Source organism: Labeo rohita, unplaced genomic scaffold (assembly GCF_022985175.1).
Source record: "Labeo rohita strain BAU-BD-2019 unplaced genomic scaffold, IGBB_LRoh.1.0 scaffold_207, whole genome shotgun sequence".
NCBI lineage: Eukaryota > Metazoa > Chordata > Actinopteri > Cypriniformes > Cyprinidae > Labeo > Labeo rohita.
Genome location: NW_026128297.1, coordinates 52,054 through 113,868, shown reverse-complemented (window position 1 = coordinate 113,868; position 61,815 = coordinate 52,054). Strand labels below are relative to the sequence as shown.

At 36.0% G+C, this 61,815-nt stretch overlaps 3 protein-coding genes, 1 long non-coding RNA gene and 2 pseudogenes across 8 annotated transcripts in view; 2 read left to right on the top strand and 4 right to left on the bottom strand.

The window, feature by feature from the left end:
* The first annotated feature begins 7,853 nt into the window (after positions 1 to 7,853).
* LOC127159308 (uncharacterized) lies at positions 7,854 to 10,735 on the top strand (annotated as a pseudogene).
* A 7,588-nt stretch (positions 10,736 to 18,323) lies between these two features.
* LOC127159301 (uncharacterized) lies at positions 18,324 to 21,450 on the top strand. Its single transcript, XM_051102183.1, has 3 exons — positions 18,324 to 18,393; positions 19,636 to 19,723; positions 19,927 to 21,450. Exons 1-3 carry the CDS (start codon positions 18,360 to 18,362, stop codon positions 20,615 to 20,617), a joined length of 813 nt encoding a protein of 270 aa, XP_050958140.1. The 5' UTR covers positions 18,324 to 18,359; the 3' UTR covers positions 20,618 to 21,450.
* Positions 21,451 to 21,995: 545 nt separating this feature from the next.
* Positions 21,996 to 23,280, bottom strand: LOC127159302 (uncharacterized). Its single transcript, XR_007826412.1, has 3 exons — positions 23,186 to 23,280; positions 22,930 to 22,998; positions 21,996 to 22,073 (listed from the first exon to the last, which is right to left on the bottom strand). It is a non-coding gene; the product is annotated as an uncharacterized LOC127159302 (long non-coding RNA).
* Positions 23,281 to 24,848: 1,568 nt separating this feature from the next.
* Positions 24,849 to 32,602, bottom strand: LOC127159303 (uncharacterized). Of its 3 annotated transcripts, none has more exons than XR_007826413.1 (4): positions 31,185 to 32,602; positions 29,306 to 29,392; positions 27,182 to 27,245; positions 24,849 to 26,469 (listed from the first exon to the last, which is right to left on the bottom strand). XR_007826413.1 is itself a non-coding variant. In XM_051102184.1 (2 exons), exons 1-2 carry the CDS (start codon positions 27,238 to 27,240, stop codon positions 25,689 to 25,691), a joined length of 840 nt encoding a protein of 279 aa, XP_050958141.1. In that variant the 5' UTR covers positions 27,241 to 28,121; the 3' UTR covers positions 24,849 to 25,688. The 3 variants fall into 3 exon arrangements, 1 of the variants encoding a protein (XP_050958141.1); XR_007826414.1 differs by having other exon boundaries at positions 31,872 to 32,602; XM_051102184.1 differs by lacking the exons at positions 29,306 to 29,392; positions 31,185 to 32,602 and having other exon boundaries at positions 27,182 to 28,121.
* Positions 32,603 to 35,631: 3,029 nt separating this feature from the next.
* On the bottom strand, positions 35,632 to 37,303 carry LOC127159310 (uncharacterized; annotated as a pseudogene).
* Positions 37,304 to 42,882: 5,579 nt separating this feature from the next.
* LOC127159304 (serine/threonine-protein kinase 3) overlaps positions 42,883 to 61,815 on the bottom strand; it is a 25,758-nt gene continuing 6,825 nt past the window's right edge. For 2 of the 3 annotated variants that reach the window (XM_051102186.1, XM_051102185.1), the window contains exons 2-10: positions 57,110 to 57,194; positions 56,470 to 56,594; positions 56,264 to 56,354; positions 55,940 to 56,046; positions 55,075 to 55,158; positions 54,933 to 55,000; positions 54,733 to 54,816; positions 51,606 to 51,660; positions 42,884 to 45,758 (exon numbers count right to left, since the gene is read on the bottom strand). In XM_051102186.1, coding sequence (XP_050958143.1) covers positions 44,679 to 45,758; positions 51,606 to 51,660; positions 54,733 to 54,816; positions 54,933 to 55,000; positions 55,075 to 55,158; positions 55,940 to 56,046; positions 56,264 to 56,354; positions 56,470 to 56,594; positions 57,110 to 57,194 — 1,779 coding nt within the window. In that variant the 3' untranslated portion in view covers positions 42,884 to 44,678. Of the gene's footprint in view, positions 45,759 to 51,605; positions 51,661 to 54,732; positions 54,817 to 54,932; positions 55,001 to 55,074; positions 55,159 to 55,939; positions 56,047 to 56,263; positions 56,355 to 56,469; positions 56,595 to 57,109; positions 57,195 to 58,126; positions 58,188 to 61,815 lie in introns of those variants that run through there. The other variant, XM_051102187.1, reaches the window with a different exon arrangement.

Here is a 61,815-nt window from a genome sequence, read left to right as displayed (position 1 = left end):
ATCCTAACAGAGTTTTGAGAACGCAGTGGATGTGAGGGACTATAATGTGCATACAAGCTCTCTCAAGTACTGAGGAGCTAAACCATTCCAAGTAATTAGCAACATTTTAAAATCTATATGATGTTTAATAGGGAGCCAGTGCAGTGTTGACAGAACCGGGCTAATACGATCATACTTTCTGGTTCTAGTAAGAACTCTAGCTGCTGCATTTTGGACCAGTTGGAGTTTGTTTATTAAGCGAGCAGAACAACCACCCAATAAAGCATTACAATAATCTAACCTCAAGGTCATAAACGCATGAATTAACGTTTTGGCATTTGACATTGAGAGCATAGGTCGTAACTGCAACATTTTTGAGATGAAAAATTTAGATTTGTGGTTTTGCAAATGCTAGAGATGTGGCTTTCGAAGAAAAGATTGCCATCAAATAGCACACCCAGATTCCTAACTGATGACGTAGAATTGACAAAACAGCCATGAAGTTTTAGACAGCATTTTAGGTTTTTGCGTGCAGAGGTTTTAGGTCCAATAATTAACACCTCTGTTTTGTTTTTTTTTTGTTGTTGTTGTTGTTTTGTTTTGTTTTGTTTTTTTTTAGAATTGACCAGTAAGAAATTACTTGTCATCCAGTTTTTTATATCAACTATGCATTCCACATATACTACGGTAATAGTATATTACGGTAATAGCGTGTAAAAACCCATATCAGAGGAAAAACTGGAATAATATATTTATTCCTGGAATATTTCCAGATCCCAATTTGTCAAATAGTTGTATCTCGGCCAAATATTGTTCTATCATAGCAAACCATACATCAATGGGGAAAAAAAATCATATTTATTTAGCTTTCAGATGATGTATAAATCTCAATTTGGAGGTCCAGAGTCACATATGGTAATAAAAAATATAGATAAAATAGAATTATGAGTGTGCAAATGTTTTGAGAAGTTATATATACAAAATAGAGAGAAAATAGAGAGAATTATGAATGTGTAAACATGCTATTTTGCAGATGAAAAGTTTTGAGAACAGATATATTTAACAGATATTTATGTACAGATATACAGTCCTGAGATTCCTGAGATTGAGATTATATATTGTTCAGGTGGAATATAGCCTGAAGGGAAAAGCTGTTCTTATACAGATAGCATTTGATTTTACTGTTTCTTTCTTTCTTTAAGTGATTAATTAGACATTGAATACTACTATTTTTATGAATGGGAGAAACCAAGCTTTTTAAAGCTCTGAAGCAGTTAAAGCAATTAATTTCAAAAATGAGCAATACACCTTCCTGAAAGTAGCTAAATAAAACAGAATAAAAATGTTCTATTGAAAGTTAAAGGAAATTTGTGATCAAGAGGTGGTTATGCTGAACCAAAACATTTAAAGAAGACTAATTGCTTGACAATTTAAAGTGTTAATAGTGTAGCCATTTCTGCAACCCTTTATTTAAAAAAAAAAAACAAAACAAAAAATAAAAAATGTATACTCATTCTTCTGTAGATGAAGCTCGATCATGAATGATTTGTGCACACATAGATGCATTTAGGTGCATCGGGGGAAGCAAAAACAAAAGTAATCCTCTGCGTCTTCATTGGCTGAACTTACAAAGGTAAATGACAACTGCTACGTTCATTATTACATCAAACACTTCAAGAGACATTCTTGTCTACTCCTGCTCCAGCGACAAAACAATGGTGGACCGCCAAGAATCTGTGAATGCCTTGATCTGAGACTTATCATTAAAGGGTGGTTGTGTACACACACTGTCAAGACACATTTCAGTTCAAACAACATGTAAAAGTGACTTTTGCATGCGATGACCCCTTTAAAATAGCCCTGTTTACTTCGATGAATGTTAGGAAAACATGGAAAAATAAATTTGATATATTTTGCTTGTTATATGCACAAAGAGGTGTGATTTATAAACTACAAGGAAGCGTACATGATTTATACTGTGTGCATGTACAGTAAATATTAAGATGATCAAATGTGTTTGATAAATGTATTACTTTATTAAACTGAAGGTGTTACAACTTTTAACTAGCACTATTTTTAGGCTAAAAAGTGTTGATTAAAAACAGCTTCTTAAGTATGAATAAGTTGACCCAAAAAAGGAAAATACTATCATTAAGTACTCACCCTCATATCATTCCATATATGTAATTCAAGTTTATTTGTATAGCTCTTTTCACAATACAAATCGTTGCAAAGCAGGTTTACATAAATTTTACGTTTCCAAAGTTTGGCCGACAGACATCACAATGTTGAGGAGGCATTGTGATCCCATCGACTCCCCCATGAGATGGGAGGAAAACATATATTACAATACTTTCTCTGGCCGTTATATTGTTGGGTAATTATACTGTATATAAATTGAGCCCATCAGGCTCGCTTTTTACTTTCACTTTCGCGATTTGCGATCACTCGTGCTCTGTGTATACTACAGCGGCATCTTACCACACATTTTATAAGATCAGATGCTTGTCAGTGGTGCTCAGGATCTGCCAATCATTCGCCATCATCATTTGCCATCGTCCTCAGTCATCTCTCATCTCTCCTTACTCTGTTTATGTGGTAAACTATATAAACTATATCTATACTACGTTTCTGTGCCTTGACCGTGGTAGTTCCCTTGCTGTCTGGACGATCAGAAAGCTTTTGGATTTCATCAGTTGTGTTCAGAAGATGAATGAAGATCTTACGGTTTTGGAACACATGAGGGGGAGTAATTAATGACAGAATTTTCATTTTTGGGCTATCCCTCTCAGTTTATGCTGTTACCAGTGCTAGGGAGTAACTAGTTAGATGGAACGGAAGTACATAATTTAATCACAAAATAAATGTAATTGTAATAGTTACTGAGAAAAAAGTGTGTAATTAAAGTACAGTTACTTTTGAAAAATGTTAATGATTACAAAGGGGGTTACATCTGACTTTTCACAAACACACACACACACACACACCCACACACACAGATTTAATTGACTTATTTCAAAAATTGCACTGACTGCTCTAAAATGAGACACCAATATTTTGGGAGTTTAGGACTCAGAATAGGACACATGCTTATTCAGTTCATGCATATACTTTATTTTTGAAAGATTGTTTTTTCAAGGCATTTTTAGATGCTTTTACTTTTTCTTGGTGGAAGCTTTGTGTTTGGTTAGCTAATAAAATATTAAAACTCAATTCAATATTATGTGTACAATTTCTTAATTCTGTCATCCTGGTATGTTACTCTCAGCTCTGTTGTCTTGTTAAAGGATCATTATTCAAAATTTTCAACAGTGTGCACATTGACACCATCTGGTGGTGAAAATGATAAATAAGTAAAACAAAAAGTGATGTACTGAGAAACATACTAAAGAATGAATTACCTTTTACAGTTTTTTCTCCATTGCTAACATACTATAATTGATTTATTTGGTCCAATTTTCCAAACCATTCAGAACCATACAGTTCTTGAAACAAACACATTTCTCAAAATGTTTAACAAATGTGCTCAGTGTTTTCTGCAAAACTCTACACAAAAACAACATAAATTTGCACAGGTTTAACCATGTTCTCATTTAGAAAACAAACACACAATATATTTACCTCAAGAATCATAAAATGAACACAAATAGCACACACTGATTCATGTGTGAACATTAAGTAGCAAAACTGATGACACACCGGTCTGAATCTCAGGTTGACATGAACAAGAGCACAGGTGATTATTTGATTTGGAAAACAAATCATGGTAGTCGGAGACAAAGAGGAAGAGGAGAAAACAAAAATGAAGGGGATGAGGTCAAAAGTCATTTGTGACCCTGGACCACAAAACTAGTCAAGGGTCAATTTCTGGAGATTTATACATCAAGCTGAATAAATAAGCTTTCCATTGATGTATGGTTTGTTAGAATAGGTTTTGTGGTCCAGGTTCACATTTATTCCTGATGAAATACAAAGCACTATAGTTGAAATATACTATAGCTGCTGCTATAGTTAAATATAAATACTATGTGTTTGTGTGTGTTTTTCGTAATAAAGTGTGTGTGTGTGTGTGTGTGTGTGTGTGTGTATATATATATATATATATATATATATATATATATACACACACAAGAGCTTCGATCGGGACTGCAACCAGGCTTGTGTAATTTTTTGAATATGTTTTATTTGTTGTTCAATTTACATTAGCAATTTGGACAGGTAATTTAGAGGGGATGCAACTAAAACTAAACCAAAACTACAAAACACTGGGGTGAAATTTTAAAGAAATTAGCAATTAGTTTGTAATGGAATAACCACACTAAATTAAACTCAAAGTTGACATTTTTATTTCAAGCGGTTAGCCTTAGGAAAACGTCTAAATATATTTGAGATATACATGCTCCTAGAATCTGTGTATACGGTATATCACTGTTATACGGTAGGGGGTGTTATTACAGATCTTCTGTACAGAATTTCCAAAACACAGAATTTCCAAAACACACAAGTGAAGAAGAAACCTAAACAACATGGTTCTACATTTAATCTAACACAATCATCAGACATAAAACAGCATCAAAACTATAACATTATGGAATAAAATGTTGACCAAAAAAGAGGTAATAATGACTGTCAAGCTTTGGGGTGTTGATCAGCTCCACCTACGTTTTGATTATCATTCTGAATCCAATTCATTTTTTCAGCTTTTTGTTCAAAATGTTTATTTTTTTGTTTGTTATTTATGAAACTTACCCACATTCAGGTGGTTAAAAAGAGTGCATGAAGCTAGAATAAAATGTTTTTGTTTACATTCCCCAAAGTGCCCACTAGAGAATTCAGTGTTCTTGTTCCATCTCAGGGAACCATGGCTACATGCGTAACTCGAAATTTTTTTTTTAGATTGAGAAAAAGTAAACTGATTACTTGTAACAACTGTTTCCAAAGAGAATAATGAGTAGATCTTAACTTATTTTTAAAAATATCTGTGTCTCAGATACCTCTCACTTTGTATGTTAAGAGTGTTATTTACCAATTAAGTAGTATCATACAGTTTAAAGTCCCCCTGTAGTGAAAATCAAGATTTTATGTTGTGTATTTGTCTATGTGGTGTTTTTAATATGCTATTAGACAAACTGTGCTAGTCCATTAATCAATACATTTGATGAGTATTTTCTCCTTAAAACTGTAGTTTCCCAAAGGCTGTCCCAGAAATGTATCAACATTGTCAAGTAAGTAACTTTAACAAATGTTACAGTATCCACTGTAGTTGACTGCTAGTAAAAACATACTTTTATCATTATCCGTGTTTCGCCATTATATCGCGTTTGTGTGGATCCGGGGCTCTGGCTGGAGTGACTGCGTGGGGGCAGGGCTAATTTGCATATTCATAGTTCCACGTGTAGTAAATGAGGCAAGGGTGGTAGAGTTGCATTCAAGCTGTTTTAAGGCATAAGAAAATTATTTTCACAAGAAAAAAGCATTTAAATATGTAATTTTGATAATCAAAGATCAGTTAAAAACTGCAGACTACAGGGGGACTTTAAGATGACTCTGTATCAGGTCAGCAGTGATTTAATAGAAAATTTTGGTGAACAGCCATTTTATTTCTTACTGAATATCATCACATATATATTGTACATGGGCGTAACCACATGGATGAACAGAGAGAGTCTGAAAAAATACAAACAGTTTTCTTTAGTAGATTGTTTGATTTGATCTGATTTACTCACATCACTTTCATCAGTGAGGGTCTGAATCATTCTTACAGTTCAGTGTAAATATGTATTATGTTGTAGTTTCTAACAACTTCCTTTTACTTACATTTAGTTGTTGGTGAGGTTTAACTTTGGCCTTTGTGTAAAAGTGAAAGCATTAAAGCTGTTCTAAAGCAAATCTTTCAAAAGTCTTAGTTATCTCCAGACTAAGAAAAACATGTTCAAGTCTGACAACAAAAGACAGAATATGTGTATCAAATAGCAAATATTTTGTTATAAATTGTTTTGCAGTGCATCAAAAATGAAACTTGCATTTGCATAGCACTGAAATTATTATAGAAAAATGATAAATCAAAGTTTTAGTCAGAACCAGAAAAAATATATATAGTCAGGAATTCTCTGTAATCTTAATTGATTCTCAAAGTCCACACACTTTCTACTTGATGAGTGCAAAGGTTCTTTTCATCCCATATTAAAACATTTCCTTAACTTGAGTGAGATCACTATGGATGAATTGAGCACCTTTTATAGCCGTTATTCCTTATAACACATTGCTGAAGATTCATAAAAATGTGTATAGATTTATTTTTTTTTTTTTTTTTAAATCATGGTCTTTACTGTTGGTTCCGTGACTGAAAATATCTCTACTTTTTCTGGATTATTTGCTGATTTAGGAGTAAATTGATCAAGTATATCAGCAGCATTTGCCTCTCCTCCCTGTGGTCTCAAGTACTGCTGTGCTGTAGGCTTGATTTGTTGGCAAATGACAAATTTACCTTGTTTTATCTGGTCATTCAAACCCATATATTCCCAAAGGATTGTCTATGTTTTTTGATCTCCTCAATCAAGGTATGTCATTTAAAATTTTTCAGTTTATGACATGGTGGTTGTTGTTGTTGTTGTGGTGTGTGTGCGTTTTAAGCTGTACTGGGACACTTAAAGGTGAGACTACTTAACAAAATGCCAATTGTTTACTACTCACCAAAAAAAAAGTTGCAGGTTTAGCCAGTTTCTATAGTCTTAAAAAATGCTAGAAAGATTTATTTTCACTCTATTTACAATTGTACAGATTTTTCCCACTTTAAAGTTGTTTGGGTTGCTTTAGAAAAGACGACTTTAACTAGAACAAACAAAATTTGACTTTAGCGACAACACTATTACATTCATTATATTTTTATTCCTTCACCTATTAATTGCGAGTAATTATTCAGTAAAGACATCGATAAGCGATTGTTAGTCAGTCAGCTTGTAAAACGAAATGACCGCTAATTTTTAATTTACCAGTCTGTGGCTTTCTGTGGACTACAAGAGAAAGGGCATGTAAGTCAAAGGTGTGCAGTAACTGAATATAAATACAAACAACAACATGTTGCTGGAATTTACGCTTGTCATGCTATGGTTAACCATAGTTTAAAAATTGTGGCTATATATTGGATTTATTTGATCTTTTTTTGTTTGTTTGTTTGTGTGTTTGATTGTTTGATTCAGCTCATTTCTAAATTTTAATTTATTTAATTTATTTAATTTTATTTTAAACGCTGTTTAATATTTATTTATTTATTTATTATTGATTGATGACCATCAGTCAAGTAATTCTGCAAACTGTAGATTATGGCTAAAAGTTCCTTATTGCTCACCACACAAAAACATCTGCAGCATTTTAACTTGAAAGTTAGTTTACATTTTTGTAATAAGAGAGCCTAAAAATGACAATTACGGAACACTCTGTTAAAGATATTTTAGGTTGGAAAAAGCAAACCTAAAAATACCCTGTATTACGTTCAGTATGTATTTAAAGTCTTATGTTTAGGTTTGGAGGTTGGAAGGTTCGTTTTTGGTTACAGAGAGAGACAGAGAGGAACGTTAGGGCCATGTTATGTGTATTTATTTATTTATTTCTGGACAATAGTTACTTTGGCTTTAGAAAAGACAAAAAATAATGTATGTTACAACTAACCCAGACTATGACATGAATTGTAACATTTCACCCTTGTGTTTAACACACAGGCTTAAAACAATTCCAAAATACAGACAGAAATGTCAAAAATATTACAACCAATAGCTGGTCTCCCCTACCTTTAGCTTGTCACTGGAGCAGCACCCAGGATTAAACAGGTTTGCAGGTTTAAAATTACTTTCAGCATCACAGTAGGACATATAAACCTTTTAATTTTCTGTGTTGCATATTATAGCTTGCATCTTATAGTAGTTTTTTAATTGTGCACATCATTCAACACTTCTGAATTCATGATTATCAGAAACTAACTAGACATTTTAGAAGAGGCTAAAGAACACTGAAGAATGAAACGTAATAATAATGTGCATAAATTATAGCCAGTATTTTAGGCATCTTTTTTGCGGTCCAGTTATCAGATTAAAAGAACATGTTGGTCCTGGAACCGGATGCCAATTTTGTGACTGGTCATTGTTTCAGTTTAAACTGGAAGCAACTAGAATTTTTTTTTTTTCCCTGAAAAACAGTGATTTATTCATACTGTCATTTTAACAAAATGACTAGATACGCTGAAGCACACATTTCTGACAACATTCACACATAAATATGTTGTTCCTGGAGCTGTATTTACAACTGACTATTCATATGTCTTTAAAAATGTTTTATGTATGATTAAATATAGTATTTGTTAAATTTATATAAAACAGTGTTTTACACTAATTAATACATTGTTTTGTTGTAGGCAGACTGGAGAGTGACGCTGAAGGTCTATTGTGAGGTGGACACATTCATTCCCTGATCACCATGAGTTTCAGGTGAGTCTCAAAATTCATGTGCTCTTTTCAACAGCAAGGTAAAGTATTATTGCTTTGAAGGTAAACTCTGGGCATTTTGAAGATTCACTTCACACACACAAGTTTTCAGGTTTTCAGATGCTGTGCTCTTTTCCATTCCACTGCACTGCATCTTTTTTATGCTGCCTGGTTCTGTGTCGACAGCTAATAGCTAATTAGTGCAATGCATAAAGACCATCAGAGTGTACAGAATAGTTACGTGGTTAAAAAATGGCCTTCGCACATATTATGCTAAGGACGACATTTACACAATGTGTGCTGTGTCAAGTGTTTACTTTAAAACCAAAGTATACTTTGGACTTTAAATGATATATAACGTCTGACTATAAGTCAGCAAACTGTATTTACATGGCTTCAATGGCTTCACAAGCATTTCAAGTCTTAGATTCTTGCAACAAACTATTCTGACAAATATTTTTTCCCTCTACATTTTACAGACAGCCAGGCCTTTCACTAAGCAGATCAACTCTGATTGATCGAGGTCCTCCAAAACGATTTCGTTTAGACACAGTGAGAAAAGTTCTTGACGACAATGAAAAAGTCAGAAAATGGACTTATGGGATAAAAGACACAAGTAAACCATGCAAAATTGTTCTGCTGGTGGGAGAGACCGGTGCCGGTAAGACGACTCTCATCAACACCATGGTCAACTACATTCTAGAGACACTAGAGGACTGGACTAGAAGTTGCTGTGAATTTAGCCACTCTGTTTCAGAGCAGTGATGGAGTTCGTGTAGTTGATGCTGTGTGTTTTGTGACTCAAGCGTCTAAGAATCGTCTCTCAGACAGACAGCATTACATTATCAGTTCAATTCTGTCTTTGTTTGGAAAAGACATTGTGAACAACATTGTGTTTTTAATCACACACTCTGATGGTCTGCCACCCAAAAATGTCATCAGTGCCATTAATAAAGCTAAAATCCCCTGCAGACGAGACAAAAGTGGCCAACCTGTTTATTTCTTATTCAATAATCGCCAGGCTGAAGGCCGTCACACTAAAGAACGTCACATTCGTGCTCAAAGAGATGCCTGGGAAGACAGCATGGAAGGCATGATGAATTTCCTTCAGTCTCTGGATGAGAAGAACAGAGGTTGTTTGGAGTTGACTTCAGATGTCATGATACAGCGCATTCGATTTGAAGCAGTTATCTGCAACTTACAGCTGCGAGTTCACGAGAAGGAGCTGAAAAAGGCTGAAAAACTTCAGATTCAGAAGGCAATAAGAGAAAACAGGGAAAACATTGACCGGCGTAAAAGCTTTAGTATTAAAGTCAAAAGGCCTGTTAAAATGAAGGTGCCCATCGAGAGCAAATCATGGAAGCACAGGAAGGCGACGACCTGCACCATCTGTGAGGAAAACTGCCATGAGTTTGACTGCTGGTGGGTTTCTAATCCCAGCAAATGTGAAGTCATGAAAATCGGCTACTGCACCGTGTGCACAGGGAAGTGTCACCACAGCAAACACGTCAAAGAAAATAAGAAATACATCATCAGGAACCAAAGCATCATACTTGATTATGACAATTTCAAAAAGGAATATGAAAAAGCTCAAAAACAGTACAAAAGGTTTTCAGTTATAATGGATCATCTTGACATGGATCTGCAGGAGATTGAGGACCAAAAGTCAATTCTTCTGTCTGATGCTTACAATAACATCAAGCATCTGTCTCAGATCGCATTAAAACCAGACTCTGCCTTCACTCTTCAGCATCTCGACTTCTTCATCCCCAAAGTGAGGGAGGCTGGGAAAGAAAACTGGGTCCATGAGCTGGAGGAAATGAGGAGAAATGCTGAAGCTGAAGAAGCCAATAAAGATGCTCTGAGTTATCTTAAAGCTGGTCTGGGAAAACTTTTCCTTACTGCGGAATGAACAAATGCAGAGAAGACAAGATGAATCAATGAAAATTAAGACAACTGCTTACAAATAGAAATAAATGAAGGTGACTCTTTAGATCAGAAGATAACAGAACAATAAGAAAGTTGATTTAACCAAAGTGTAGTGAATTTACATCACATAAGAATAATTGGTGGGAACTTGTAGAAACTTGTAGAAACTCTTACTGTATTATCAACACGAAATCACAAGTGTAATAAAATAAATTTTCATTACAAAAGACAGTGTAATCAACAGCTACTAAATGAATACCATGAATGAAAGAGGAATAAAGTGCATAAGATGCATAAAATGCAAGTTGTTCAGTTGGGTGTTTGTCAGAGCTATGTTATCTTATGGAAAGATAAACTGTTGCTACCCTGAAACAAATAAGGTGAAGAACATTATTATGTATCAAGAAAATAAATGAGCTGTTATTGTTAGCAACTGCAATCAGCTATATAATGTAAATTAGGAAATCATGTACTGATACCAAGGTCTCTGGAAGAGGTTTGTAAGTGATATCTACATTCTCTGTGGTTGAGTGAGCACTCCGGTGGTGGTGACTTTTTCCAGTGGTTGTCCTGGTAGCCTGAATGAGACCCAGAGAATATTAGTGAAGAGAACCTGTGTAAGCACGACTCTTACAGGATGTTTCAGAATGGTATGTTTCTTTGTTTGTTATTGTCTCATACTTTTAGATAAGCTGTTATTTACTACTTATGTTAGCGTTTAATATAGGGTTTTATCCTAATTAAAGCTGTAATATAGCAGATGCATGATTGTGATTTAGCAGTTTTGTAAAGTAATTGTTTATTTTGTAACTGTAAGAAGTGTTTGCTAGCAAGCATTGCTTACTACAGACTAGTGACACAGCAGACTAGTGGAAAGAAACCATCTTTCTTTTTCTTTTATAGCACTTCTATGTGTCAATAGATTTCAGTTACAGTACATATTTTTAAAGGCCGTTTCTCAAAATTAGTTTTTTTTTCTCCTATCCCCTGAGTCATAAATCTCCACTTCAGTAGCACTTACACACACCAAACTTTACAGTACATTTTTATTCCTGTCTGTTTTTACAGAGGGATTTGTTCATATATAATTTTCTTGATTTTATACATTTTTTTTTTTTTGTTAAAAAAAAATTAACACAAATTTTGAAACTGACTTTATCCAGTGTTTAGATTTTTGTACTAGAAATGTATGCCAATTAGTACATATTTCATTAAATAATGCCTCAGTTGCATATTTAAGTCTAACATTTTAGAAAACTTGTAATGCAAAAAAAAAAAAAAAAAATTGCAATTATCTATCAATAAACTATATATATATAGAGAGAGAGAGAGAGAGAGAGAGAGAGAGAGATATGTTATTGGTATTTCTTTTAAAAAGTATATATTAACTGTTATGTATAGATAAAACAGTTTCAATATTGTGCTACTTTATGAAAGGCCTGTATACAGTATACTATACATAACTGATGTAATCATTAATGATAAACTTGCTGTAATCCTCTGCATAAAGTGAAAACCCATAACAAACATAAACATAACATATTAAAACAATCACTCACAACATGTCAACTGGTTCCTCCATGTTTATGCACCAATGGTGACCTCTTGGTGAAGCCATTGCTGCTGTAATTAAACAGTTCATTAAGTTATTTATCATGTGTTATGTCAAGACCAGCTAGGACCACACTGCAAATTTAAGTGACTAGCAAGATCATCATGCAAACAGTCAAGCCTGGCCAAAGTTACAAATGTTATATTTCACCCTGCTGGAGAAACTTAATCTCAGCAATTAACTTAATTTTGCTGGGGTGCATTTCTGTCAGAAGGAGATGTATATAAAATATATAAAAAAACACATCATGATGCAGAATGGAATCAAATAAGTCAGAAACAGCATTAGCTTTATTCACCAGGTGTGCACAAACACAAGGAATTTGTTGGTTCCCTATCTGTCGTACACTCCGAGCTGTGTCGAGTAGTGTACGACACTAGGGGTCGCTCTAGGGAGCCCAAACACCTCTGACAGTATTGAAACAGGCCAATGAAATTGGGCGTGCAGATTGCATAGCTAGCCACGCCCCGGCCATCCGGGTATAAGTAGGGCAGCGTGTTAATCTGCTCACTCGTTCTGTTTTTCGGAACCGAATGCAGCGTCTCTGTGTGAGAAGCGGCAACATTCACCTCTTTCGTCGTTGGATCTGCAGCACAGGCAGCGGTCTCTCTCTTCTCATACACAGATAAGTGTTGTGAGAGTTCCCCTGCGTGCGTCGACAGCGATCTTGAAGAGCAATCTTCCTTTTAAAAGAATGATTTCTCTAAAAGAGCTAGCGTGGTGGAATTGTGTCTCGGTGAACATGTCTTTCCCTCCGTGCCATCCTGGTTGCGGCTTACCTTTCCAAACGATCGACACGACCGTTGTGTTCAGTGTTGAGTTATGCTCACGCTGATGCAGCGTTTGTGTTTGATTCATGTGTTGTGAGGACATGATCATGGGCGTGCTTTGCTCGAGAGCCGCATGCTTTTTACGTGAAGCTGCGGCTCACCCTGACTGCTTCCCACTCCGGTCCTTCTACTTTCGGGTACGAGGCCATTGCGAGGTGCGTCAGTGGCGAGCATTAGGAAGCAGGGAGGGTTCCACCGGGTGAAAAACCCCGCGAACCTCTCGCTCCTCGCGTCCCTTGATCGAGCTTTCGGACGAGTTTGTTAGTCTGTGGCAGTACAGCTGACTTTCTTATTCGGAGCTCCTAAACGGGCGGAAAAGGTTAGCGGCAGCATCGCTAGGAGGGCGTGAACTGTTTAAAGCTGAAGTTTCAGCTGAGCAAACCTCTGGGGGGGGCTGATTCTCAGTTTGAGGCGGACGCTAAAATGGCGGCCGTGCCTGAAACGGGGAGCCAAGGAAGGGCTGATTAATAGACATCTGGGTAACGACCTGTATGCTCGTTTCCAGTGCCTGTTCCCCAGAAGTGCACGAGAAGTCGATGGGATCGCAGAAAGCCCGTTTAAAAAAAAAAAAAAGGGTGGATCATGGTAGACCAACTTCCCCTTCTTCACCACCCTCGATGGGGATCCAGAGGTTCCCCAGGCGGAGGGGGCATTTGCGGGATACTCCCCACAAAACGCCGCCGCTTGTTGGATTCCTCCCATGACCCCCGTCCAGAGCTTGTAAGTTCTTTCCGGGCAAGGCTTACACGGCTTCTGGACGAGCTGCGTCCGCCTTACATGCCACGGCCATCCTCTGGGCATTCGGGCCGTGGCGTTGTGAGTTCGATACGAGGGTGGTTCCAACCTAGAGCTACGGGAACTACATACAATAACGATTACGCTCGCTAAGCTATGAGGTCGTGGCACACGCTCTGGGAAGGGCGATGTCCACTTTGTTGGTCCAGGAGCGCCACCTGTGGCTTCACCTGTCAGAAATGCGGGAAATTTGAAGTCCGCTTCTTACCCCTCATTTCCCAGGTCGGTCCTTCTGGCAACACCGTGATAGGATTTGCACGCAAGTCCTTCATGGTAGTTAAAGGAACAGCCTCAGCCGTGGGTCGGGCTTCGGCCCTCTCCCCCGACTATTCCTGTCTGTTCGTCGCTACGGTCGGCCCCCTATAGAACTCCTGAGGCCCCGCGACAGCCGTTCTTGTCGGAAGGTGGCAACACCAGCTTGTCAGTAGGCTTGCTAGAACCCTTGTTAGGTTTCTAGTTTTCTTCAGATGAGCAATCCAGAGCAGGCGGCCTAACTGACCCACCCAGATCCACTCTCGACCCGGGGATGAGAGGTGGATTCGGCACAACCATTCTGACTGTCTGTCTTCCGCAGACAGTCACTGCCTGGTCGCGTCCCCCCTCTCGGTTATCTTGCAGCAATAGCCCTCCATGTGACGGCTAGATGCTGAGTCTGCAGGCCAGGCTGGTTGGGCACTTACCTGGTTCTCTGCATGTTGGCAAAGACACACCATGTTCTTGGGGCCTCATCTCCAAGCATGGCACTCTTTGCTTTATTCAGCGACATCTCCATTCCAGGTACGTCGGGTATAATTCACTGAGACTGCTAGCAGAGTCCCGAAGTGGGCGCATTCCCTCGCCTTGGCTTCTCAAGAATTACCTGACTTGGCTACGCGACTCAGGTTGCAAGGCATCCGTTGAAATCTATGGCATTCTCTTGCAATCGACTCAGGGCGAGAATGCTGTGGTTCTTAAGTGGAAATCACAGCCCCCCTGGGAAGGGTGCGATAGAGCCTACCCCGGCAGCCAAAATGAGGGAAGGGGTTTTTCAGCCCCTACTTCATTGTACTAGGATGGGTGGTCGACTCATGCCAATCTTAAAACAGGGATTTTTTGAATCCGTATGGCCTACCAGGCCAGAGGCTTGCCTTGCCCACGGGAAGTGAGAACCACTCGACCAGGGGCATCGCTGCCTTGGCGGCTCTCGCAATGCAGCCTCGTTAACAGACATCTTCAGAGCTGCAGGTTAGGCTACACCTATATACTTGCCAATTTGCGCATGAAACCAGTGTCAGCTAGAGTTTTAATCACAAGCTCTTGCCGCAGCACTCTCGTTGGGTGTAGAGCTTGCTTAAGCGCTTCCCCTAAATGGTGATTACGCTTCTAAGTTTCAGTAGGTTTCCTGACGCGAACCCTGAACACCTTCTCCATCACTTGGCACTTCTGGACGTGGCAGAGTTCGGCGGAGGAACACGCTGCAAAATCCCAACACAAGGTGTGGTTACTTTACTAACTCTTGGTCAGGATTGTGCTCCATATGTAGTGGCTCCTTATGTGGCCCCATGTGTGTAATTCCACCTATAACTCTCTGTGGTGCGGTGTTTCCCCTAAGGACAGGTTTGTCCCTAGGATCTGAATTTGGTAGTCTCCCCTAGCGTGAGACCCACGTCAGGTTTCATATCTAATAATAATCACTTTATACCCCCCCCTCTGGGCAGGTTGTGAGCTCCGTAGTGCCTTTTTTCCTTCAGGAAATAGTCACTTCCCCAACGTCCGCCAAGACACTCAGCCGCTCCACTGCGGCAGACCCGGCTACAGGACACTGCTGTAACAGGTCAGTTCTTGGACGTTGGAAGGTCACGAGAGGTGAGTCACACTTATGTTAACACGCTGGCTTGTTACTATCTGCGCCCCGTCACTCGCCAGGCTTGTGGCGTGATTTGACAGGGGACCCCTAGTGTCGTACACTACTCGACACAACTTGGAGTGTACGACAGATAGTGAAACGTCTCGGTTACGTATGGTAACCCTCGTTCCCTGATGGAGGGAACGGAGACGTTGTGAGTTGAGACACTCGGCTCCTCAGATCAGAACGAGTGAGCAGATGCACATGCTGCCCTACTTATACCCGGATGGCCAGGGCGTGGCCAGCTATGCAAATCTGCACGCCCAATTTCATTGGCCTGTTTCAATACTGTCAGAAGTGTTTGGGCTCCCAAGAGCGACCCCTAGTTTCATACACTACTCGACACAACGTCTCCGTTCCCTCCATCAGGGAACGAGGGTTACCATACATAACCGAGACGTTTTTTTTTTTTTTTTTTTAAGGTGCTCCTGGTACATACATGCATACATACATATCTGACATGAGAACAGAAAAACGTTTAAATAAAGACTTAAAATAAATAATAATGTGTATGAATCTGGAACACAAGACTTATGTACAGATTTGTGCATTATTTACAATATGTAATTTACAAGATCTAACTATTTTTAAAGCTGTACATATGTATTTACATAATAATACTATAGAGAAGGAGGCAATAATTAGAGATTACAGAAATAAATTGCAGAACACAGGTAATGATTCATGTTTTAGATGTTTAAGCTAGAGATGGCATAGGGGGGATGCCTAGATGTTCTAGTGCTCAGAGATCTGTAGTGTCTGCCTGAGGGGAGAAGTGCAAACAGGTTGTGTCCCAGGTGAGAGGGGTCTTTGATGATGTTTCCTGCCCGTCTCTTCACTCTGGAGTTGTACAAGTCCTGAAGGTTGGGCAGGTGCACACCAATGATCTTTTTTTGCTGTCCTAACAGTCCGTTGCAGTCTTCTTATATCTGATTTGCTGGCTGCCCCAAACCATACAGTTATAGAAGAGCACAGAACTGACTCAGCAGATTCGCACAAGTACACTCTTCAAATACATGAAAAGGAGCAGATATAAACAGGAAAAGAAACATTCCGATAAACGCTACAAACAAAACGAAACGGATTATACAAGATAGTGTCTCTCACTTTTATCTGCGCATGCACGCTCACACAACGAGAATAACGTGCGTATGCATAATAACAACGTACAACATAGTAAAATTCATCCCAGAGGCACATCAGTATCCATTTGGTATCAGTTACATTGCAGTTTTAAGCAGATCGTTTGTCAACCCTTCCCCCTGAAATTTCCTTTTTTCATAGGCTATAGGAGAAAGTAAATGTAATATGCAACATGTAAAATGAAAAGGAATTACAGAACAGCTGTACATGTGGAAAAATGAAAGGGTTTTCTGGTCTTTTTTTTTTTTTTTAATTCCTCATGGTAAGTGAAATATAAAATGGCAAAAATACTTTTGTCTGCTTATGTCTTTTATATTAATTTATATAATATCAACATGTGTTGACATGTTTTAGGATGGATTTGGATGTCCAAGACATCAAGTCTAAAAATGTTTTACACATACATAAATATACATATTTGCAGAGCTTAGCTATATATGTTAATATATGAAATTGTTACAATTTCTAATAGATTTCATATATGTTTTTACTTAATTTTACAATATATTTCATTCATAGAAATTTAATATATATAATATTACATGTGTGTATGGATATGGGGATGTTTCATCACTGCTGTCCACAAGATGACGCTCAAAAGCAGGTGATGTTTTTTTTTTTTTTTTTTTTTTTTTTTTTTTTTTTTACAACAGATTAATAATAGACTTCATTCATGTTCTTCATTTCAGTTTAAAGCTTTATTAATCCACTTTGGCCAGTCAGTTCCAGTTAAATTGGAGGTTTACACAGACACAATACACAGTACATTTAAATACTATGTACCTTACATTTTGAGGATTATAAATGGAAGTGGTGGCACTGTGTATTGTGCTGGCAGTTGCCTCTCTGGAAATGTGAACTAATAGATGTTTCATCATGAAATGCATCTTAAAGATAGAAAACTATACTGTATGCGGAGACTGTATTGGAGAATTGTGGATGCTAGTTGGGTCTTGTGGTCACCAGAATCATGTCAGGTTTCATGTAACCTCAAATTGTTATAGGGAAGGTTTCCACATTTTTCATGGTCTCATATTTACTAAGGGCACAGATATTCCTGTAGCCCACAAGATTGTTACAGGTGTTAGAGTTGGAATTGCAGATGGTGTAACAAATGCTGCCTCCAACATTATCAGTACAGTCAATCAAAAAGCCTTTAAAAAATGTAGTAAAATAAAAGTAAATTCAGAGAAAATGTGATATTGTAATGAGCAAAAATGTGAAAGGAAAACTGCACAAGAAAAATATGTTGTTTATACTTTGAAAGGTCTGTTAAAAAAAAAGCCATATTGTTAAAGGAATTTTCAGTATTGTAATTCTAAAATGTGTTTTGAATAGTGCACTCACTTCATTGTGATTTAGGTTTAAGATTTACCAGTAAAGTCTTGACCAGCCCTTTCTTTCTTTCTTTCTTTATTAGGTTTTAATTAATTTAATTTTTATATAATAAAACAATATATTTTTTTCATTGTTAGTTATGTGTTTGTTTTGTTTTAATTTTTATTTATTTATTTATTTATTTATTTATTTATTTATTTATTTATTTATTTATTTATTGTGTTTGTTTGTTTGTTTTTGCCCTGCTTAAAGTGATTGGTCCTTTAACGACTTTTATTTTGCTAGTAAAATTGCTGATAAGTGCGATTTGTCAAACGATAAAGACCTGTATTTTGAAGTGCGATTCAAGCAAAAGCAGTGGACGAGCGCACATGGACGATTTTACAGACTCCCAGAGTAACGAAGGTAAATAAGATACATAGAAACGTTGTAAAGGTGAAATTAGGACATACAGTTTTTGTGGAGTATTGTGTGTGTGTTATATTTATTTATTTTTATTCACTGGATGATTTATTTGGCTAAGGTAGACTGTACAGTTGGAACTGAGGGACAGTAACTTGCATGTGTATCACATCTGTCCCGTGATTTTTGTTCAGCGCGTGTACAGTAATATCATCTTCCTGTGTGTTAAATATAGACTAAAGGACATAAGGCTTTCTAACGCAACGATTTTGAAAGAAGTAGCAGAGATTCGCTTCGCCACCTCCATTCAACATTGAATAGCTTTACTGTAAAACCGAACGTTTATGTTTGTGATCTTTAGTCTGTGCTCTAAATGGACTTATATGGACTATAACGTGGTGTCGTTTAAGGTTATTATGCAGTTTGTGAAAATGGTCAGCTGGGTGTAACTGATAGTAGGGGTTGCTGGAAGAGATAAAGAAGCTGTTTAACTTGTGCCAAATTTACACTGCAAAGATGGCACAGGAGCGTATCTCTAGTGGCATTTTAATGCTGCTCAGAGGTAGCATACATACTTTAGCACTGCATTTCGTAAATGATCTGTATACCTTTATGTACAGGGTTTGAGGTGGGTTAAACTAACACGTTTCAGCCTGATTTAGGCAGGCACAGGGCCTTAATGCCATAGGATGTCATGCTAGTGTACAGTAAATTGTGATGTAATGTTTAAACTGAAGAATTAATGCATTGAGGAGAAACAACCTTTTTGGTAAAATCACAACTTTTAAATTGTGTTGATTTGGATATTGTATTGCATTACAGAAGAGTGTTTTAAATGGTATGGGTACACCTGGAACATCTTTACTCGTTGTCTTTATGAACTGATTTCTTTTTGAGACAAATTAAAGAAATATCAGGTGACATAATTGCATGTTTTAATAACTAGTTTTAGTTTACTTTAGTTTGTGGTAATGTAAAAAGCAAAAAGTTTTTAAACTATACACAGTCTGCTTTAGCAGGTTGACGAGTGCAAAGTTGGTATGTATGTTCACGCATTTATATTTAGTGTATTTTGGCCTTTGTTAATAGCCTACAATACATTTAGTTTGATTTATGAGAACATTTAAGTAATGTAAGATGTTAGTCTTAATTTGTAATGTTGTTGTTCATTAGACTGATGTTGTGCTGCTTTTTGTATAAATTCGTCTTGCAAAGTGTCAATTTTATAGCATTTTGTCGTTTCAGCTCTTACAGTGTCTTGCAGAAGCAATGCAAGGAAATTAAAAAGGAAAAAATGCAAGCGTCAGTGCAAAGAGCGACCTCCCAAAATTCTGTAAGTGAGTTTTTATGCATTACTTGCATGAATCAGAATCACTGGATGTTAATATGAGCAAAACATGTATACACATGTTGCACAAGCTGTTAAATTAAATAGTTTAATCTGCATATCAGCAGTGGTTAGTATTATCAGAAATGCATGTAATACAAAATGTGCTATGCAATACAATTTAATATATACATTTTTTCCCTATCTAGATCTGTTTTCGATCTTCTTAAAAAACAGTTGGTTGCACTCTACTTGAGAGATTTCTCTCAAATCCAGCAACACATGCAGAGAGTGCATCTTATCATCAGGACTTTTGAAGAAGATTTCAGTCGTGCTACTGGAGCCATTACAAATGCATTAAATGCAGAAGTAGCTGGAGGGTTGATGATGGGTTTGGGGTTAGTTTTAGCTCCAGTTCATCAGGGCATTTCAGCTCTTATCGCAGGAGTGGGAGCAGTTGTGCTTTCAGGCGCTGCGATCAGTGATAATATCTGGAGCAAGAAGATCATGAACCTGAAGGCAAAATTAATGCAGGATGCTGAAGCTGAACTGAGGGAATTCCAGTATAAAATCAGTCCTATGATGGACAAGATGAATGAAATCAATCAGCTTGTTTATGAAATATTGAGAGACCTCAGTTACCCAGAGCGTGATGTTGGGTATTTAAACAAATATTTTTCATCTGCCAGTGAATTAGTGCGCTTTATGCAGATATATGACATTAGTGCATTGGCTGCACAGATAAAGTCTCAGACATCATGTTTTATTGGAGTCAGTTTCTTTGGAGTTCTGCCAGTTAGAATGTCACTCCAGCAGATGTGGATAGAAATGGTTCAGGTAGAGAATGTCATGGAAGAAATTACAAAAACAATAGACAGAATAGCAAGTCAACATGACTAAATAATGTAATGTATATTAATTTATTTTTCATAAAAAAAAAAATGCATTTTCTTTTTTTTTTTTTTTTTTTTTTTTTATGAAGTCATTTTATGCCAAACTGCTTAATCAGATTATGTGTTCCCAAATAAGACTTGTACATTTAAGTTTATACAATTTATTACAAAGTAAATGTATAATGAATTATCTTTATCTTTAAAATAGCCTTATTTATTTGGATACATTTTAGGAGAACTAAACAGGTAAAAAAAATAACCATATTGTTTGCAAATGCACAAAGAGGTACTATTTATAACCTACCCCATGTTTTATATTGTGTGCATGTGCAGTATTTATTAAGATGGATCATAAGGTTTTTGGCAGATGCGTTACTTTACGTGGATAAAGTAAAGGTGTTAAGAGTTTTCCTGTTGCTTAATGAACAGCTTCTTAATGAATCAACATTATAAATATGAATAAGTTTGAGCTGAAAAAAAAAAAAATTAATAGTGTGTTCATTGAGTCCATCTAGTGGTGAAAATGATAACTAAGTAAAAAGAAGACTGATATATTACTGAAACATGCTAAAGAATGAGTTACACTTTAATACTACTGCTGATGTCAACAACATTAAACTGAAATATAACTAAATGATCTTCAGCTGTTTCTGACATTTTCTCTTGCTGTTCTTGTAGTTCTGTGTTTGCAAACATGTTGTGTGTAAAACATTTTTCAAACAAGCCTTATCTAAAGTAATATATTCACTCTTGTGTTATTGTACATACATTGTTTATATAATCTTAGAGTATGCCCCCCCCCCACGTGTTAACATACTCAATCATGTAAAACAGCTTCTGTTGTTTTTTTATTTATTTATTTATTTATTTATTTATTTATTTATTTATTTATTTATTTATTATTATTATTATTATCATCATCATCATCACAGAGACCATTTATTCTTTGATAGATTATGCAGTATAGTGTTGTTTTCAAATTGTTAATGTTAATAACATCAGCATTGTGTTACTACGTGTTTACAGTAGTCATCATTTGAAGTGGATCAGAACCTTTTATCAAAGTAGTCCTAAAACCAAAACAATACCTGTTCTTGTCTTGGTACAACTTTGGGACTCCGGTACCACTCAAATTAGAAGACGTTATTACAAGATTACATTGTGAATCAGGCTAAGGTAAGGAGATAGTTTTGAACATTGGCTGGTCATGTACTTGCTCTCAAATTAATTTTGGATCATTTTTAACCAAAATAAATACACAAACAAATAAATAAATAAAAATTACGGACTGCAGCTTTAATATATAACAGCACATAAATCAGAGTTAATCATTTTCCAGTACTGTCAGAAGTGTCTTTCAAACTAAATTACATTTGTACCTTTGTCTGCAGGTTGTTATGGAAGATATTTGAATCATGTAGGTACTTTAATGCCATGCAAATCATCACAGTCCAGTCCAGAATCTGTAAATCAATAAAATGTGAATTTACAAATCAGAAATGTTTAATACATGTATGTAGCAAGACGTGAGTGGAAATAATAATAATAATAATAATATAAACAGAATATTATATTCATCACTAGTTAGAACAGTGTAAATATTTGTATTTTATATATCAATACACAAAAACAGTAATGCATTAAGACAATCAAATTTTAAAATGAAAAATAAATAAATAAAATGGTACAACCAAAGTATTTCTGTATTATTATTATTATTATTAACTTAACATTGATCCATGTTCCATGAGACTGGACACGTAATACTTATGCGCATGATGTCACCGTTTTCCACAAATTTGTCTTTTCATAGCTTACACAGAGAAATGACGATATTTGTAAACACCCCTTAATTGGAGATGAAATTATGAAATAAATGACTGGGATGAGGTTGAGGCTTTTATCTTCTTTAAACCAGCAAAGCGTAAAAATTGTTGAGGCAAGAATGGACCGTAAAAAAAACTAAAACGTTTTTCTGTATGGAGCAGAAATTTGGAGGTCCATAATTTACAAAGGCCACACTTGCACTGGATAAACACTATCAGCAACAGCAAAATGGCAAATCCAAGAAACACGTGATGCAGAGACCGTTTGAATACATTTGTTTGTATAATGGCTAACAACACTTAACAAAAATGCGGTTCCAGTAGGTCCTAAGGCAAAAAATATAGTCCACAAAAAGAAAAATAAGTATCCACAAACAAGGAAGTCCAAAAATGAAAAGAAGAAGAGGGGTTGGGGGTGGGAGGGTGTTAGAAAAAAAAAAATGTTAAAAAGAATAAACAAATAGTTCCTCAAATAAAACAAAAGAATATTCACCTTGAAGCTCTCACCTTCCTTGTCTTTTATACCTGGAGTGTTACTCGCTCTACCTGAGGAGACTGACCCCTACATATTTGGAAGAGAATCACAAGCATGAGATCTGATACGAGTTTATTGATTTTAAAAATTCATGTCAAAACAACTAAAGAGAGCATTTAGCAATGCAAGGAGCTACAATCCTTATTTTTTAATCTTTATGACTAATTTTCAAAGCCCTCTACATGTTTTTTAAAACTAGAGGCAAATAACTTACCCTTATAGGCAAATACTTTAAATCCACATATTGCAATTATGCACGTAGACTGTGTTATGTGCTTGAGCTGTGTTGTGTGTTTCCGGCTGTCTTTGCTCATCTTGTTTATTTTCACTTTCTTAGTTACTGGTCACATGTCACCAGTCACTCATCATTAACTGCTGACCTCACCCATCCTGTCGTTCCTATTCAGCAAGCTCTCAATGTTGTTGCTGTTTTGTGCTCGTCATTTTTGTTGCCATCCTGTTTTATTATTGTATCCCTATTTGTTTGTGTTGCTGCCCTACATGTAGCCTACTTTTGCCTTCGTTATTCATAGTTGTTCTCCTCTCCCCCTGACTGTAACATTTAAAAAAATAATAATAATAATAAATAATGAATAAAAAAAAAGAAATATATATATATTAATTAATTATATTGTATGTATGTATGTATATATATATATATATATATATATATACGGCTGCTGGTTTGCGATGGCAATACTCCACTATTCACTGCATGGTAGGGCTTCAAAATTGTCCTGCTTAGGGCCCCAAGATGTACAGGGCCTAGGAGTACTGAGGGTGCACCCCCACCGTAGTGCCAGATCTAAGATTTTTCTTGTGCCCTGCCATCCCCTAAGATCATTCATTTTTGTGATAGTTTTGTGATTAAGTATATTTTAAACTGACCAGAAATATAGTCAAGTTGTAACATATTCTATTTTTTCCTGGGTGCCTCGCAGCGCGCGTCCCAAGTCCCTACATCTCCCCCTCACTGACAAAATTTCATGTGAAATGTTCACGCAATATTACAGTAATTTTAGATTAGGACTTGTAAAACTATTCACATCCTCATATTTTTTTATGAGCCATTTTTCAAAGCTTTCTCGCTTCCCAAGCACCCACAATTATACAACCACAGCTCTTTAATTGAGCTCTAGTCTCTAGATAAACAAGCTCAAAACACTGTTTCCTAATGCAATCTAACTACGTATCATAATATTTTAGGCGAGTAGGCTATATTATGTCATTAAATATTTTAATAAGACTGAATTTGTATTTAACCTGATCATGTTTAATAAAAAGACATTTTAAGTTTAATTATAACACTACATGTCCACGATCCATGAAAGAACATATACATTATTGAAGTATATCACTGAATTCAGTAGAGCGTGTGTAACTGCACTCTAAAAAATAATGAATGAATCTGTCTGCAGTGTATGATGAATAAAACTCTAATTAACATTGCATGTACATTTGCACTTTGTTTTTCTGATGAGAGAATTCACCAAAGTACACTGACCAAAACTTTGGCATGTCAGTGATGTTAATATTTAGTAAAATCCCCTTAAATAATAGAGATATTAAAATATATATATATATATATATATATATATATATATCTTGAACTAAAATCACAACAGCACAAATACATTGTATGTATTGGTTCACATAACACTGTCTTCATTAATTGTATGTTCAGCTATTCCCTTTATTCCTCACTTTCCAATAGCTTGTAAATGCATGTGCACATTTTACTTTCACTTTGGAATTAGCTGCAATTCCGCATCAATTGACCTAATGGACAACAAGGACAAACTCACTTGTATTAAACACAGAATTATTAATTTATTAACAAAACAAATAAATATACACCATGCTATATATAGGCCTAATTTAAAATAAAAATGACTTACACAAAGTTTACATTTACAAAACTGAAAACCAGCAAACATGGGGGAACCAAATCAATTAGAAACAAATGTTTAAAAAAACTTTTAAAATCAACTTAGATGAACAGCAAAAGTCAACAGGCTTTTCAAAATTCCAATTATTTTTGAAATGGGTGCCTGCATTTCATTTGGAAACTAAATATTTCGCCATCGTCTAGTCTGTCTCAGCTCACTCTTCTTGTCAGTCAGCTCGATTCACTAAATGAAATCCCATACCTGCTGCTGATCTGTGATACGCGACTGTCCTTTGGCACTCTGCATTGAGCAGCCGCATTTGATTTTTAATTATAATGTCTGTTCTCTAACTGAACTAAATTATTTTTATTAGTATTAAAAACAAAACTTAACTCCGGTAACACCGACTATTGCAACATGCTTAGTTTGAGCTATTTAATATTAGGATTTCGTCTAAAATCCCCTATATTCCCCTTGTTTCTCCCCTTGATGAAGACATTAAAGGTTTGAAGAAATTCAGATACATTTTTGTCTGTACATTTTATTACGTTTTGTCATGAAAAGTGATTAATATTAACTACATAATATGCACAAAATAAAAACATGTTCTTTTGATTAAAAATGCAGATCAGAAACAATCATACCTGGATTTCTGCATTGAACAAAGTATCAATTTCCTTAACCAAGAAAAAAATAATAATAATGATAATAATATAAACATATATTATTTTGACAATGTTAACATTATTTGTTGTTGGACAATGAAATTGTGTTGTCTTTTGTCAGCTGGATCCAATAACAAGTTCATACTTTTTCAATTCATCAGGTTCATTTCAAAATATTTGATATTTCTTCTGATATTTGGCTGATGCTCTTCACTCCGTTTTTTAATGTGCAAATTCCTTTTTGCATTTCATTAATGAATTTCTCTACTTTCTCCTTTAACTCTCTTTTATGTATTTGTTCAGGTGTGGGTTTTGCAGATTTGCCATGCAGCCTCTTGTTGTCTTCAATAATCTCTTTTAGGATATCAGGCACAGAACTAACCTTGGTGATCATTTCTGAAAGATTTCCAGATAAATGCATCATTTTAGAAACCATTTCACTCTCCTTTTCCTGGAAGAGTTGCTTTTTTTCAAAGCAGTAGGCAAAATGTTCACTTAATGCCTGGGCTTTGTTGTCTGATAGTAAAGTATCTCTCAGTATTTCCTCAGTACGTTGACAGATTTTTTCCATTATGTCAATAATAGGGTTTATTTTATCCTGAAATCCCTTAAGTTCCTCTTCAATGGTTCGCTTAAAGTTCTTCTTATGCTGTGTTTTCCTGTATCGCCCGAAAGCAACAAATAATAGAGAAACTACAGACAAAGCTGCCCCTGCTCTAGCAAAAATTTCAGAAACCTCATCATTAATTACAAAGAAAGATAATACAGACAACACCATCCCAATTCCTCCAGTTATTATTGCTCCTCTGAGTGAATAAAGTACAAGTCTGTAATTTTTAAACTCATTGATGAGATCATGAATTTTGTCTCTATGCTCGTTGCATTCTAGGGAAATGTCTTTAGGAAGTCTATTCAACTCCTCTTTGAGATGAAAAACATCAGATCTAAAAGAAAAACAGAGCAGAAACAGGGATTGTTATACAGTATATTCCGTATTATAAATATTTACATTTTGTACATATACAGTGGGTATAGAAAAGAATCACCCCCCTTTAACCACATTTTGTTGCTTTGCCGCCTGACGGATGCAGTTTTTGTTTTATCCCGCTGTATTTACCCAATGTGACGTATAAAATTGACAAGTGAAAGACAAAACGAACTTGTCAGGAAAAAAAAAAGTAAAAGCAGAATCACTGAGTTGGAAACATTGTTAATGTCCTCTATAGTGAAAATCAAGGTTTTTTTTTTTAATGCTGTTCATTTGTATATGTGCTGTTTTTAATATGCTTTTAAACCATGTGCCAATCCATTAGTCAACACCATTTCTGAGTATTTTATAACTGTAGTTTGCCAATGGCTTTCCCAGAAATGCTGTTTGAAACAGGGCTTTTTTTTTACTACGTAACAATTTAATAACCAGTCACATTAAAGGATAGATTCCTTGCAGAACTAACAAGCAGATCAACCAGTAAGTTTCTTTTTTGTGTGTTTTTGTCAGTACAGTGTGTTTACTTTTACATTTGCACAATTATTTAGTCAGTGTTATATGTATAATGTAGCAGTGATGTGTTAGGTCACAGTTTTCTTTCACAGTTATATCTAGTGAAAACCCATGAAAATACACAATGTATTAAAACAATAACAACAATCTCTTACAACATGTTAGTTGGCAGCTCCATGCTTCCGCGTCGATGACGGAGTCTGGGTGAAGCCATTGTTGCTGTGATTAAATAACACAAGTGTTATTTATCATGTCATCACAGCCAAGCCAGTCTCTGTTGCTGCTTGTTTAAGCTACTTTCATGCAATTGTTTAAAACAAGGTTTTTATGGACAGATGTATGACAGGTGTTTACAAGGGATCCATGATGCATGTGTTGTGTTGATGTGAGAGTAGGTAATCTTACATATAAATGCTTACCCATTTTAGAGAAATAAATTTTAGAATGTAACAACTGAAGTTTGCATACAGTGTCATATTTCCTCTGCTGTAGACAACTGAACTCTCAGATTAACAACATGCATGTGACGTGTTTTTATTATTATTTTTTTATGATGTTGACAAAGAATGGAATAGATTTTCTTTCCTTGTGTGTGTGTGTGTTTATATATCAGTGTGGTATACACAATAATTCCATTTAAATATATGTAATAAACAAGGTAAGTCAAAAGTAATCTAAAAGTAATCAAAATGTAGTCAGAATACTGAAACAGTTATTGACTTTTACACTGACCAAAATTATAAATGCAACACTTTTGTTATTGTTTCAACACCCCCATTTTTCATGAGCTGAACTCAAAGATCTAAGACTTTTTCTGTGTACACAAAAGGCCTGTTTCTCTCAAATATTGTTCAAAAATCTGTCTAAATCTGTTAGTGAGCACTTCTCCTTTGCCGAAACGTTGACATCAGCAAACCATTCACCCTCATGATGCCATACACGCTGTCTGCCATCTGCCCTGTACAGTGAAAACTGGGATTCATCTGTGAAGAGAACACCTCTCCAAAGTGCCAGATGCCATCGAATGTGACTCAAGTCAGTTACGATGACGAACTGCAGTCAGGTCAAGACCCTGATGAGGACAACAAGCATGCAGATGAGCTTCCCTGAGACGGTTTCTGACAGTTTGTGGAGAAATTCTTTGGTGATGCAAACCAATTGTTGCAGCAGCGGTCTGGGTGACTGGTCTCAGACGATCTTGGAGGTGAAGATGCTGGATGTGGAGGTCCTGGCCCGGTGTGGTTACACGTGGTCTGTGGTTGTGAGGCTGGTTGGATGTACTGCCAAATTCTCTGAAACGCCTTTGGAGACGGCTTATGGTAGAGAAATGAACACGGGATTGAACACCAATTGCATGCTCCCTGAAAACTTGTGACATCTGTGGCATTGTGCTGTGTGATAAAACTGCACATTTTATTGTGGCCAGCCTAAGGCACACCTGTGCAATAATCATGCTGTCTAATCAGCATCTTGATATGCCACACCTGTGATGTGGATGGATTATTTATGGGGCAGCCGTGGCCTAATGGGTAGAATGTTGGGCTATAGTAACTGAAAGGTTGCGGGTTCGCGGGCAGAGATTGAAGGTGGGGAGGAGTGAATAACCAGGGCTCTCTCCACCCTCAATACCACGACTGAGGTGAGTCCCTTGAGCAAGGCACCGAACCCCCAACTGCTCCCTGGACGCCGCAGCGATAGCAGTATTGCTTCCCACTGCTCCTGGTGTGTGTTCACAGTGTGTGTGCGTTTTTTCACTAATCACTACTGTGTGTGTGCACTTGAATGGGTTAAATGCAGAGCACAATTTCTGAGTATGGGTCACCATACTCATAACCACATGTTATGTCCTTTCCTTTTTTCCCTTTTCCTTTCCTTATCTTGGTAAAGGAGAAGTGCTTACTAACACAGATTTATACAGATTTGTGAACAATATTTGAGAGAAATTGGCCTTTTGTGTACATAGAAAAAGTCTTAGATCTTTGAGTTTAGCTCATAAAAGATGGGGGCAAAAACAAAAGTGTTGCGTTTATAATTTTGGTCAGTGTATGTTTTGTTTTTCACTGTTTCTGTTCTCCTGCCTTAATCTTCCTTTGACCTAGTTTTCCTGAGTTCATTCAGTTCACCTGAGTCTTGTTAATTAAATCATTAGTCCCTCTCTTGTGTTTCTATAAATTCTTTTCCAAATTTGTAAGTAGTCTACCCAGCACTGATTGGCTGGTTGAAATCTTTTTGTAACAAGTAGTTGCTTATTTTAATAATGTTAAGAACTATTACCTTACCCTGATAGCATGTGAGCCTGAACTCATAAGTGGAGTGGCAATGTGGCTCAGATTTGGCATCAGTCTTCTTTTAGCTTCTTATATAACCTGTCAAAAAAAAAAAAAAAAAAAAGAAATGTGATATTAAACAGATACAAATATCTGAAATGTGTAGGTCTTTAAGTGCATGTTAATAAATATTATACTATGGCGCTGTTGAATGTTTGAATCTGATTGGCTGACAAATGTTCTAAGGCAGAGGTTCTCAAAGTGTGGTAGGAGAACCACTGATGGTACTCAGGCTCCCTCTAGTGGTACGCATAGAAATCACTAAATTAAATATAAATTAATGGTAAAAACAGTTTATTAGTAGAAGTAATAGTAATATTTGCGCTAAGTACAGGATAGTTTTTATTTAATATTTAGGTACAACACATTTTAATTTAATCATTATTTCATTTTTTTTTACCTGTTTGTAAGCACTGTGCAGTGTTAATGTTCAAACTGCATCTACAATGTTAAAGTGGCCAACAACAAATATTCTTATTAGGAATAAAACTGCCTCGCTTTTGAACTGTGCAGAGCTGTAGCCGACAAGTTAGGCCTACTATGTTACTGTATTTTAATGTTGGTCATTATGGTGGTACTGGGAGAGCCAATTATTTTCTAAGGCGGTACTTAGTATAAAAAGTTTGAGAACCACTGTTCTAAGGTGTGCAATTATAGACCCTTTTAGTGCCGAAGGCGGCCAATTCAAACCAGCACAGATTCGGCTACATACGGAGCTTTAAATATCATCTTGTTGTGATGGTGGGTTCCAGAGTTGACGTAGTACATGCTCCAATTTTAAATTTTATCACATACCACTGCCAGACAAAAAAACAAAAAACAAAACAATGACAGCTGTGGGTAAATCCTATAAAACGAGTAGACTGGACAGAAACGATAGTCGAAAATGCTCACGTTTGCAACACACACTTCATATTAGAAAAGGCTAAATAAAGTATTATTGTCTTTTGTTTTTATGGATTATGCTTTGTGTTACGCATTTCTTATGCATCTCACAACTGACGATTTCTAAGCTTCATCATCTATATACATTGTTGTGATTAATTGTGGCTGGGATTTTTAAGAACTTGGTAAAAAAGTATAATCAAATGCATAAAATTCAAAATTAGCAGTCTCTGGAATATTTATTTCTAGAAAATATACATCTTACTTGTATGTATGTATGTATGTATGTATGTATGTATGTATGTAAGTAATGTAAAGACACTGAAATATCACTGTAAACTTGCATCATTTACATGAGGGATATACTTGAAAATAAGTGTTTGGACATTGCATGATACATACTGTACATCTTTAAATAATATAAGTCGCATTGAATATTTAACATTAATGTTGTTACTGTTGTTTTTGCTTTTGACATTTTGGTCCAGTTCGCTCTCATGTAGCTGTAAAAATAGTTGCCTTCTGAAATAATACATTTTCATGACTAGATGAAGGTTTGTTTCTCTTTACTATACACGTTAGGTTTTTCTTTAATGGTGAATCACTCGACTGTCAGATGTCAGTTCTTTGAGTGAACATGTACCGTCAACCAATCTGGCCAATTGTCCATTAAAGTTACTCATTCAAATAATAATAGTGGTCGCAGACAGTGAGTGACCTAACATATGTAGGTAACATCGGATTTCGGTGATTGGTAATGATGCGTTCAGATTTTCAAGCATTACCAGCCAAAAGATCGATAAATCTGGTATTAAACTTGGCATTTCTGTCCACTTCTGTCCACTCATATCTCTTCTGAAATTATGGCTACACCCCCTTCAGCTCGAGTAATAACTTGCTGGCAAACTGTAAACACACACATTCTCATCATTAACACTAGACCAACCTTGCTGCAGTCCTGATCTTGTATTTTGCGCAACAATAAATGGTTGGGATTAAACTGCTGAAGATTCATCTTTAAGTCCACGCGTTGAAACAGGAACTAAGTGCTTTTAGCAGCGAGACAATAAAAACAATTTGCACTTGACATGCATTGAACCTATATATACAATTTAGTTTTAAGACATTAAAAAAATAAACAAGGCATAGATCGTTTAAAGTTAGCTGAAATTAAGTTTGAAAATCATAAGCACACTTTTAGTTTCCGCCTCCTTCTCTTCCTCCTCCACTGTACCGCCCCAAAACAGGTTGAACAGGTTTACAGAACACAACAGAGATGTCCACATTAATACGTTTTCGTTTGAAAACGCATCTTTTTCTCTCCGTTTTGGCCTTCTGTCCACACTGAGACGGCGTTTTTGGTCAAGGAAAACGGAGCTTTTTGAAAACGCTCTCCAAAGTGGATAAATTTGAAAACTCGTTTAGGCGTTGCAGTGTGGACTTTGAAAACTGAGGCTTTTGAAAACGATGACGCATGTTTAGTCATGGGACGCATATTGTGCCAATAGATATCCATGTTTATACAGGTAATTGTGACTTTTATGTGCTATTCACTTTTTTACACTGCTGCCTAAGATATATTTGTACACTCTTCATATTACAGTCCTAAAAATATGACAGAAACTGTACTCACAGTTGCTATCCTGACTTCTGCAGCTAAACGTGAGGGCAGCTGCTTTTTGATCAAACATGAGAGCGCGCAACATGGACGCGTTAGTGAATGATGAGATATTTCTGTAAATAAAATGATCCTGCCGAAAATTGCATGAAAACCTATCATGTCTCTTCCGTCTATCGTCTCAGTGAGTTTTTACGCATGCGCAGTATGTCGAATTTAAAGTTTTCCTACGTTTCAGTGTGGATGAAAAAAAACTTTTGGAAAACGCTAGTGTGGATGGAAAGCGTTTTAAAACGAAAACTCCGTTTTCAAATGCATCCGGATTAATGTAGACGTAGCCTAAGTTTCAGAATAAGACAAAATAAATAACCAATAACCAACTGATTTTATTTAAGTTATTATGGTATAATGATAGTATAATTATAAATACAATAGTATATGTAAATATGCCATTAAGAAAAAAATCCAAAATATTGAAATACCAATTCCAATTTGGTGTAACATTTTTAATAGTGTAATTCAGCCCATAGCGCTGTATGGAAGTGAGGTATGGGGTCCACTCAGTGATCAGAGCTACACTAGATGGGACAGACATCCAACAGAAGCCGTACACACAGAATTCTGCAAAATGATTTTAAAATTACAAAGGAGAACACCCAACAACGCATGTAGGGCAATATTAGGCCGATTCCCATTGATCATTAATATACAAAAAAGATCCCTCAAATTCTGGATGCATCTAAAATCAAGTCCCACAGAATCGCTACATTTTAAAGCGCTACAAACCCAAGAACTGAACCCCGAAAAAAATCCCCTAAGTCAGCTGGTTCTGCGACTTACTAACCTGACTAACTCTACTAACTTTAACCAGTCTCAGACCAGCACTGCTTCTCACTCAAACATCAAAATAAATTATCAAACAATCTAAAAATATATATCTGGAACATTGGGATAAAGAAACTAAAACACAAAGTAAATTACAACTATATCGAACTATAAAATCAAATAATGAATTGGAAGGATACCTCCAAAGTATCAGAGACACTAAGCAGAGACAAATCCTGACCAAGTACAGGCTCAGTGAGCGCAGTCTAGCCATTGAAACCGGCAGACACAAAAAGAGCTGGTTACCCAGAGAGGAAAGAGTGTGTGCTCACTGCAAGACAGGAGAGATTGAAACAGAGGTGCACTTCCTCCTTCACTGCCGCAAATTCATATCAATAAGAGACCTATATGTAAATAAATTTACGAACATCATAAAAAACTTTAGAGGCATGACTGAAGAAGAACAAATAAAGATAATTTTAGGAGAGGGACAGACAGCAGCACTGGCTGCAAGATATGTGTGGATGTGCCACAGCCTGAGAGACAGCAGGTGAATGTGTATAATATGTGTATAATGTGTGTATTATGACTGACCTCAGTGTGTTTCCCCACTGTCTACCACAGTAATCCTCAATATGTGCCTGTTTACATGTTAAATACTGTGGTATGAAATGTTCACGTTTTATTTTGTTACACTGTTCAAGTTTAAATTGTAAATTTATAATGAATTTTTTTTTTTTTTTTCCTCTTTCTCCTATTATTTACATCTTCTCATTGTTATTATTGTTATTATTATGTTCCTCCACATATTCAAAGCTTTGGAAATATTGTATTTTTACAGTCATGCCAATAAAGCAATTTTGAATTTGAATTTGAATTTGAATTATTATATATCATAACTTAGCAGATGAAGACTGTAATACTAAGAGTGACCACCAGATGGAATGTCAGGATAAGTGATTTTTGCTCATTCTCAGTGTTTAGGAAAGAAAAATAATTCAATCGAATCTGTTGACATGTACTGTAAGAATACTTTTACATAATTATATAATGCCTAATATATAGCATAAGATATAGATATATATATATATATATATATATATATATATATATATATATATGCTTTCTTTCTTACTGATAGGATAAGAAATCTTTAAAGTCTGATAATTTACCGCTCAGTTCAATGAATTAGAATAAGTAAAAATACATAAAATAAGTTAATATGTACTTTACTGGTATTATATTTGTATATAATTATTTTACAAATGCTTATAGATCATTAAAATAAAATTTAAAAATGGTTGTTATTCATAGAAAGTGTTGATAACAATTTAAAATAAGGTCTGCTGTTTACATTAGTTCATGCATTAACTTGAACTATGAACAATGAACTATATTTTTTACAGCAATTATTAATATTTTTTATTGTTCGTTTATAAAAATATTCATGTTCATGTTAATTCACAGTACATAAACTAATAATAAAATTTTAAACATTTTAATAATGTACTAATAATTTTTAACTTTTTAAACTAGATTTATATATGGTTCTTTCCCGGTGTGTGTGTGTGTGTGTGTGTGTGTGTGTGTGTGTGTGTGTGTTGATCTTATAGTGTAACCCTTTCATTGCTGTAACCCTTAAATGTAAACTGCCAGAGGGTTACTGTAAATGCATGTGTCCTCTGGGCACCGTTTTCCTGATGCTACCATCATGACGATTGCGCTGGCGGCGAGGGCCCGTCATTGCTGCTTGCAGCTATATTTTATATTTATGGTTTGTTTGTTTGTTTTTTACACAAATGTATGCATCTAAATTAGATGACTGGTCCCGTACACGTTAAGGGCAATTTATTATTATTATTATTATTAATATTATTATTATTATTATCACGTTAAAAAAAGCACAAGTGTTTCAGCTGAGAGAGTTTCTCCTTTGATATATGATGCAGTAGATGCAGTATAATGTTTTATAAAAACAATCTTAAAGGTTATCATATAATACACTTTTTTTTTTTAGTGTTCAAGTGAAATGTTTGCACAGGAATACTGTGCTACATTTATGGCTTATTTTCTTCCTAGATGGGTGTCAGTTATCATTTCATAAGAGTGCACTTTTATTAAATTTACACAGTTTAATAAAATCTCGATTTGTTTTAAATAATATATAGTAACACTTTACAATAAGGGTTGTAGGGGAGGCAAAATGAAATGTGTCACTTTCCCCATATACCAGTCATTATCAGATGGTATGGAACCATAAAAGCCAATCACAATTGGCTTTTAAATAAGCTGTTTAGAATGAATTTAATAAAACAGAGTGTATACTGAATGAAAAGAAAATACCAAGATTCACATATATTTCAGTTCAAGTGTACTATACATGAGAGAAAAAAAAAACATACATTTAGCAGTATGTTCTAATATGTACACTTTAAGTACTAATATATTCTTATAAGGTACAAACATGTACCTTTTGAAAACGTACTACCCCAGTGACGGCTTTTGTACCTTTATTACTGAGTGTGTAGAACCAGCAGTACACTAGGTGGCGGCAAATCACCTGTCAAATAATCATTTATTCAACCAATTTGTCCAAAGCAGTTCATTCATGAATCACAATCATGCTCATATCCATAAAAACAGCTCTCTTGCTCTTGTGATATTTTGCTTAATTATATATGTTAGAATTATTTAAGTCATTTTTTTGCAATAATATAATAAATGTTTTGGCTATTTGAATTTTTGGACACAACTCCCTGTTAAATTCTGACCTAGCACAACATCAAAAGAAATCTAATAATAATGAATGACAGAAACTGTCAAAACTTAAAAAAAATTAAAAAAAAAAAATCCGAATTATTTATTGCATTTGAAGCAGGAAGTTGTAAACTAATCACATTAATGATGTTAACAAATAAACCATCTGGAATACTGTCTACAACATTTTATCCATGATGAAAGAACAAACTGAGCATCATAAACTGCCACCCTTGATTATTCATAGTTATCTGTGTTTTGCGTCTCAGAGTTTGGGTTCAGTGTGTCTCGTAGCGCATCCAGAATTGTCTGTAGCTCCTCTGTAGTGTCTTTTATTTTTGTCACAAATTTCATGGTCTCAGACTTCAGCTCTTCTGCCTGTTGATTGTTTGAAGGAAGCAGATTTGTTGTGTCTCTGTTATTTGATGTCCGGTCATTCAAACCTGTGGTTTGGTTGCTGGTGGATTCTTGTCGAGTAGATTTTAAAGCATAATCTCTGCGGATGTTGTGGATTTCTCTGGAGTCGAGAAACACGAAGAAGACGTCAACAGCTACGAAAAATGCAGATAAAACCCCTGTAACCGTCTCAGCCACACGAACTGCTCTTGCAGCCTGAGCTGCGATTTTCCCTATGTTTACGACTTGAGTTAAACGAAGAAGCTCCGGGATTCCTCCCAGCCCTCGTCCAAGTCGAGCTCCAACGCTCATCCCAGATTGTGTATTGGAAAGTGACCCATTGCTTGTTGAAAACTCATTTTCTAGAGTTTCCACTGCTGTTGAGATGTTTTGAATGCAGCATATGATGGAGGTAATTTTTTCCTGGAACTCTGTTATGATCATTTTAATCTTTTGTCGGTTGGTTTGCTGGTTAACCATGTTTGTTATGTTGCTGGCACCAGCTGTTATCCCACCAGCTACTGCCGTACCGATTCCCACTCCTGTTACTATCAGAGAGGCTCCGAGAGTAAACGGAGCCAGAATGAGTCCCACCAAAGATGTGATTCCTCCAGCCAAACCTACTACACCTCCTGTGAGACTGCTGACAGTTGTGTTGAAGTGGACCGGCTAAAATCAATGCCAATGTCTTAAAAAATGTCTCTCACTTCATAAAAGTAAAATGTAAACATTAGTAAGCTAACTTACCATTTTATGAAGGTGTTTAATGATAAAAGGCCTGGTCAGGATCTGACTGACAGATGGACGATTCCCTGGATCCTTCTGAAGTGTGTCTTTCACCAGCTGACGTAGGTCCTCAGAAAAGGTGTTGGGAAGAGCTTCATAGGAGCAGGCGAGTATTCTCCCAACAATCTCAACTGCGTTTCTTGCCATAAACTAAGTGGAATAACACAATGAGTTAACCAGTTGGTGGGATCTTAAAATCATTTATCAGTAAGTTCATACCAAAAAAAAAAAAAAAAAAAAAAAAAAAAAAAAAAGCCTTTTGAGACAAAAGAACCAATCCAACAACTTGGAAATATAATGGAATATTATATAGAATATACCGTTTATATTTCCCTAAATATGGAATGCAATATCAAGATCTGTTTACTTATGGCAAACATTTCATTTTATAAAGAAAGTCTTGGGAAGCAAGCTAGTTAAAATGGTTGCCTGTATTGTACTGACATGAAAATATGATAGAAATTTGTTTGATTGTCTAAATAACAATGTGTCTACAACTAGATAATTTGTATGAATGATTACAAATTGTGGAGTCTTGGCATATCTAAGTGCTTTAAATTAAAAATCGGCTACATATTACAAATACAATGTATTTAGTTATACAAAAGATTCAATTGAACCAAAAATCTTACAGCACACTTCAGCTTGCACAGCTCATAGACGACACATCCCAACTGCCACATTTCACTGAAAAAGAAAATTAATGTTATAAAGTTTTTTTCAGTGCATTGATTTAGAAAATATATATAAGTTAACACTGCAATTCTTCATTTACGTCTTCTCATAATAAGGTTCGCCATTCAAAATCTCAGGTGCAACATATGCAAGAGCTTCAGTTTCTGTTGTGTGTGCATCAGTGGACCTAGAAATACATGGTACATATTATGTTCATCATATGGACTAGATGCATTATTTCTTGCTGAAGGGTGTGCATTGTTTTAAAGTAAAGCTGCACAATACCGTTCATTAATCTCTCCGAACTCTCCAAGACGAATGATACCACATGCAGTGAAAAATAGGCTCTTTCAAAAGAAAACACATGTTTTATAAGTTTGTGGCCACAGGGAATGAGTGCAAAAAGAGTTAGTAATATCAGTCAGAAATCAATCTATTCATACAGCCTCCAACTAGTCTGAAATAAAATAGATTAATTGCAGAGAAACCTCCATTCTTTTGTCCAAGAATGAATGTACACTATGACACTTCAGGCTCATTATCAACATCTGTGATTGTGTCGTACACTTGACACAACGTCTGCGTTCCCTCCATCAGGGAGCAAGGGTTACCATACGTAACCAAGACGTTTTCTTTGCGCACAAAAAGTATTTTCGTAGCTTCAGAAAATTACGGTTGAACCACTGATGTCACATGGACTATTTTAACTATATCTATACTACGTTTCTGTGCCTTGACCTTGGTAGTTCCCTTGGTGTTTGGAGGATCAGAAAGCGTTTGGATTTCATCAGTTGTGTTCCAAAGATGAATGAAGGTCTTACGGTTTTGGAACACATGAGGGGGAGTAATTAATGACAGAATTTTCATTTTTGGGCTATCCCTTTCAGTTTGTGCTGTTACCAGTGTTAGGGAGTAACTAGTTACATGAAACAGAATTACGTAATTTAATCACACAATAAATGTAATTGTAACAGGTACTGAAAAAAAGTGATTAATTAATACAGTTACTTTTGAAAAATGTTAATGATTACAAAGGGGGTTACATCTGATTTTTCACACACACACACACACACACACATACAGATTTAATTGACTTCTTTCATAAATTGCATTGACTGCCAATATTTTGGGAGTTTAGGACACAGAATAGGACACATGCTTATTCAGTAATTGTTTCATTTCCTATTTGGGTTCATGCATATACTTAATTTTTGAAAGATTTTTTTTCCAAGGCATTTTTAGATGCTTGGCAGTTTTTCATGGTGGAAGCTTTGAGTTTGGTTCGCTAATAAAATATTAAAACTCAATTCAATATTATGTGTACAATTTCCTAATTCTGTCATTCTGGTATTGTGGACTCACTATTGTTTCATACAAATGCAGCTGCTGCCTTGTTGTTTTGTACACTGTAATGGATTATAAGAGAACTAACTAGTACAGTAAGTACAAGTACTTATTTATGTGGTGAAATGTTGTGTAACAAAACTGGTGTGACTGCTCTGTATCCCTTAAATGTCTGTATAGTTTGAACTTGCTGCTTGCTCGCAACTGATTTCTTCATGGAAGCTTTACATTCAAATATTTAAATTCAGATCAGTGTTTTGTGAATAATTATTTACTTTTGTGGCAAACAGCTGTGTAAAAAGAGGGATAATGTACATCCAGCCAGTTGTTATCACAAAATAAAGATGTATATTTGGTTTACTTATTATAATCTTAATTCAAGTGATTTTGAAAGTCTGACAGTAATCAGTGTTGAGAGCTACTGGAATCAAGACAAACCATTTAAATAACTTTATTGAGACCATTTATGTTTTTTTTAATCACAAAAACTTTTATATTTAGAGAAATTATAATTAATAAAACTAGAATCTCTATATATACTATATCTCGATAGTCCTTTTTTATTTCACTTACATGAGCTATGTAAATAACTGGGAGTGTTCAAAACCTTAGTGATCTTGTCTTTAGAAATGGCAGATGTTATCTTCAGTAATATTCCCTTCTTCCTTTTACTACATCCACCTGTGAGAAGACCTGTATTTTCACAGAATAACAGGTCATCAAGTTTAATTTTCTTAATACAGGACAAATATTTGGGAGTGGCATGTATAGGTGAAAGAGTATTTGTGGTTTCCAAAAAAAAAAAAAGTCAATGCATTCTGTACCACAGCATTACGCTTTTAAAAGCCATTTAGTAAAAATGTATGCTAAAAAATAAATGCAGTTGTTTTATTAAAAAACACCCAGTGTCTTGTGGTAGTTTCACTGAAGCTAGTATTTTATATTTTTATCTCAGACAGCTTTCTTCTTAAACAATAACTTGTCTAGCAATAATAGTTTGTTTTTTCTGCAGTTTGTGCTATTTGAGTGTCTTCAAAACTGATATAAACAGTTTTAGGTGTTAATATGACAGTTTTTTGACAGTTACTGATGTGTTACTGACAGTTACTGATGTGTCACTGACAGTTACTGATGTGTACCCACTGAATAGCAGCACTGTGTTTAGCTCACAGTGTATTTAACTGACATAAAACCTCAGTAAAATCTTAGTTTAAACAGATCAACTGTACTAAATAATGCAACGTAAGGTATATGTGACCCTGGACCACAAAACCTGTCATAAGGGTCAATTTTGAGATTTATACATCATCATAAATAAGCTGTTCATTGATTAATGGTTTGTTAGGATAGGACAATATTTGGCCAAGATACAACTATTTGAAAATCTATAATCGGAGGGTGCACAAAAACTAAATATTGAGAAAATTTCATTAAAGGGGTCATCGGATGCTAAGTTTACTTTTACATGTTGTTTGAACATTAATGTATGTTGACAGTGTATGCGAATCATTCATGATCCAGCTTCACTTACAGCAGAAGTGGGTATAAAGATGTTTTTATGAATCTTTGTGATCGCCTTTCCTAATAATGTGCTAGTTAGCAAGTTTAGCGGCTAAACACGCTAAATGTGGCTACAGTAAACAATCTCTCAGAGCAGCGGGGTGAGCAGAGCTCATTTGCATTTAAAGCAGCCTCGACCAGAATGAGATGATTTTTGCAGAGCTCATTTTGACAAGGTAAAAAGGGTGTTGTTTTACACAACAATTGAGAATTTTTAACCAAAGTATATTATAGACTTTTCATTAAAACCCTAAAGAATCATATCAGCTTGTGGAAAATGGGCATCTGATGACCCCTTTAAGCCCCACTGGATTTCTACAGTCTCCGGTCTAATTTATGAGTATTCCGACTCATTCTACAAATATGTCTATATCGGGTGTGTCTAAGCTTTCCTTCAACATTTCTAAAAAGGCAAATAAGAATTGACTTACCGCAGCAGCTGAAGAAAGGGAAGGAGAAGCTCCAACCTCTTTCTGGAGCACATTTGAATGTTGCGCTGAAAAGACCCTCGCCTGAGACTGGGAGATCACTAGGGAACGTCACCAACTATAAGGACACCGGCCCAAATGTGGAGTCCAGTGGCCTGGTTAAAGGTTTAATGCATGTTCAGTCTTTTCACAGCGCTTCTGCAAAGTTCACTTAATTTATCAGGATTTAGTGTATTTAACTGACATAAAACCTAGCTCCATGTTTAATCTGACTCCAATTCCATGTGATCATTAAAATTTAGGCGCTTACTCTAATTTACGCTGATCACAAATATCGATTATGCATTAATTTAGATATTTGATTATTCTGGAAATCCCATACTTTGAATTATTCTTTCACTGGGGACCTAATGTCTCTTTTGAGTCTGGCGTCGGCCGATTGCGGCGATCTCACGATCACAAAAACTCCAGTCTAATGCTGAGTCAGAGGTATGTAAATGACTAATACCCTTTTTGACAGCCGCCAACTGCTTGCCTTCACAAAAAAGTGCAGTTTAATTTAGTCCTCTCCCACACAACTTGCTAACATCAGTGACAGACAGAAATCAGGAGGTCTCAGATGATGTGCCTACTGCTCCATTCAGTCCTGTGCCTGCTGTTTGCTCTATCCTGGCCGTAATTTGAGGTAACAAAAGCCTCCTCACAATTTACTAGTAATAATGATTTCAGAAGAGATCAGAATAAATCAAATATAATGTTTTATTTGTCAGGTAAAAATGTCATGCTTTTCTAATCATGCCAATTACATTATTAAACAATGACAGTCCAATTCAGAAATAAATTCAGTTCCAATTCAAATAAATACATGCCATCAATTACCCAAAGATAAATCTAAGAGTGGGAGAACGATACCAAACATGAAAGGGAAAAAATCACCATATTCACAAGATGTAACACATGGTGTTATATGGGATATTCTTTCTTTGGTGGGAAAAGATGCAGGGAGGGGAGAGGAGAGGGAGGAAGGGGGTCATAAATGAGCAAGTGGGGTGGTGTTGTTTGCCCTCTTTGAAGATATCTTCTCCAGATTAGTTTTATTGTTTTGTTGCAAAGCATCTGTTTTTGTCAGAGTTCCTGGACTTTAATTCATGAGGAAATAATTTCACTCCTACATTCTCTACATTGGTCTACCAGCAAAATCTATTAAATGTCTACAATATATTCAAAACTCAGCAGCACGTGTTCTTATTCACACAGCCATGCATTGCTTTTCTGTTAAAAATAACAGTAGTTTGTGAATGTTGGTGCTTTAAAAACAAATATTTAACAAATCAATTTTAACAAATCAAATTTAACAATAACAAATCAAAGCATTTACGTTGGGATGTTGAGGCTTATGCGACACTGTGCTAAATCTAAATTTCACGTATGTACAGATAAAAAAAAAAAAATCGATATAGACTACTTTTATGCGGGCTTAAACGTAAACAGAACATAACATAACGCTATATATATAACAGAATATAATCAATGATTAACCATAGCAACAAATTAGAGAGTGAATGAGTAACCAAGGGAACTATTTGGACTACTTATACATACATATGGCCGTTTATTACTTTGTAAACCTCCATTTTACATCTAAGGTCAAAGTCAGTAAAATATAGCAAATAAGTGACAAATGATTCGTAAAACAGAATTTCAAAAAAACAAGTTTTCAATGATTAACACAAAAACATATATATATATAGCCATTTATTACTTTGTAAACCTTCATTTTACATCTAAGGTCAAAGTCAGTAAAATATAGCAAATAAGTGACAAATGATTTGTAAAACAGAATTTCAAAAAAACAAGTTTTCCATGATTAACACAAAAACAATAAAGAATATGGTTGAGTATTACCTTGGTAAAATGTATTAATAAGACATTAATCTGAAGTAAGAAGAATATTCTCATATTTTTTGGTACATTAGACAATTACCTTATTATTTTTTTAGATACAGGTTTGAATTCAATAACCCACAAATCACTAAAAACAATTCTAAAACACACACCAATATGTACTTAAAAAGCAAACAGCAAACCATAAAAGCTAATTTATACACAAGCCTACACCTCTATGGAATAATAATAATAATAATAATAATAATAATAATAATAATAATAAAAATGCAAAATATATATATATTTTTTTTTTTTTTTTTTTTTTTTTTTTTTTTTTTTTTTTTTTTATTGTAACTTATTTCTATATTCTAATTCATTACATGTAGAGTAAAACATTTAAAATGTGTTTTTTTTTTTTTTTTTTGTTTTGTTTTTTTAAGAGCTTACAGTTCATGAAAGTCAAAAATCCAGTATCCCAAAATATTAGAATATTTACATTTGAGTTTCAATAAATGACCATCCCTACAGTATAAATTCCAGGTATCTCTTGTTTTTTGAAACCACAATAATAGGGAAGACTGCTGACCTGGCAATGGTCCAGAAGACAATCATTGACACCCTCCACAAAGAGAGTAAGTCACAGAAGGTCATTACAGAAAGGAATGGCTTTTCACAGAGTGCTGCATCAAAGCATATTAGATGTAAAGTTGAATGGAAGGAAGAAAATGGGTAGGGAAAGGTGCACAAGCAACAGGGATGACTGCAAGCTTGAGAAAACTGTCAGGCAAAGCTGATTTAAACATTTGAAAGAGCTTTACAAGGAGTGGAATGAAGCCGGAGTCAACGCATCAAGAGTCACTACACTCAGATGTCTTCAGGAAAAGGGCTACCAAGCCATTTCTGAAACAGAAACAATGTCAGAAGCATCTTATCTGGGCTAAGGAGAAAAAGAACTGGACTGTTGCTCAGTGGTCCAAAGTCCTTTTTTCAGATAAAAGTAAATTTTGCATTTCATGTTGAAATCATGATCCCAGAGTCTGGAGGAAGACTGGAGAGGCACAGAATCCAAGCTGCCTGAAGTCCAGTGTGAAGTTTCTGAAGTCAGTAATGATTTGGGATGCAGTGACGTCTGCTGGTGTTGGTCAATTGTGTTTTATCAAGTGCAAAGTCAATGCAGCCGTCTACCAGGAGATTTTGGAGCACTTTATGCTTCCATCTACTGACAAGCTTTATGGAGATGCTGATTTCTTTTTCCAGCAGGACTTTAGCACCTGCCCACAGTGCCAAAACCACTCCCAAGTGGTTTGAATACCATGATATTAATGTGCTTGCCTGGCCAGCCAACATGCCTGACCTGAATCCCATATGAAATTTATGGGATATTTTCAAGAGAAAGATGAGAAACCAAATAAACCAATACAGACAAGCTGAAGGCTCAGTAGTGTCCCAGTAGTGCCACAGGCTGATCCATGCCACACCTCACTGATGCTGTAATTTGTGCTAAAGGAGCCCTGACCAAGTATTGAGTGCATAAATGAACATACTTTAAAGAACTTGAACTTTTCAGTTTTGCAAATCCTTTTTTGATCAATCTTAGGAAATATTCTAAAATTTTGTGATACTGGATTTTTGACTTTCATGAGCTATAAGCTTTAATCATCAAAATTAAAACAAACAAACAAAAAAATCTATGTCTCCTGATTGAGTTTGAGTTCATTGCCACTGTTCCCTTTGGCTTGTTTAGTTGACGACACCTCAACTATATTATTGATCTGACTGCACTGACACTATTGCATGAAAACTGAAATGAGCTGGATGATGACATCACTGTTTTCTCTAAAGCTGCTGAACAGATGGAATAAATTAATAGTTGAAGATCTTTATAATGGAACTGAATCAACACTGAACTGACACAAGCTGAACAATGACACTTGTGTTGTTATTATTTTCAAACTTTGTTGTCTTTTTTTAATGTATTTATTTATTTATTTTTAATCACTGTAAAGCTGCTTTGTTCTTTAAAGTTCTATTACAAAAAGTGCTGTATAAATAAGGTGACCTGACTTGATATAGTCACAAAAACTCAACCTCATGCTACACATATGAATTCTGGTTGTTTCAGAGCAACATAGGATGTTTCGTGATTCTCTGACTGCAATCATACCTATATGTTTAAACTATTAAAATCATTGTCTATTTCCTTGTCATCCTTGACCAATTCTATATATGCTTTTAGTTCCTCTCTTGTTGTCTGTATTTCCCTCTGGACATTGCAAAGCTCATTATGTGTTCTCCTCATCTCTGCAATGGATTTGAGCAAACTGGATTTGACCTTTTCTGGATCATCTACTTTTCCCTGTCTCATTTGGTGAATGTCAACAGAATCCATCACTATGAAGGCAACATCAACTATGACTAACAGTCCACTTAACACACCTGAGACTGCTTCTGCTACTACTCGTCCTACTCTTGCAGTCTGAGTAGCAATTCTGCTAACATTTGCCAAAAGACCTAAATTCATGAGTTGTATGGCACAAAAAACATTTCTTTTGTTTAAATTGCATGATATTTGTACATTGTCAAAAGCTGAGTTGCCAAAAAATACATTGAACTTTGCGATTTTTCTCAGTACCTTTCTCAGTGTATTCAGCGGTGTTAGAATTGGTTCACTTACAGAGTTATACTTTTGCTGAATTTGTTCAAGGCTCTCTCTGTATGACTTTTGTTGTACAGTATTAGTAATGGTGGATGCAGCACCTGTTACTCCACCTGCAACTCCAACTCCAACACCAACACCAGTAACAATCAGAGATGCACCGAGAGTGAATGGTGCCAAAATTAAACCAACTAATGCGGTGATGCCTCCAGCTGCTCCAATAACTGATCCTGACAGACTCCCCGCTGTGGCACTGTAATGTGCAGACTCCATCGAATCTGTTATTCTTCCCCACTCACTAACTAAATCCCCAATGTCTTTAAAGTGCTTGTTGTAGGCCTTATCAAAAGTGTCGATAGACTTCACGACACTCTGTAGTAGTGCCTCTGGAGTTCTGCTGTTTCTGTTCACTGCATCGTTCAGGAATGGTTTTGCTAGTATCTCTTCAGCTGAAGGTCTGTCTTTAGGGTCACAGCTGAGCATTTGTCTGATTAATTCTCTCAGTTCTACTGAGTATTTCTCTGAGACATGAGGGGGGTTTCCTGCCATGCTGACTGCATGAACTATGTGACGCTGTATGCCATCTGCCTGTGGAGGGGTTAAAGAATGAAAAAAAGAAAGAGCTGGGTATAATTGAAAGCAGTTTTTAATGAAAATAACAGTAACTGTAACAATGACCAGATCTGACAAAGAAAGACACAAACACAGGGCTATATAAACATAGACAAACACCAGAGATTAAACAAGGTAATTAGACTAGGGGTAGGCAAAATTGGTCCCAGAGAGCCATTATCTTTCAGATTTTAGCTCCAACCCTGAAATAAAAAAAAAAAAAAAATGCTAACCTGCCTGTAGTTTTAGTAATTCTGCAGGCACTGATTAGGTTGTTCAGTGTGTGTCCGATTGGGATTGGAGCTGAACTCTGCAGGACAGCTACTCTCAAGGACCAACACTGCCTACACCTGATCTAGACCAGGGGTGTCCGTCCTGCTCATGGAGGGCCACTGTCCTGCAGAGATCAGCTCCAGCCCCAATTAAACACACCTGAACCAGCTAATCAAGGTCTTAGGCATACTAGAAACTTCCGGGAAGGTGTGTTGAGGCAAGTTGGGGTTAAAACCCTACTGTAAAAAACAATTTGTTGAGTCAATTTAAAATAATTTGTAACCTGGCTGCCTTAACATTTTAAGTTCAGTCAACTCAAAAAAAAGTTTATTCAACTTTGAATGTTAAATTATACTAAGTGACAACTTAGATATTTGAGTTGAATCAACTTAAAATTTTAAGGCAGCTGGGTCACTTACCCTCTGTTAAGTTTAGCAAACACAAATATCTAAGTTGTTACTTAGTACAACTTAACATTTCAAGTTAACTAAACTTATTTTAGTTGACTGAACTTAACATTTTAAGGCAGCAGGATAACAAATTATTTTAAGCTGACTCAACAAATTGTGTTTTTTTTTTTTTTTTATAGTGTACAGGATGGTGGCCCCCCAAGACAGAGTATGGACACTCCTGATCTAGACACAGGTGTGACACATGAGGGCCAATTAAAAAATAACAATAAAGAAAAAATAAATAAATAAATAAAATAAAACTAGCAAATGAATAAAGACAAAAGAAACTTAACTGGGAACAGTACAAAACACAACTTAAAAACCTATAGGGGCCATTCACACATTACTGTTTTAAATGCTTTTTTATTCGTTTTACACTGTTGTCTGTGCAACCAGGCGTATTTTATCACATACCTTATTATAGTTTTGTATTTTCAAATTTGATTTATTTTAATATCGTTTTGAAATTTGAGGTTTTTTTTTTTTTTATTAGTTTCATTCATAATTTTGTTTTAGTTTATTTTTTTATTTTTTTGTGAATATATTTCTATTTAGTTTTTATATAGTTTTACGTCTAGCAATGCAAAATTAAAAATTGTGATTGATTAGATGGCAATAGTATACAAATATATAAATGCAGTCAAGCCTTTTTACTCTATAAATCTAAACAAATTGCGCTTAAATTATCATAATTAAAAACAGTAAATGTGTGTTGTAATATTTAATTCTAAAATAAATGCAATTTGTTTGTATTAGGTAGCTTTTATCTTATTTAACCATAATCATGAAATTGTAGCCATGATACTGTTGATACGCGCATGTAACACCAAGCCAGCAGAGGGAGCCCTCACCTGAGTACTGCTGCTTCTACTTTCACTTCCTGTTTGGGACTATTTAATCAGTGACCATGTGCTCACTCTTTGTGAAGTATTGCCAGTTAACCTGCCTTACTGAGCTTTACTCTGACTACCTGTTGCTGTTTTGCTTTGTCTTTGGATTCACGAGTTTACGGATTACCCCTTTGGATTGTTTGCTAGATTGGACTGTATTCATGGTTTGAACCTACACCTGTCTCCTCACTATCGTCTTCTGGATTACCCCTGTTGTTTTGTTCGCCCGTTTGGACTGATAGCCTGAAGCCTTTCGTTTCACAGCGTTGCACATTATTGGATTTGTGCTGCATCTTAAGTGAATGACCCTCCCTTAGGGAGCACTCACCGCTTGCTTTCTGTAGCCTATATAATTTTATTTTATGAATTTTATTTTTAATGCTTCTATAAAGGGCAATGTATACACTGCAAAGAAAATAGCATTTAACAGTAAAGCATATTTAAATGTTCTTTTTTTATGAAGAATTATAAGCGTGTAGTTTATGCACATTTGTTTAAAATAGCCTAGCAGATTGTTCACAAGATGTAGGCAAAAATGTATTGTTTACAAAAAGAAGCATGTTCTCATCTTTTTTCTGTTGCACTGCTTTTTCGATAACTGTTATCATTTTCATTTTAGTTTTTCATTTATTTTGATATTTATTTTATTTTTTTGATCAATCGTTTTCACCTTAGTTTTGGTTTTAGTTTACGAAAATAGCTTTGCAGGCATGAGAGTCTTAATTTAACACTGGGGTTTTTGCTGTGTACCATGAAAAAGCACTGATTTCTGGGTTTATAGATTATAAAGATAACTGTAACAGACCCATCAAGTAATATTTTTGTAATGTTACATTTGTATGATGTGTTTGTCACAATTATGCACTTAAGAAAATGGAAAACAGGGAAGGACATTCATCTGGGAACTATACGCTTCGTTTTTTTTTCCCTGCTTGCCTATCAGACTTCATTCAATGATGAGATCATAAAATCAGTGCTCTGGAGTGAAGCAAATGTCTATGAACCAAGGGTCTTACGTGATATGAGGATGGGAACGTGGAAAGAGGACATCCTCTGATGTTTGCAGTGTGTTGGCCCTGAACTAATGACATCTAGTACAGCCGCTGCAGACTCAAAGCCCACCACACTGCCCCTAGGCAGAACCTGATTTTACCAAGTGCGATATGTTTCTGGATCAACATCTTTGTTGACCCTGGAAAAACATTGTGATTAACCAATCCGATTTGAAAGAACAGTTTATAGTTTTTTGAAGTTTGGCTTACAATCAGTGTTTGGTGCTTGTACATCAGTGTCATTTATCTATCATTTCCTCTGATTTTAGTGATTACTCATGAGTAAGGTTAGGTTTAGGTGTAGGGATATGGTTAAAACTACATTTTTGGATTAAAATGTTGTTCCAGGGTCAACAAAATATGTTGACCCAGGAACACACCTAACTCAGTAAATTCAGGACGTGCTACTGCCTAGTCCAGAGCCCAGCCAGTCATTACCCAGCATGACTGAAGTGAAGCCACAATTCACCACAGACAGACAGCTTCCATCTGCCACGATCGCCTGACCATCGTCCCAGAGCCGAAACCCCACAGTGAGCCTGACCAATAGCTGTTCCTATGGAAGTTTTGGTGGAGGGGGGCAGTGCGAAATGGCTGATCGATTAGGAAACTGAGTTAATGCTCCCAACCCTTCATCTCCTGTGCCATCATCACCGCTGGTCCTATGCTGCATAAAGCCCGTTTCATTGCCCTTTATTGAGATTGTGTCATCATCATCACTGCTGGTTCTGCCCAGCATAAAGCCCTTTCACCCTGTGCTGAGACTGTGTTGTTAAGAATCATGCCTGGCCTCCCTCTTCCTACTCCTCATCCAGATTTACCCTGTCCTTCAGCCCCATCTTCACTGGTTCCTCTCAGCCCATTGGCTTCTCACCTATGTGGATGAGCCTTGGATCTTGTGGTTGCCAGCTTCCCCCAAGCAAGTGGATCTCCCGGCCCCTCTTCCAACTGCTGGTCCCATCTCTCTGGCTCTTCCCGTCGTTCTGTCGGCTCCACCAGGCTCCCTCATCCTTTTGGCTCCACCTTTGACAGCCATCACCCTGCCTTCCATTGCTCTCCGTCTCTTCACCCCTACTCCTTCAGCTGGCTCTACCTTGGTCCCCAGTCACATGGGCTCCGTCTCAGTTCTCAGCTCAATCCTCATGTACTGGCCAGCGGGAGCACCGGGACATTCCTGGTGGGCCGGCTGAGTAGTGGGCAGATCACCGAACCAAGGGAGTCCTCCCTCATATTAAGCACTATTTTTATATTACAGCGAAACTGCAAAAAGGAAATACTCCAAAAGTGTGAAGAGGTGTTACCTGCTGCATCTGCCAACCACAAAAGCAGAGCAGGATCAGGTCCCGATCAGACCAAACACGGTTTCTAGGTCTGAAAACGTGAGGGGCATCGCACTGCCTTTTTTTGGTGACTTTTAAAAAAAGATCAGTGCCCTGCGTTTTTTTATGTTGCTAGGCAACCACCAAAACAGCTGTCCTCTCAGTCAAATCAAAGGATTATAGCGTGAGCACTCTAAAATCTTTGGTTTTTGCTGTTAAGTAAGCTGTCATATAAGAAAAAACCTTTGAAAATACAGCTCAGAGTAACCCTCAACGGACACCAAAAGTTTCTCCTTCATCATTGCAGTCTCCGGACTGTTTTAAGCAACGGTAAACTTTCGCCACCACATTCATTCGATTGGACAATGGGAAAAAAATTACGAATGATGTTGGGCGCTTTTGTGTTCAGAGTTGCACAGCAAGCGGCTAATATGTGAGACGCGCATAATGCTCACTGCCAATTGAAAAAAATCAAGAAAGGCGCCTCTCACTGCAAAGGATAATTTAACAGAATAGCTTTAATAACTTCTTTCTCTTTAAATGTTTAGTTATAATTAATTTTAACTGAAGTAACATGGTAATTCATGATAATTTTATTATATAAAATAGGTGTTTACTATTTACGAATATTAAAGTTCTTAAAGGCAAAGTTCAGGGAACATTAAAATTGTATTTACTCAACATCATGTCATTCCAAATCTGTATGAATTTCTTTATTCTGTGGAACATAAAAGAAGATAATTTGAGAAATTCAAGATTTTTTTTTTTTTTTTTTTCATACAGTAGAAATCAAGGGCAACCAAAATGGTTTGGTAACATTCTACAGAATATCTTTTGTGTTCCATACAGGTTTGAAACGACAAAGGAGAGAATGACAGAATTTATTAGTAGTACATTTTCTGCAGTCTAGCTCAAAATCAGTGCTTTACTGTCAAGTGCATTTCTATGTGAATTCAGTAATATACCATTATTTGCTCTATTTATTCATTAATTTACTCCAATTTAAGGCCCTATCACCCATCAAAAGATTCACAGGAAAACTTGTGGGCCAGTTAGGCTGGATTTGTCCAGGGCCGCAATTTTAACCCCAGTCCAGCTCTGGTCCTCAGACAGTCTGTGTCGTTCTGTCCCATCAGCCCTTCCACTGTCGATGCTTTCTTCTTCTTCAGTCATCCTCAGGATGTCATCAGCCAATACTCCATCATGGCTTCTCTCTCTGTTGACTCCGCCATGGGCTTGCATCCTGGCTGTGGCCAGGTATACCACCAATCCTTCCATTCTCACCTCCCTGGCTCCTACCACCATCTTCACCTCCCTGGTTCTTTCCACTGGGGCTTCCTCAGCCATTTCACAGCACAAAGATACTTTCCCAGAGGGGGGCATTCTGTCACAGTTATGTTCATTAGCTTTGTTTTCATGGACTTTTAGTTTGTCACTTCAGTCACATGTCTCCTTTGTTCTAAGTTACCACCATAATCTGTTGTCATGGACACTGATTTAATCATCAAGCATGCTAGTTCTGTATTTCGTAGCTTATCAGTTTGATCTGTGAAGGGTCCTGTACTCTTTGTGCACAACACACTGTTTTGTGAAGTTTACTTGTTGATTGGATTTCCTGTTTTGAGTTAAGTAATAGCTCTTTAATTTGAACCTTTTGGCATTTTGTGATCATCACTGGACTAAAAATGTGACAGTAATGCAGTGCTTTTTTATAAATGCATAGATAGATAGATAGATAGATAGACAGATAGACAGACAGATACATAGATGGACAGACAGATAGATAGATAGACATAGATAGATAGATAGATAGATAGATAGATAGATAAATACTCACCCACACATCAAGCATGCAGAGATCATGAAGCAACCATCCCAATGACCAGATGTCACTATAACAGCCAATGCATGACAATTAAAATCATGAAGCATGTGTACACTGTAAAATGGTTATGTGCTATCTATGTGCGCTCTGCTGTCAATAGCCAGTTTCCATCCAGTTTTTGCTCTGTTTTTTTTTTATTGACAAAGTTTAAAGCCTGCTTCCATCCAACTGGCCTAATACCGACAAACAGGTGTGCGTGATGACCTCATCCCTAAAAGAAATGAACTGTGGCATAAGTTTTAGTGTATTGCAAAAAAAAAAAAAAAAAAAAAATTGCCCTTGAGCTGTTTCTATACATATTTGCAACTATATTGTGCAAATTACATAGACTAGTAGCCTGTTCTTTATCCATTTTAAACAAAACATATTATTGAATTGTATAGGCCTACATAAAATGATCAAGCAATAATTATAAACAGGAACAGCTGTATTGTTTTTCTGAATAACTTTCATTAGGAAGTAGGAATGTTCATTTCTTTTATTTCCTATAGCCTAGCCGACAACCGATGGTCGTTAAGCCATTATTAACCATTAACCGACAAGATTGTATATGGGCGTTGGAAGCAAAATAAATGTTTTTCTAAATAAATAATGAATTAACAAAAGTAAAGAAACAAAACTGCGAAACAATTAGCAGCCTATATGCAGAATTTGTCTTTAATGGTGCTGGAAGAAGCTACAGTGTCAACACATGAGATATTTTATCGATAAATGGCATTTCCATAAGCTATATCGGTACAAATTTTGAACTATATCGGCACAATTTTTTTGTTTTCTTCTTCACAAAAAAGTTTTTAGATGGAAACCTGACTGATCTACATGACCTCACTCCTGCCACCTGCCCCTTCCCTGGACTTTGACTTATTTTGGAAACTGGACAGCGAAAATGAAACAAATCTATCCTTAAAGTGCAGAAAAAGGGGAAAAAAAATGATGATGAGAAGAGACAAGCACAAGGTAATTTTTAGTAGCATTATTTTTAAGCGGTAATGTTACATTGACGTTAAATACCTATCTGGACAAGAATATCTCTGATTGAGCGATTGAGGTGTTGTGCTTGATGCAGTGGATTACCTTTGTTTGTGAAGGGAATGCGGCTCCCAATCTACATATAGCCGTCTATGTTCATGCGAATCATTCGTAATCCAGCTTCACTTACAGCTGAAGTGAGTATATGGGTGTTTTTTTATGAATCGTTGCGATCGCCTAGTTAGCAAGTTTAGTGGCTAAACGCGGCTAAAGTAAGCAGGCTCATCACTCCACAGAGAGAAGAGGGAGCAGGACCAGCAGAACTCATTTGCATTTAAAGGAACAATCCCTCAGAATGGGATGATTTTTACAGAGCTCATTTTGGTAAGGTAAAAAGGGTGTTGTTGTACACAACCACTGAGAATTTTTAACCAAAGTATATTATAGACTTTTTATTAAAGGGGTCATCAGATGCTAAGTTCACTTTTTCATGTTGTTTGAACATTAATGTGTGTTGACAGTGTATGTACAAATCTACCCTATAATGATAAAAATACATGCAGTGGTTTTTAATTAATCTGTAAAAATAATATCCCCTTTTTCAAATCGAGCCGTTCTCAGATGCCTGTCGTTGTGGTGTCACACCCACAGAGGCCGCTCCCACGATAGTTGACTGACATGAGTGTTTTACCTCAGATTAGCTATCAGACTCCGTCCGCTTTGTTTCAATGCTGGAGCAGGGATGTAAGTTAGACAAGAATATCTCCGACTGAGCGACTGAGGTGTTGTGTTGCTGGATGTAATAATGAATGCATTTAAAGCAGCCTCAACCAGAATGAGATGATTTTTGTAGAGTTGATTTTGGCAAGGTAAAAAGGGTGTTGTTTTACAAAACCATTGAGAATTTTTAACCAAAGTATATTATAGACTTTTCATTAAGACCCAAAAGAATCATATCAACTTGTGGAAAATGGGCATCCAATGACCCCTTTAACTGAACGTATCTTGCACTGACATATCTATGTGTAAAATGTGTTCAATTGTATACAGTTGCTGGTTTGCGATGGCAATACTCCACTATTCACTGCAAGGCAGGGCCCCAAAATTATCCTGCTTAGGGGTTACCCTGCCCGTCACCACCATCAGACAGAAAATCTTACGGTCTTACATCTGACGTTATTGACAAATTTGTCATTTCTTTCACAAAACAAATGGAGTTCATGCAGTAGCCATTTTGTTTTCTCTGTTGATGCTAGATGCATAGAACCTGCATACAATGATCTAAACATCTAAACACTTCAAATTATCTTGACAGTGTTGACAGTAAGTGGGGATACAGCTTTGAAACCTTTGAAACATGCATGTGTCATTAAAAAACAACCTTGCTTTGAAATGAGATATAATTAAGTGTTGCTTTTGATAAAACAAGCTCTTTTTTTCATACTTAATAATAATAATAATAATAATAAATAGAAGATGATGATTGTGTTAAATACATTACTACCATTAGTCCCTCATAACATTTACAACATTTACAATTGAAGATTGTGGCCATTTTTTAAATAGCAGTTACAATTGCTGGATATGTTTTGTCCCATGTCTCAAGAATCAGTAACATGCAGTTATCCACAACCTAACCATAAGATCTACTCTTCTGCACAGCTTAATCCCAAAAACTTACAGTTTTTTTTTTATTTTTATTTATTTTTATTTATATTTATTTTTATTTTTTTTTCCCAAATGTCAAATATAACTGAACAAACAGTAACAGATGTTTCCCTTCACTCAAAAACATATAAAACAATATATAATTTCAACATCCACTCTCCATGTTCAGCCACATACAAAGCATGCTGGGAACTAACAATCACAGCCAAATGTTCAAACTTGTGTCTCCAATTAAAACTGCTTAATTTAACTAATTATCTTAAAATTTTCTATACAGGACTGAATTTCCTTAATAATATATGCACACTATTTTTAATTATCACCTTAATTGTTTAAATGAAAATTAAAACACCTATGATTCTTTCTTGTAGACCTTGATGGAAATTGTAACCATTTTAACAAACATTTATAATGCTGAACATATCAATATTTTATAGCATACCTCTTGGAATTATGTTTCCCCTGATAAACTTCTGGACTGACATAGAGCTTTGCACCCACAACTGAATTTGCATATTCATCAGCTCTGCAAAAGGAAAAACAATGTAAACTCAAATCTATAAAAAAATCCAGGATTTTTGGTTTTGGCCAATAATTTTCATTTTGATCCATCACTAGTTCCCATTACTGTTTTTTGTTTACCTTTCCAATGCTTTTGAGCATCCAAAATCTCCTAGATTGACGTAACCATCTTCAGTCAGAAAGACATTCTAGAATGACAACAGAAATCTCATAAGTCTTACAGATTTGACTTTGTGATTTATTGAGCTTTATCAGTGCATACCTGAGGTTTAATATCTCTATGAATTACTTTCTTCTCATGGAGATACTGCAGAGCCAGACAAATCTGAACAAGCCAGTCAAGGATCTGCACACATGGAGAAATGTGTGTGTTAGTGAGTGTGAGTGTCTGTTATTTATCACATTATGGGGACCAAATGTCCCCACAAGGATAGTAATACCAGTAAGTTTTGACCTTGTGGGGACATTATTTAGATCCCCATGAGGAAACAAGCTCATAAATCATATAGAATGAATGTTTTTTTGAAAATCTAAAAATGCAGAAAGTTTCCTGTGAGGGCTAGGTTTAGGTGTAGGGTTGGTGTAAGGCGATAGAAAATACAGTTTGTACAGTATAAAAACCATTATGCCTGTGGAAACATGGAACATAAAACATGGAAACACAATGTGTGTGTGTGTGTGTGTGTGTGTGTGTGTGTGTGCACACTTGTACAGCTACCTTTGTGAGGGCCAGTTTCAGTTTTAGACCATCAGAGTGAGGACAATTTTGTAAAGTAAGGACATTTTGGCTGGTCCTCACTTTCTGAAACCCCTTTAAAGGTCTGTTTGAGGGTCAAGACTTGATTTTAGGGATCAGGTTAATTGGGTAAAGGTTAGGTTTAGGGTAAGGGTTTGGGTGAGGCATTTAGTACTGATGGGTAGGTTTAAGGTAAGGAGCTAGAGATTGCGTTGTGTCAATGTATGTCTTCACAAAGATAGCTAGAGTTGTGTGTGTGATGTCCCCACAAGGACTGTATTTTATGGGTATATCATACTAAATCATGTTTTTTTTTTTTTTTTTTTTTTTTTTTTTTTATCTAAAATGTTGTAATGTTTTTGAGTGTTGTATGTCTGCACAAGAAACTTGCCTCTTTTTCTTCAAAAAAACGTTCTTCTTTCCGTGTTTCCATGACTTTTGAAAGATCACCTCCTTCACAATACTCCATCACAATATAAATGCGTCCCGCTTCTTTATCTAAATAAATTAACATCCACGCAGAGAATAATTTAACTCATATTTATTAAAACAGCTTCATTTTCCAACAGCTATTCTGATGTTTTTGTTTAGTTAATTGCATTATTCCTCTTCAGTCTCTATCATGGTTAGTGGTTCTATTTCATTTTTAAAAAAAACAACAAAACATTACCACATTTTTTTTTTTTTTGGAATAAAGGAAAAATAGTGTACAAACCTTCAAATGAATTTACATAAGTAACAATATATCCAAAGTTTAGAGTTTTCAGGATCTCAACTTCCTTTCTGACTGAATCCAGCTCCTCCCCCTAAAAGGAAGGAAGAAAAAAAAAAATAAAAATGAAGCTCTTATTGGAATTAAAAAGAAAAAAAAAAAGTCACTTCTATGGTCAAATACTTAAGTAAGATTTAGTAAATACTTACATCTCTGGAATTCATCTGTTTGACCACATAAGGATCTCCATCTGTGTCATTCACCAGAAACACTATTCCTGAATTCCCTTGTCCAAGTTTTTTCTTTATGGTGTATCCATGTTCTTTTAACACTTCTATAATCAAGATTTAGAATAATTTATTCAAAAATAGTGTATCCACTAGATATAAGAAAAACAAAGCTTTTCAAAAACTTTGAATCAACTGAACTGTTTGTTTGTTTACTAGACAAATAAGAGACAAAGAGATGTTTCATTATGCCTAACAACAACAAGAGCTGCACTGATGAGGGGTTTGCAATTAAGATTCTCTATTACAACATAAATGTGTGGCCACCACACTGGACTGTATAATAAGGCATAAACATACAAGTAGGTTATCATACCTGTACATTATCAGTAATTTGTTGAAAAATATTGCAATGATTAAAATAAAATAAAATAAAATAAAATAAAATAAAAAAATTAGGTGCATTATTTCAGTCCTCTTCTGACTCCAGTCTGGTCTACCATTGCCATCAGAATGTTTGTTTCTTTTTTTTTTTTTTTTTTGCTCCTAAGGGAGATTTGATGCTTTATGCTGCTAACATAAAACTGATGTTGCTCAAATTCAATGCAAAATTTATACTCACTGATCACACCAGGAGAAACGTTCATGCTGTGATCTGAGATACTGCTGTCAGCACTGGCGTCTGAGAGTCTGTGATACTGATCCATCTTTAGAGGAAAAAATAATAAATCTTAATGAAGTATTCATGAAATTTACATTTTAAATATTACTGACTGAGCCCTTTTAATGTTCATGTTATAATGCAGTTGAATTCTGTAAGATCTCTGTATGAATCTTAATTCTGTCATATCTGTCACAGTCTTCAGATGGTGTGCCCTAGACATCCACCAGAATACACTGTGTCTTTTTTTTCCAGTGGTCGATTTTAAGGGGGACGGGTGGGGGTTGGTTGGATTAAGGGACTCCCCCATAACACCCCAAAAAATATTTTATTCTATAATACTTGAAACATGAAACTAATGAAAATTAAAATTAAATATAAAGATTTGATTGCTGTAGTAAATGAAGACCTGCTCACGTTACATAATATTTTACTTTTACATGTTTTTTACAGTGTTGTTCATCGTAACCAATCACATGCTCGCAAATTCCCTTATTATAAGCACGAATTACGAAGCATGTACGTAAGAGATCCATCTATCATACAGTGTATGGACAGCTTCATTGATTGTAAGAGGAGTTATGAGTGCTTAAACACTAGCTAGACTGACTGTGCTCATTTAGAGCGTGTTCTTTCACTGCATGAATCAGTCTAATAAAATGCATTTACAACCCCTGGCAAAAATTATGGAGTCACTACACTTATTTTTACTTTATAACAACTAAACCAATCACAGATATGACACAAAACATTTTTGTTTAATTATTCAACACTCTGGTTATATGAAACATATCTCAAATAAATGAAATTAAAATAGCTGAATTAATGGAAAATTATTTTCCATATCAAGTAGAGGAAAAAAAAAAAATGGAATACTTCAATGTTGAGGAAAATACAGAATCAGCTGGTAATTTGTATTTCTGAAACAAATATCTATATAAAATGCTAATTAGTCAGCAGTTAAAAGAGAGTGCTTACAGGCCGTAACAAGCTGTTGAACTTGGCTAATTGTGAGGTAACATGGCCCCAACAAGAAAGCTGTCAGTTGAACTGATGGAAATGATTATAAAACTCCTTCAAGATGGAAATTCAACATGGAGTGTGACAAAAGAAGTTTGATCTTCCCAGTCAGCTGTTTCTAAAATTTGGTGTAAACATACAGGCAGATCAAGGAAGACGTCAAGATAGAAAACTCCTTGAAAATAGAAAATGCACAACGGAACAAACAAAGAACAAATGGGTGGAAACAGGAGTCGACGTGTGTGAAATAATTGTAAGAAACCGGCTGAATGAAATGAGATTTACATATGCAGTATAAAGGCCAAATGAAAACCAGCATTAACACATAAACAAAAGAAAACAAGATTAGAGTGGGCTAAAAAGAAGCAGTCATGGAGTGTGGATGAATGGATGAAAGTGACATTCAGTGACGAATCACAAATCTGCGATGGACAAGCAGATGATACTGAAACTTTTGTCTTGTGCCATTATAATGAAATGTATAAAGATGACTGCCTGAAGAAAGCAATCAAATTTCCCAACTTATTTATAATATGGGGTTGCATGTCAGGTAAAAGACCAGGCGAAATCGCTATTCTTTCCTCAACAGTCAATTCACAGGTTTACATTGAAACTTTGGACACTTTTCTAGGTTGATGATGATAAGTTTGGTCATCAGGGATCAGGGAGCTTGGGGAGCCATGGCCGAATACACAGTCCGGGCGGCCATGGCGGATCAGGGAGGTCGGGGAGCCATGGCGGAGCACACAGTTCATAAGGGTAGCCTAGAAATTAGGGTTTTGTCAGCCCGAGAGAGGACAGGAGGACCGGGCTTAGGAGGAGGCGCGCTGGCTCAGGAGGGCGCTCTGGCTCTGGACGGCGCACTGGATGGGACCAGCGGAGATGTGGGAGGGCTGGACGGGACCAGCGGACACAAAGGAGAGAGCACAGAGAAATCGCCACCCATGGGGATCGTCAGGTCCACAATGTCCTTATGGAATCTGTGACTTGCCATATTAGAGGCCTGCAGCCTAGAGCGCAGAGCGGAAGCAGGCTGACCTGAGCGCGGAGCGGCTGCCAGCCGATTTGAGCACAGGGCGGCAGAAGGCCGACTTGAGCACGGGGCCGCGGCCGGAGTCCGTGAGCGGGCCGCAGGTTCTGTGCTGAGGATGAGGGAGGAGCTCTGGAGGACTGGGGAAAGCGAGAGAGGAACGGAGGGAGTGAACTCATTGGGGCAGCAGGTGGAGGACGCTGGCTGGTGGTGAGCTGGAGTGTCCACATGTTTTTCGGATGGGGAGGAAGATTAGAATCCTTAGAGCAAGGACATAGTTAATAAACTCCGCTACAGGTCTGCGGCAATCGTCAGGGCTCAAGGAACAAAACAATTGGTGGTCTTTTAGCCTCATCTGAAAACACACGTTAATCATCGAGTTGCTCCAACTCACCAGATGTAACACGCTCAAGAATTCCTCCACATACTGCTCCAAAGGCTTGTCCGCCTGTTGAATATTGATGAGGAATTCCTCAGCCCAGAACATTTTGTTTTTTGGTCCGTCTTCTGTCATGGGTTGTGTGCAGGAAGGAGGAGCAGGGAAAAGGAAATAATGAACACATACTTTAATATAATAATCCAAACAAGGGAACAGGAATGAACAGGAACAGCTGGGAAAACACAGGCAAACACGACGAAAACTAACATTCAGTAAACTAATGCAACATTAAGAATAGACAATGAACATGGAACAGAACCAAACTTATATAGGACAGCTAATGAGACAAGGACAGGTGGGAGTGATAAACCAATGATGACTTAACAAGCAACGGAACAGGAAAGATCAAATAAGGACACAAGAGGGCAAAACCAACAAAACAGTCCACAGGGGTGTGGCAGTGTGGTGATTCCACACCCACTTCTCAGTATTATTAACTTATCGTTATCTTTAGGCCACATCCCAAAACCATTCAAACTGGCGGTTATTAAGCCTCTTATCAAGAAACCACAACTAGACTCTAGTGAACTGGCAAATCATAGACCCATTGTAGAATGAAACCATCGTTTAAAAACATGGCTTTAATCATAACATAAAATAAAATATCATTTGTTGTTACTACTGTAAATCTATATTAAATTACTATGTGATTTACTTTAATGCTTTCAGAATCTTTACATTTTAAAATTATTTTGTTTCTGTATTTTAAAATATGTTTTATATTAATATATTTAATGACAGTATACTTACTGAACAAAAAATATATATATATATTTTTTTTTTTTTTTTTCAAAATAAGCATAAAATAGTACAAACATTGCTAAAGTGATTGTTTTGCACAAGTATTAACTTCACTAACATTATAAAATAATAATAATAATAAATAATAATAATGAAAAAAGAAAACACTATTTTATTTAAGTATTTGTGTCAGTGCTGTGTGAGCCTTTTACCCCATGTGTGAGTAAAAGGACCCCCGTGCCACCTTATACATTCAAAAGATTTTTAAACAAAATAAGCAACTTATATGATTTATATTTACACAAAATCTGTTGTTCCATAAATGTTCAATACAAACGTATATATTTTTGTGCAATCATACACTTTGGCATTTTTTGGCACTTTGGAAAAGCACATTTTTTCTTAGGGTGTGCCTTTAGCCCTGTTGTACCCTACAATTTATAGTTTATGTGAAGATTATTTTAAAATCATTTAAATTAAAAGTTGCTATATATTTCAGAGTCTATTAAATATTTAAAACCATAGATACTGTAATGCTAAATGGCTATAATTAAAAGGTTAAACTTTGGAAAAATGCATTTCATAGAGACACTAGTAGCAGCTTGGTATCAATACTTCATTAATAATAGGGTACTTAGTATGCCATTAAACACACATTTAAAATATACTATTTTTATGTTGTTTCTACATTACTTTGGAGGTTCAGTGTGAATTATGACAATATAAATGTGCGATTAATCATGAATAATTAAAGACAGAACGGAAAAAAATAAATCTGTTAAAGTCTATTCACTTACAATTTTTTTCTTTGTCAACATAAATACTTTATGCGTCCTCTGGTGGTGTGCAAGAGAATTTACATGAAATTAATAAAAAATATGAATAGTACAACTCCCCTTTCCCTCATTAAAAGAACGCTCAGATTTATTTATTTGTTTTGAATCACTGCCTTTAGAAATCTCTCTCTATATACACCGTTTTGTTTCAACACAGAAAGCTTCAATATCAGATTTATATAGGTTGTTTGCACATGCCGTCATTACTATGGCGCGAAATGCAGCTAGAGGGCAGGAAGTGATTTTTTTTCCATAGGAATCACTAACAAAACTCAAAATGCCTGTTTTGCGTTGTTCATGGATGCTCAAATCAGTCAAACCGAGAAACCACAAAAGAGCTTTTATCATGTATGAAAATTTGCTGTTCGGAAGGGGGGAAAGGCAAGAAATTGACTGAAAAGCGCAGGGAAAAGTGGCTTGTAAACCTCCGTCTGTGCTCAGGAGGAGAGTCGAATAATGCTTGTATATATAATAATACGTTAAGATATTAATAAAGAAATATATAAATAGATAGAGTGAGACAGTGATGCTAATGCTTTAATGCTAAACGCCACACGTAGACACAATGTAAGATATTATATCTGTAGTTTCGAAAGCGTCA

Excerpts from the sequence above, each read along its gene's own strand:
- LOC127159301 (XM_051102183.1), top strand. The coding sequence starts at position 18,360 with ATGGACGATTTTACAGACTCCCAGAGTAACGAAG. Across the intron at positions 18,394-19,635 it reads AGACTCCCAGAGTAACGAAG|CTCTTACAGTGTCTTGCAGA; the intron begins GTAAATAAGATA and ends TTGTCGTTTCAG. Across the intron at positions 19,724-19,926 it reads GAGCGACCTCCCAAAATTCT|ATCTGTTTTCGATCTTCTTA; the intron begins GTAAGTGAGTTT and ends TTCCCTATCTAG.
- LOC127159303 (XM_051102184.1), bottom strand. The coding sequence starts at position 27,240 with ATGGCTTCACCCAGACTCCGTCATCGACGCGGAAGCATGGAGCTGCCA. Across the intron at positions 26,470-27,181 it reads GAGCTGCCAACTAACATGTT|ATCTGATGTTTTTCATCTCA; the intron begins GTAAGAGATTGT and ends TTTTTCTTTTAG.